The sequence below is a fragment of the Mya arenaria genome, chromosome 4 (genome assembly GCF_026914265.1).
Source record: "Mya arenaria isolate MELC-2E11 chromosome 4, ASM2691426v1".
NCBI classification, from domain to species: domain Eukaryota; kingdom Metazoa; phylum Mollusca; class Bivalvia; order Myida; family Myidae; genus Mya; species Mya arenaria.
Genome location: NC_069125.1, coordinates 13,018,266 through 13,090,354, shown reverse-complemented (window position 1 = coordinate 13,090,354; position 72,089 = coordinate 13,018,266). Strand labels below are relative to the sequence as shown.

At 34.5% G+C, this 72,089-nt stretch overlaps 1 protein-coding gene across 1 annotated transcript; it reads left to right on the top strand.

Annotated features, from left to right (window-relative positions):
- Positions 1-38,856: 38,856 nt before the first annotated feature.
- Positions 38,857-53,973, top strand: LOC128230636 (uncharacterized). The gene is made up of 9 exons (XM_052943078.1): positions 38,857-38,878; positions 43,896-43,997; positions 46,309-46,362; positions 46,632-47,187; positions 48,274-48,417; positions 49,002-49,196; positions 52,947-53,126; positions 53,473-53,742; positions 53,906-53,973. The coding sequence occupies exons 2-9, from the start codon at positions 43,956-43,958 to the stop codon at positions 53,971-53,973; spliced, it is 1,509 nt and encodes a 502-aa protein (XP_052799038.1). The 5' UTR covers positions 38,857-38,878; positions 43,896-43,955.
- Positions 53,974-72,089: the final 18,116 nt, after the last annotated feature.

Here is a 72,089-nt window from a genome sequence, read left to right as displayed (position 1 = left end):
TTTGCTACACACTGTTTCACGAAATGTCAATGTTAGTGAGAGGTATTAAAGTGACACTCTTATTCAAAATCAATACATACACAAGTATAACAAACATCAATTTTGGCTGATAAACCTTTAACTACTTACTAAATAATGCATTTATGGAAAATATTAATTACTGATAACAAGATTGTAACCGTGTATTTAATAGCAGAAAGCGCAAAAATATTAAATGAGGGGTGAATGCTAAAAGATTTACTGTGGTCTACTATAGTTTCATGAAGGATACCGAGTTTGATTTGAATGAAATATGCAGAACACACGGTAATTCTACCTTATGAGACGATAGTTGATCACAGTTAATCTTTTAGCACTGACCAATCATTTAATATTTTTGCGCTTTAAGCTATCAAATACACGGTAACAATCTTGTTATCAGTAATTAATAGTTTCCATAAATACATTATTTTGTAAGTTATTAAAGGTTTATATCTCAAAATTTATGTTTGTTATACATATGTATGCATTGATTTTAAATACGAGTATCACTTTAATAAAAGTGTGTCGTTTTTTTCGGTGTATGATTACACTTCTGGTGGGATTTGCATGCAGACTGGTGGATGTGCATTTAAAACTTCTGCAATTTTATTTCATTATTATGAACTCCATATTTAATGATATTACATGATAAAAAGTATCGTTACTGTTCTAAAATATTCAAAAACTCCCGAGAGGTTTTCCATTGGTTGTCATTAAGTTCCATAATAAGACATTTTAATATTACACAACTATAATTATTAAACTTATAACTTGATTTATGATTTTAATTTATAGCTCTATGCATGGGTACTATACAGACTAGTTAGAATAACGATGTAAAATGTATAGAAATGCAACTTGATCTATTGCCATATTTATGGATATTTTACAGGAAAAGCATTTAAACTGTTGAAAATGCAATAACTGTATGATTATATTCATGTATGTTTTATAGGAAAACACTCACACTGTCGTAAAGTCAATTGATCATAAATTATTATATAAATGATAAAATTAAAATTGATTTTTTTTATTATCTTGCTATAAGAATTGACTTAAGGGAATGGTCGAAGTAAAGTTTATAAACATTCTCTTGTTGTAAATTCAAAATATCCTGTTTTCTTTATACAATGCTGATGTATGATATATGTATGCTATGAATTGACATGATGATGATTTTATAATACATAATTTATTCATATATTGTGTGTATACCAGAGCAATAAACAAATGTAAGTAAATACTCATTCAGTTTTCTGTATTGAGTCATTAATTATAAATGTCGATATTGTGCTAAATTTAGCTGTGTAATAATCCCCTGTTTTAAAATCGAAATCCCCTGACCAATCAGACCAAACTCCCCTAGAAGGCCTCTCAGAAATATGGCATGTATGTTGATGTATGTTTATATTGATATATTTTTGACAGAGAAACAGCAAATTGATTAAAAGGCAATTTATTTATGGCCATTTCTGTTTCAAATAGTCCGTTAGTCTTTTGTTGTGCCGCAAACAGTTCGTCACCGCATTCGGGACACTGTCAGGAATCATTCGGAACTCCTCGTTAATTTTTCATCGAATAAATCTTCAGATGTATAAAATTATGTAAGGTTTACAATGTCAGAAATCTTCACATTTAACTACCCTGCAAAATGATCGCGTAGTAATTTCAATTTAGCTGTTACTGAATGACTTTTCTCTCTGGAATCTTAATTGTTTATGCAGTACAACGCTTCACTGGCAATCAATTTTAACTTAGACATGCACAATACACGTTAAAACACTAAAACTAATGAATGCTATTATTAAAAAAAATCGAACTACATCTACTGATTTTCCAGCTTATGCTAGCGTCACAATTGCTAAATTCCGCCGGCCGATTTTAGACATCGGCAGAGTCGTGATGTTGGCTGCCGCCGGTCGATACTTTACACATCGCTGAGAGCAGTCACATATAACTGCCAACAAAATGCGCCTGTCGGCGGCAGTTGGTTTCAATGGCTCGCGGGAAACGTGACACCCCAAAATATCCGGCAAGTGGCAGTTAGGTGGCAGGGCGGCGGCAGCTAGAATTAAACTGCCACCGCCCTGCGACCTGGCGGGGGACAGCCCATTTACAACTGCCGCCGGCCGGCGATTGAGCGATCTAGCTGCCACCGCTCTGCGCCCGCCCGATAATCTGACGGTGGCAGGCCGATTTCCGGTTGATATATAAATCATACCTTGTGGTCTTGATTTCTCATAGTTGTAAAAGTTGTTCTTCTTCATGCAGAAGAACAGCAAGAACAAACTGCTGTCTTCGTTCATTTCTTCGAAGCCGCCATCTTAACTCCGCTATTCTTAAGTCTCTTAGTCGATCTGGTGCAGTTAAGAACGCCATGGGAACTGTTATGTATGGTAATAGTCAATTCATTATAAACTAATGTCTGGTAGTCTGAAATCGGCAGATCGCAGTCCTGCCACCTACCGACATTGACTGCCGCCTCCCAGCCTCCGCGCTGCCACCGGCCGATATATTGAAATCGGGCGGTGGCATGTCGGTGGCAGAGCGGTGGCAGGCCGGGTGCTGGAGAGTGGCAGTCACCGGCCGATTTTTGTAGACTCTTGAGGTCTCGATCGCGGAGGAAAAATCGCACTGCGCCCCGCCTGCCATTTGCCTGCCACCGCGTGAACAAAAAATGCGCCCGCCCTACATCCGAGGTTGTTTTCGATGGAAAATGACCGAGGAGTTCCGAATGTGTCAGGAATATAGTTCGTGGCTTTCTACAGGTTATATACTACTAAATTATTTCCCTTTATCTTTCAGTGCGAACAGGCAACATTTCAGGTGAGAAAAAGGTCACTTTTAGCATTTCACGTAAATGACAACCGTACGTTTACATGAATTTACTTAAATTTCAGTTTGACCCCCACTGATTTAAGCAATACTAATTTATAACACTTTTCTCCTAAATTTTTTTAACTGACATTGAAGTAAGACACCGTTTATGCTGCTTCTAGCCAGCTGTTAGCAAACTTCAAACTTCTAGTACAGCAGAAACTATTCGATCTCTGAGGTATTCAGGATTGTTGTTTTCTCCCACGTCAGATAAATAGATTGAAAAATTTGGCCATGCTGGAAATTCTTATCTTGCCCACGGGCAAAGATAAAACAAGTACCCGTATGGAACTCCTTTTTTGTTGTCATCCCACAATTACCTCCCTTGTTGAGACTATCGTCTGTAGCATCATGAAAACCTTGTCTTGTGGCAATATTTAAAATCCTAATTAATTATTTCTCGCTTCAAATGGCACCATTAAAACATTTTTAAGCTCCATTCAAGAAATAATGCTGCACTCTCCTCAGAACTATTTAAAGAACGATTTGACTATTTACATAATCTGAATCACTGCGCGCATATCCGGAAACCTCGTTTTCGCGACACACCCTACGCTTGGTACGGGATGAACACTCTCGGCCATGGAGGATACTTATAATCTCTGATTGCTGGTATTGGACTGACTTCGAAGCATAACACTTTCTTGCGAGAGTACCCACACACCCTCCTGCCAACACTTTATACCAAAATAGATTTCGCCTTTTTCGTTACGCCCCCTCTCACGTAAAATCCTGGACCCACCCCTGCGAACAGTTTGTGTCACTATACTGCTTGAATTGACATTCGACAAATGGCAGAACACGGAAAGTTATCCGCGCCTTTTGAAAATCAGACTGTATCAAATCCCCCCCCCCCCCACCAGCAGCCAATTGTATAAACAATGGTAAATAATTACCACGGTAAGTAAAACCACCGGTAAATTCCGTGGTAATATTACCATGATGGTAAATACGTTGTATAAAAGAAATTACCAAGGCGGTAAATTTACCAGGGTAAATTTTACCAAAATGTCCCATAATGCAATAGAGTGACGTCATTTTCCCGCATAGCTGTCAGATTGGAAGTATCTTTTTTATAAAAAAATGAATGTCCACATTCCATTTTTATAAAAAAAAACATCTAAAAGGTAGGTTTAATGACAAGATTAATTAAATCGGTCCAAAAAGTTACATGGTAAATATTCAACAAAACAGTACAAAGTATTTATAAACTACTCCGTGGCTAATCAATAAAACACATGCGACACATTAAGGGGTAGGTTTATTCTGTTTTAAGGGGTGTTACTCTTTACTTCATATAAAAAGGGTCAACGAATACCGCAGGAAAATGCGAACATTATTGCAATGATGTGCAAGTCATAATGACACAATATATCTGAATAATTTGAAAACAGAAATTAACTGACAAGTAATCATACTTGCTTACACAAACTACAAAAAAATATCTTTGAATAAAATTTAATAGCATCGTCCGTTTTTCTCACGCTGACACCTACGGAATTTATAGTCAGTTTCAACTTGCTATAGAAATGATTCTCATTAAAGTGATCAATAATTCATATCTTTAATCTTAAATGTACCATTGTTTCAGTTTTCCATGTATTTGTTAATTAAAGCTAGGGTCCATTGTTATATTTTAAACTGAAATATTGCTGAAGTTAAGAAAATATGTAAGCAAACACCACTGATTCTTTTAGTGTAAATACAGACACATATTTTAAGTGTACTTATATCTCCTATGTGAAATGTCAATTCTTGAAGAATTTCATTTATTAAATGCTGCATCCAACCACTTTGCAAATTCATAAGATTATTAAACTACATGCGACATTTGTACAATTTATCAGTTATGATTATTATTAATAACCAAATGATCTTAAATCGTTTTCTTTGATCTTGTTTGTAACATAGATATATGTTTGTATAATTATGTTCCTACCCTTAGGCTTGCAGTAACCTCAACTTGGCACTAAAAGTGCAATCATGTATAATTAACATAATGAAATTATTTTTAGTGTCTGCTTATTATGTCATCATTGTTTCTGTTTAAAATAGAATGAAACATGATCTCTTCATGTTGTTGTCACCACTATTTAATTATAATTTTTAACAAATTATAAAACTAAGCTGTCTCATTGTGGATGTCAAATTTAAGTGTTAGAAGTACTTACTCATATTGTCACCAAATTTCCATTTTACAGGAGCATAAAGTAAATATACAAGGAGTGTAACATTTATTTTCTATTTTCATTAAACTATAAATGGTTTTAAATTCAAAATCAAAGTCAGTTCGTATGGAGATACCAATAACCAGAACCAGCAATGTTAAACCACATATAAAACACTAGCAGCTCCATGAAGTTCATTTTTGATGTTATCTTGACGGCACATTTGACATACAACCTTGGTCCTCCACTGGTGGCAATCTAAAGAAAAGTAACATTATTTAGTAATCGTTAAAATTAAATGTTGTCTGTGAAAATCAGCTTCATATCTTAAATTGCTGATTAATGAATACCATTTGGCGCGGATATTGAAATTGGGGGGGGGGGGGGGGGGGTGACGGCGTTCCGGAGAGGCCAATGTTTCTTTAAATTTGAAAGATAAGTTAACAAGAGCGTCGGTAAGAAATGATGGCTTTAACAATAAACAAACCAGTTATTAATATTTTGCTTTCACTCAAATGACAGTACTGATAATTTACAGAAGAAAAAAAAACATCTTATTATTACCTCACTGCTTTTGGTGTCTTCAATCATGTTTCTGTTATATGTTCTAACATCACACTGGCTCTGCTGGCTTCCGCTGATGAAAAGCTTAAAATGATTATTCATATTCATTATCACAAAATTTTATGAAATAGTTGTGTACAATTGTATTGAACATAAATGTGTTAATCACAGAACTGTACAGTATATGTAACAGTATAATTTATATACATTTTAACAAACTCAAAAAAATCATACTTCGGTATGTTGTCATACCACAGCTGTTGTTTTTATCAAATATACAGTTAACTTTTATATTATCAATGCACTCTATACAGTATTTGGTTTTGTGCCTCTATATAAAAGAAAACTGTATAAATAGACTATAGACTGAGGGTATTCTTCATTGAAAATGACGTCATAGCTGTCATTTATTCAATGTTTACAGGCGGTTCAATTTGATAGTAAATATTTATTTGCAATATACTCAAAATATGTGCAAAGTGGGATACATTTCAACAAAGTAAGGTCGAGACCTGCAATCAAGTGTTGGTCTCGAACCATTGCATTGAAGATTTTGGAATTATTTAAACGCGAAACAAGGTAAATACATTCTTAAGCTTCCGATTTCTTGTGTCACTGTTTTTGTACTAGCTGAAGAACTTCAGCGAACACGTTATATATTACCTTTTTGGATGTGTTCGCTGAAGAGAACGCCGTATCCAAACCCTACCAGAATTCGTGACATTTTTATGTCACGCTGTTATTTCACTTGTATGCATTGTACAGACAAAATAGCTGTATCCATAGGTTAATGAAGTAAAATGTAGTTCACAAACTCATTTTCAAAACCAAAAAACGCTTTAAAGATAGTTGATTTAGCATTTTAATAAATCCTATTATAAGCATTCCTTATCTAGGTCATAGTTGTGTTCAAATTTAATCACGTGACACCAAGATTTTCAGAAAATACCCATGTGACCTAGTGTTGATTTTGCTGTTTTTTTTTCTATTTCGAATAATTGATAAATAACTAATAACAAATTTGGAATAAATGAATTGTTTTTACTTATCAAAAGGTATTTACAGCCTTACTGCAATTGGATTCAACTAAATGAACAATGTGAATCCGATGCTATAAATAGAATCCATCGACGTCATCATGGTCATGTGATTGCATTGCATCATCACACTCAATTGACTCTGGTTGACTTTACTATGGGGGTTACGCCATAACTTTAATGCGTTGTAAACATCAAAAAAATAAATATCAACATTAAAGTTATGGAAGCCAAAACTATTTTTGTACATGAACTGTTTTCGTTGGAATATTTTTAATGCAGTTATTTGTTCACACGGTGGTTATTGGCGATTTCTTACCTCTGTATTCCTGTCTTCTATTGATATGGATGTAATGGAACAGTTTTCTATTCACGAAGTTTCAATTTGTCTTTAAAATCGACAAAATGAGTTGTGAATCGAGCGTTTGTTTATGTCTGGTCGGCCATCTTGAATCTGGTAACTGAGACGGTAAATCAATTTACCCACCTCTTGGAGGAGGGTAAATATTACCACGGTAAATAGCTTGGTAGAATCTTAATTTGGTTTTATACAATTGCTTACCGCCAATTTACCAGAAAAATTACCGCCGGTAAAATATTACCCTGGGTAAATCTGTTTATACAATTGGCTGCTGATGGGGTTTTGGTTGCATACAGACTATAAGCGGCATATGACTTACACGTGACTTACACTAAACTTTCTTTCGAAACAGATATAAAAGAAAATGCAGTAAAATGGCAGTTCACATACGTTCAACGACGCATACACTTACAGATATATTAAGTTAATAACAGAATATAAATTGCACCATTTTATTAACATGACAAATATATACTCATAGCTATAATGCAACAAAATAAATAATGGTTCTATAATGAACCAATTGTTCTATATGTGTATTTTAAATACATTTAATCAATGTCATAGATAAGGTGTTTTTTGTCATTAAATAGTTTAATTACACAAATAGTTTTGTATAGAGATAACAGCTCATAAATCGTAACAACTTGACCATCTCCAACAAGCTCCGTAGATAAACTTCCTTTGGATAATCGCCGATGAATAACTAAAACCGTTTTATTATGCGATCGCTTTTGCATTTAACATTCCTTCTTCTGGGAGATTTCGTTGCACAGAAACGTCCGTCAAGGGTTCTGTTTTACGAGTATTCATTGTTGTCCTGCTGGCGCCACTTAAAGGGGATTGTCTCAAAATCGGCATATATAATATTTCCAAAAACAAGCCTAGAATTTTGTTGCTGTCTCATCTGAGTTTAGCTAATTAAAATTTAACTTAAAATAAAACAAATTAATTAACCCAAGCTTGTTTCTTTGAATCGATTGATTAAGCATTGGGCACAAAACACATTATTTTATTCATATATCCATTCATGCACGCGAATTTGTAAGCGGAAACTGTGATAAAATAATCTCTTCACCGCAAGTCAAGGGAGATCACTGTGTAGGAATTTGGTCTTAACATGTGGTGCCGTAACATAACTTAATGCATCAATGAAACTACATCACCGACGAAAATACCCTTTTTCACACGATACTACGTGTGTCATGACGAAACTCCGTCTGTTGACACGGAACTATTTGTGTACTCACGAGACAACATTTGTCCCCAAGAAACTACATATGTCCTCGCAAGATTGAGTGTGTCTCCACGGTATTGCATGTGTTCTCGCGAGATAGAGTTTGTTCCACCGATTATACATGTGTTCTTGCGAGATTTAGTTTATTCCCACGATACTACATGTGTTCTCGCGAGATTGAGTTTGTTCCCACGATACTACATGTGTTCTCGCGATATTGAGTTTGTTCCTACGATAATACATGTGTTCTCGCGAGATTGAGTTTGTTCCCACGATAATACATGTGTTCTCGCGAGATTGAGTTTGTTCCCACGATAATACATGTGTCACAGTCTCGCGATATTGAGTTTGTTCCTACGATAATACATGTGTTCCCGCGAGATTGAGTTTGTTCCCACGATAATACATGTGTCACAGTCTCGCGAGATTGAGTTTGTCCCCACGGTACTACATGTGTTCTTGCAAGATTGAGTTTGTCCCCACGGTACTACATGCGTTCTCGCGAGATTGAGTTTGTCCCCACGGTACTACATGTGTTCTTGCGAGATTGAGTTTGTCCCCGCGAGACTACATTTCCCAAAAGGTCTGTTTTTGTTTTGACATAACCTCATCTTCACATCTACATTAACCAAAAAATACGTTGACATTGAATGTATGATTCTATAATTGAATTAATGATTTTAAATGATATTTTTCGCAATGCACTACTAAATTTAGAATATAGTTTGATGTTTCACCTCGAACGCCAAGTTGAAACTTTCACGTTTCATTTCAGAAGGCTAAACACAATCACATTGTAACCGACGACGACGCATGCAAGTCCAATGCCTGTATGTTAATTGTATTCGGCCCCTTTTCTGTGTTTTTACACGCGATTCCATCGGAAGCAAAACCACACAAGTCCCCGACATGGCAAACACAATATCTTCCCACTAAACCGCACTGTCCACCGACTTCGGTCCCTTCAAATCAGCTTCCTTCGAATGCGGTACCTTGATTTCATCATCCGGCGAGATTTTGGCCTGAATCTTGTACCTCAGTTTCGGGATCCAGTGTTTCCAACAGCGGAGACAGAAGAGGCAGAGGAATAACGCTACACAGATCCCTAGCAGTGTCGACAACGGGATGACAACGTACAGTCTAGAAATAAAGAAGCGAAAAGGTTCATAAACATGTCAAACTTGAATAGGAGTATATAGGGTACGGGGGTGTATTCATCTGCCCGCGCCCTTTTTGGTACGCAGTTTACAGAGCTTTTTTAAAACTAATATGCTAAGGAGTACTTAGGACTCAAGCGGATAGTACGCGGCACACAGAAAGTCAGAATAGTTTGGTGTCATTAAATTATGGAAGGCAGGATTCAATGAAGCCGTATTTAGTACACAGGAGGTATTTGTGGGAGGTGGAAGGGGGAGGGATTGCGTTCGGGAGGTAACACTTTCCAACATTTAAGACAAATTTTAAGGACTCAAAATTAATATTAGTCTGAATGAAATCAGGAAGTGTAAATTATCAATTCGATACTTTCAAGTAATGATTAAAGATTGTTAGTATAAACAAGTATCAAGTATGTATCTATTTTATTGAAACACATGCTCACACAGTGACACTATTCAAGTCTTTTAGTAATGTTATTGTGTAAATTCAGACCACTGTTTATTTACCACTTCATCTGATTAAAATCAATAACGGTTGACTGCTTATATATATTGAAATAGATGCATTGGAAAAATCCACAAGCAACTCGTGATACAACACCACGAACCAATCAACCGACTTACATAATATTTCCTATGTATAATTACTATTTTGTGAGGTGGAAGTATCAGTCAGTGATAATGGATATATTAATAAAAAACAAAACACATCACCATGTCAGCCTAGGTCATATCATATCATATCATATCATATCATATCATATCATATCATATCATATCATATCATATCATATTAATGCTACCGTATAAAATTAAAATAAACCCATTAATACTCGTTTGTATTTACTTAATAAAGTACATGTGTATAAGTACTCGGAATGTTTACTGATGAACAATCAAAGTATAGGGTATAGTTGAAATATGTCCCATCATTCTCTTATAGCATTTTATATAAAGGGAGTCGGTGTGAAAAGCTCTTTAAAATTGTGTTGTTATTTGTAACAATACGCTCCATCCGAATCTACAAAACTATATTCAAATTTGTACAAACTCTTACTCGCTCATAATGAAATCCACAACAAGTACACAGCGTTAAAAGCCATTAAAAGTCCCATTGTATAGTTAGTAAAACAAACAAGAGAAATCTGTATAATGCTGGTATTGTAGACTTTGAACTAATATGAACTATTGATGTATTACAAATATTGGTGATCGAGATTAACCAGTTCTTAATGGCTTAAGTTAGAAAAAAAACTGCATTTAAGGTATCCGAACCCCCAAAAAGTTTTCTCCTGGCCAAGGTATGTCGATCAAATATTTGGACATACTGCAAATTCTTTTTTTACCCATACGCCCGTATAGAAGTACTTTTTACTACGCATAAAAAAGTTCCTGCAAGTGCATTCTAACAACCTTCAACCAGTACTAAAATATCAGTACAATATTTGATACATGTATGGTATGGTTGTTTTCCTTACTATGTAAGTGGAAACGTCCATAACAAGACATTACAAAACTAAGGGGTATCGTTACAGAAATATTACTTTACATTTTCGATGAACAATTTCGTAAACTTTGTTTATTTTATTCATTTTACATGTCGTGCAATTCAACGGAGACTGTTCAATATATCCACAGCTTAGTCATGCACGAATTAAAGTCATTCATAAACATTCATCGCAAATACATTTTAAAGCTGCACTCTTACTCCAAAATAAGATTTAACACATTTAAAAGAAATGTTTTGATTTGCCAAAAAGGATGAATAAATGTCGAAAACAATGGTTCTTATGATGGATACCGAGTTAAATTTGAAAGAAAGGTGCAAAAAACACGGTATTACTACCTTATGAGATGATAGTGGATCACAGTAAATCGTTTAGCACTCACCAATCATTTAATATGTTTGCGTTTTCAGCTTTTAAATACAAGTTTACCATTTTGATATCAGTAATATTTTTTTCCATAAATGCATTATTTAGTAAGTAGTAAGGAGAGAAAATGTAGTAAGGTTTATCACTCAAAACGTGTGTTTGTCATAGATGTGTATGCATTGTTTTTAAATAAGAGAACCACTTAAAGATGATTGACTTTTAATTTCATAATAGTATTTTTTTAGTATTTGACACTGTGCGCAAATGAAAATAATTAATACATATTAATCACGAATATATTTAGTATGATTTAATTTTAGTTTCATAATATTTTTTCTAGCAATTTACATTAGTTACAAAACAGAATATAAATTTTGATATATACCCACAATATTTGATGTATACCCACAAGGTACATAGTCATAGAATATAAATACATTTATATAACATGAATTTAGAATGCCAAATACTACATATTGGATACATGCACTGTCAATATATACATGACTTCACTGTTATTCACTGTTCTGTTTTTGTTTAGGGATTCTGTAACAATACCAAATTCATAAAATTATGCTAATTCCTGAATTATATTGTTGATAAATCTGTTTGAAAAATCTAACTTAATGTACTCCTCAATTAGTATACATATATTTGTTTTAACAGTTTAACTGTTAATACCTTATTTGTTTGTTAAGTGTCGTGTTTAATTAACTGTATGTAACATGAAATAAAATGACATGGATGTTTAGAAAATTTAAAATTATAAAATGCATACTTAGATATTTTTTGTTTAGTATGAATGTTTGCATTGCCACTAGCCGATCCCCCTTTTTATGTCAATAACGGAAAAAAGGAGTACTGTAATAGAATACGCTAAAAATGCACCATTTCGGACTAGAAAGTATTAAAATATTTTTCAGGGATAACCCCCAAGCCCCTGCCAACTTTTAAACTCTTTAAATTTTGGTTCCATGACAAAAGGTTGTGCCCCTAAGTTAAACTCCCTGAATGCCTCAAATATATAGATCATGTTTTTATTCTCTTTTCGCCATGTTTTTGTGACATGAGTGTAAATGGCGTGAAACATATTCCAGTCACCAAAGTTATTCGTTCACACTTTTACAAAATCTGTTTGCTGATCGAAATTTCTCTATTTTTATTATACATTTTTTTACTGATTAAAATAGTTACGTTAAAGTTAAAAAAAATATAGTCTGAAAACAAACAGATTTGTGTACAAGAACATTTTAGAATTTTTACTCTTTGTTTTATTCACACCATTCTGTGATTTTTAAGACCTATTAATCAGATTAATGAACTAACTATCAACATAAGCATACTTACAAATAACTAAAGTATATAATAATTATATTACAATGAGCTTACTTTGCAACCATTGGAACGAAGGTCTGGCGATAATCTTCCCTAATCGATTTTGCTTCAGTAATCTTTGATCTTATAATGTATTAATCCGAGGTCAGAGAACGTCATCCTATGTCGAAATAAAATTGCAAAAGAGCAAGTGTATTTAGATCATAAACTAATCGTATCGATTTTGAGCCTTGGTTTACAAACATGAATTAAGTAATCAGGCAGGCGGACTATTTGTAAGCATTTTAAAGAGACTCCTTCTCCCTGTCATAAATTTCACATTAGAAACATGCTTTCAAATTGATTTGTCAGTTTAGTACTGTTAATTGTTATTTATAAACAAACACCAAACGGTTACTGACAAATATCTATTTAAACAGAAATCCGCAAGTTTATAACAACATTCAAACCGTAAGAGGGTTCCATTAAAGTTATTTGATGTTATAGTGCAGGGCTGGTATTCAATATTTGTCTTAATTGGATCTAAAAACGATGTAGCTTATCGGATTACTTTTTAATAATAACTGACCAAAAGAGTGAATGAAGTCAATGATGTATGACCATTAGACTAACTTAAGTTGAATATTGAATACTAGCCCTGTTATAAAGATACTTATGTTTATATGAACCAGGCGCGGTATTCACAAAACCTATCGTCGGATACCTCCGATACAAACTACGCCATGCTTCGTATGTATGAAGTGTAACGGAAGAAAGTACCGGGGTTGCCGGCGATGAGAAAAATAATGTTTTGATAGTGCTCCGTCAGGCCGCCGTTTTGTGAAAAGGTTTGTCGAAGTGTTTAAAGAAACTAAACTCTCAATCAAACTCTGGTAAAAGACCGAATGCGAGACTCCGTAAGCGGCGTAGACTGCGCTATGTTTCATTTAAAATGGTAAAGAAATAGTAAAGTTATATTTGATTAAATTTTTCATTCGAAGCAAAATTTTGTCTTCCGATATAGCATTTATGACGCAATTTATCACGTGGTTTACACACACTGGAAATGAGACAAAAATGGAGAGTAGCAATACTTTGGGTGCAAAACTGATTTCAGTTGAGTTGTGAAAAGGGTTAACCGCTGTGGTGTACATTAACATATGCATTCGCAGCGACAAGAGCCGTTGGAACCACTTGAAATGCGTCTCAGCCAGCCTTAATATATACGTACAACATGGAGCTAGTCATGCTCCTGTCGATTAAATTGTATGTCCGAAAACATGAAACAATTTCAAAGCACATGTGTACAGCAATTATACGGAGTATTGGTGTCCATCTGTCATGGCTCACCTTGATTGATTGTTTAAGGTTATTGGCATCCATTATTTGAATTTTATATTTACTGTATCGATTTAACACGATTAAAGAATTATGACATAATAAATAATCCTTGGTCAATGCAATTAGTAGTGAGACAAATAAAACATAACTTCCACTATTTCCCAGGGGTGGTCTTCATTGGGTCTAGGATTGATGTAGTTAATCGGATTGCGTTGTGTAAATACAGTCGAACCCCGATGGCTCGAATTCCTAGGGACCGGCAAAAGTACATCGAGCCACGAAAAATTAGAACCAAGCGGGAATGCTTACATTCAGTATAAAGAAATTGGTCCTTTACATCAAGTTTGAGCCAAGCGAGTTCGAAGCAACGGGGTTCGACTGTAATACAGTGAACGTAGTCAATGATGGAATGCAATATGCAACAACTCAAGTCAAAGTTTTGGTCATACCCCAGACGTCATCTTCATCTATATGTTTGCGATGTGAGATCAAGTTAGTGTGCAATTTTATCTTACAAATGTGAAGGATCTTTTAATCATTCCTTGATTTAAAATTTACTAGTTTATTCTTCATCTAAACACATATAAGTTTCTTGCACAAGATGGCACACTGAGGGGTTGTTGTTTCAAGTAATTTTCATGAGAGCTGCGGCTGAATGCTATTTAGTGATCTATTTTTAAGGCGGCATTCTTCGAACAATGCTACGTCATACCGCGTCTTTATTTTTTCTTGAAATTTTAATGGTTGTACATGCAAGTCTATGGGTGTTTTTGTTGATACCAAACCAGTTTCAGTTTTGGTTTCAATGGCTTCAGCAGTTACGAAACCGGTTTTGATAGTTTTGCTTGAAGTAACAAATGCATGGTTTTGTGTACATTTTCAACAATATGGCGGAGCTACTGTAGCTACTGAGCTACACAATTACTAATGTAACCCTTTTCATTTACTCATTTGCCCACTGTAAGACACTTTTATAAAAAAGATTGAGTTTCAACAAACGAAGTTGATCACTATCCGCCGTGTTGTTTTCGAAGTAAACTAGTTTTCGGATGGAACGAACCGATGAAACCGCCTCCGGTAGGGGTTTCGATAGTTTCAAAAACCGGTTTCGGTTTTCGTTGAAAAAGGATTGGAACTGGTTTTGGTTTTATTTGAAATTGTTACAACAAATACACAGTTCGTGAAACCGATATAAAACCGAAACCAGTTTATTACTAACAAAAACGCCATATAAACAGCTATCAGGTTTATTGTATCAGAACATAACTCAGATAATATTGTTTGAAAAACATTTAATTTGGACCGGCAAAATTTTAAATCAATACATACACATGTATAACAAACATACATATTGAGTGAAAAACCTTTTTACTACTGCAATTATGAAAATATGAATTACTGATAACAAGATTATAACCATGTATTTAGTAGCTGTAAAAGCTAAAATATTAAATGATTGGTGAGTGCCAAAAGATTTACGATGATCTACTATAGTCTCATAAGGTAGAAATACCATGTTTTCTGCACCTTTTTTTCAAATTAAACTCGGTATCCTTCATAAGAACCATTGTTTTCGACATTTATTCATCCTTTTTGGTATATCAATACAATTGTATTAGTTGTGGTAAATCTTATTTGGGAGTAAGAGTGCATTTTTAATAATTGCCATTGTGAGACGGCAGACTGAGTTTTTATTTGTCTTGAATTTGTCATTATTTTGTATGCATGTTGTACCATATTTTGCCAACAAGTAGCAACTGCCAGGTGTCTTATATCTGAACATATCGGAGATAGTATTGTTTGGAAACCATTGATGTTTTAATTGTCTTACATGCAGGTGTTGTTTGCATATTTTTTCATAAATAACAGCTGCCATGTGAGGCGCGTAGCTGCCTATACGCGAGAACGCGGCTGAAGCCACAGGATTCTGACAAAAACTCAGCCAAAGTTGCAATATGCGTACTTGACTACATGATCCTAAAATTTTCCATTTTTCAGTGCCAGACTGCACCATGGGTTTCAAAATGTTCTGAGGGGCATTCCCCCGAACCCCCTAGCAAAATTATGAAAAGCACATAAAAAGAGGGCTAGCTACGCCCCTGAATGTGTCTTGTATCACATCATAATGCAGAAAGTATTATTCGGAAAATTTGGACCGGAACCAAGGTATTTTTATAGAAGGTACGTGGGAATACTCTAACAATTTTTGATAGTGTAATGAATAACAACAATCAGATTTATTGTATCCGAAACAAAATGCAGATAATTCTGACACGAGAACATTAGTTTAGACCGAAATTCCAAGTTATTCAAATGAGAGCTGCGGCGGAATGCTATTTTTTGAACTGTTATGTCAGACAGGAGTCGTCTAAGAATGAAACGATATACCGCGTTTTTATTTTCTTGATTTGTCTTACATGCATGATATATACAAGAACAAATAAATATTTTTTTTGCTAAATTATGCACTCTATATTTTCTAAATAAATCAAAACTAAAACTGAAAAGTTTAGCAAATACATGTCGTTTTCATTTTTTAGTAATGTGTTCTTTATTTGTTCCCAGTAAAAGTACAAATGATGCTTTTTATTATGAAACTCTTTGATCACACAGGTCTTAAACCTTTTATTTCTAAGGCAGACTGTGTGTGATGCTCATAGTTTCAAACAATAACTGCATCGTATCTTTAAAAAGTTTTTGCATTAGGTGCTCTGAATTGTATTCCTCCAAATGCAGATAGAGTTGGTCCTCCTATTCATTGAAGTACTTGGGGTTACCTATTAGTTTATTATTATTCGTTTTATTATTAAGTTTCCTCAAGTTAATGCATACTTTGATAAGATTTACCTTTTACGTTTTCTCTTTATTAAGGATTGTTGAGATAAGAGTGAGGTTTGTGCACGTAAACTGGTTTAAACCCCCAGTAATTTCACATCTTACTGGCCGTTCCAAGGCGGTATCTAAACAATCCATGATAAACATACCTAGTTGATTCAAACCAAAAGATAACCGCTGGTTAGGGCTTATCCACGTTTGTACAGTTGGCAGCTGATTACTAACATTATTATTTGCTCTTAATTTATTTGCAATATGACATGCTTTGCAAACTTTGGAGGCCCTCAGCGCATTATTTACGGTAAAGTTTTACTTTTCTGCACACAAAACCCTTTCAAATGATACTAAGTGGTCACCAAGCGCACTTGAATTTCACCGAGGCCATTCGGTCCTGTTCGATTCCCGGCCTAGGCAAAATGTTACATGTATATGTAATTTAAATTATGTTCTTCATTGTTCAAAAACAGTTGCCCTAGATGCATTAAAATAAACCTTGTTTCTACCTTATGATTTGTTAGCATAAGAATGCTCTAGAATTGTCTATTCATTCTATGTTTAGAAATTTTAGAATAAACATATTCTAGATTTTCCATTTGAAATAAGAAAGACAGTTCTACTTCAATGGTGCGTTCTGGAATGTTCTTACTTGGTATATTAAGGCTAATTTTTCTGACTTAGCATACTCGGTCAATTGAAGTTTCTTTGAAATGTAAAAGTAATCGATAGTGGTAGAACATTTCTAAAATGGTAATGCTAAATGTCCAAGCACGACATTTACAGCTGCATAATTGCTCTTCAGCGTGACATCGTTCTTGATTCTGATTCGGTAGCACAAATGTTATCCAGGGACGTTGCCAGGGCCCGTGAACATGATTCGAACAACTTTGGCAGAACAATTGACAACATTGAACACATATAAAAGATGATGACCGAGGCGATGCGGATCAGTAAAGGAGAATAATGTTTTTCGCATAAATATTTTTAAAAACCTAAAGTCTACTATAATTGTTCAAGGATGAGTTGAAGGATTGTAGACATTGGTCAAAATTTATTTTTCAACCATTGATAACGACAAACTATACATAAGGATTACGGATACATCATTTCTTTTAAGCCAGCTTTGTGAAGTCGTTATCATTCTATTTTCTTCAGGATGAATGTGTTACCATGGGAGCGCATGCGGTCTACGTGGAATCAATAGAGGATCGGAACTTCTTGGCCAATACATTGCTACTGGAGGTGTGATTCAATTTATAATAAGAAAATGAAAATAACAATAATGGGACCGTTATTTTATGGGCCGCTTAGCGAAAATATGTATGAAACAAAAAAAATTGAAACCATACAAACGAAACATTCTTAAAAGCATATTAGTAATTCAATTGTTATTCTAACTTATGTTATATCTTAATATTTAAATATATGCAATTACAGCAATAGAAATTACACGGACAAGCCTATTAAGTAAAACATTAAAATATGGACCCAGTTTAGAGGCAAAAGGTTCGGGCTCAAACGACACTGAACTAGAGCTCTACGAAAAAACAATCACGAACACCAGATTACACACTTATCAAAATTGCTCTATCAATAAATAATGGAATTTCGCATACTGGCAGCGGCAGTTTTCGAAGCGTCTCTTTCACAAAGAATCCCATATGAATAATTGCAATGTTTGCATCTAAAAACCAACCAAACGTTGAATGAACTTGGGACAAAACACCGGCTAGATAATGATATTCCAATGACATCAATGGGTTTTAAATATAGACTCCTGAAGTAGTAAACCATTTTTGTAACTGTCTGTTTCGAAAAGTATAAAATATTTAAAGAGCATAAAATGATAGGAACAAAGCATCGATGAGCATGCGATAAATTTATGAATTTCGTGTAGAAACGCATGGGATTTTTTTGTTTATACATTTGAATGTTTCAAGAACAGAATATCAAATTAGAAATATCAACAGAATTTCGTCATAGTTTTTTGAATATCAGTCATAGAGTAAAACTTTTATAAACTGGTGGGAACAAGACTATAGAAACAAAAGGTGAAAACAATTCAATTTGAGTTTTAAAATGAGTCAGAAGCAGCACTGTTTTTTGGTGTTTATTTTGCGTTTTTTATTGGGGAAGTTGTGGTTTTTGTAACTATTGATTACAATTTATATGTATGTGAAAAACTACAGAAACAAGCGTAGAAGCCAAAAGTTTAAACATAAACCCTCATTTTAAATGACTTCTATTCTTTTATCAGTACACAGATCATATGGTTTTTGTTTTGATCATTGATCATTGAGTTAAACATATTAATGAATTAAAATCAATACGTTCAATTTGTGCATGTACCAAATGTAAAAATATATGGTGTCCCCCTTTATCAAAACGTTCCATCATTTAACAACGGTGGAAATCAGACCCTGTCCGTTAATAAACAAAATGCAAATTGGATTGAATCCTGAATGTAATGACGACCATGTCCTTTCTGTTAATGTCTTATCATGGACATACTGTGAGGGCGAGATTGTAATTTTCGCGACACTGACGTACAAAAATTCTTTGAATGGAAGTGAATCTTAAACCATTCATAAAACCAGTCTTTTAAAAAGATAAACCTTTTATTACTTTATTAACCGCGCAATTTGGGTTCGATTGAGTTGTTTGATCATGTTGCTTGTAACGCTGACGCAAATGTCTGACGTCAGTTTTCAGAAATGGCGGTTCGCATTCAATATGTTCATGATATAATCTATGTCAAATAAATTATATTTTCAAATTACCTGACAACCATTGCAAAATCTAGTAATTTAACATCACTTGTGACTGACAAAACATATGTGTTTTGAAATATCGATAGTTCAATGTGTAGTCGCTTGACTTTTTTGAGTATATATATATATTGGTAGAAAAGCTCATACACACTTTTCCTCTTTTTTGAGTTCTGCCGCTAAGCATTCATAAGTGCGCAAACACCGCAATGATAACAAATTAGCATTAAGAACAATAAGCGAGCTAAAACGAATCTTGTACTATTTCTTTCAATACAAGGAATATATTTTTCACTTTTATTATAATACGTCTAAGAGCGTATCGTTTGAGAAATACATTTATTTTGAAATGCCTACATTCCCGAGGTTAATAATACAAACACCAAGCATCCACGTTCACATCCAGGGTATGGTTTCGTGATATGTTTTCGTTTCATAACTCTTAATATAAGACACTAAAATGTCATGTGAGTCTTGTTTGTGATCACTAAGCGGCACAAGTGGGATTTTCTGGTTTTCACTAAAACACAAGACCACACTAACGCGCAACATCATGCCAACGAGAGTAAACATGCAAAAATGAATATATAGCTTTCATCACAACAGTTGTGTAACAAATAACGTCAAAACTAACAAGATTATAATTGGCATCTGTCCATTAGATTTTTTCTTGTAGATTGTATTGCCTTGTGCATCACAGTTAATGTCAAGAGCGGTGATGTCATATCTGATTTCCTTTATGTCTATGTTCATTCGGAAAAGTTTTGCGATACATTGCATTTCGGTCCATTGATTTAAAAGGTGTCTCCGTCTCTTGGACCATCAACAGGCACAATTTGTAGAATCGGGGTTGTGGGTTCTATCCTCACCAGCGATACTTCCTCATTGTCACTCAAAAAGCACACATTATTGGTTCAGCCCACGTACTCGAGAGTGAAATATCAGCTTTAATATTGATATTGTTACGAAATAGACGTTTAGTTTCTTAACTTTTCTAAACCCATTAAGCAGGTAACAACAACAAAACAACCGCCAAGTTTCCATTAAGTTATTAATTGGCTTAATAAAGAGAGCTATTAAAAAGCTCGCGCAGGCACACTGGCTAATATAAAGGCATTTGTGGGGCATTTCCCGCAAACCACCAAGTTAGCAATTATTTTTGGTCTCGTAGACGGCGCCGGGCTGACCAATTGTTTTGTAAATCCGTTGTCTCAAAATCTCTAACATTGCGAACAAGCGAAATGCTTGTATATTTAAATTGTTCCAACGAATTAGTCAATCAACGAATCGTTTTATGTACTTCCTTTACCTATAAAATTGTATTTAACGCCAGCTCCACCACTAATCGGTGGCGCAAAGAAAACGAGCTTGACTGAGTGTATTCTGGGACATTAAAAACACAATAAAATAAAGCATTTACGCCGGTATAATTACCAGTAGCTCATCTGTTTGACGCTCGGCATTTGAACAACGGGAGTACTTGAAAAATAGAAGTTGTTCCCCGTATATTGATGCTTTACACTGGGCACGTTGAAGAACTAAGAGGTCATTTCTCAAAAATAGCAAATGAATCGCACTCGGATCTCTTTGTTTCTCAATCAGTTTAATGATCATTTGGGAATTACAGTCAACTCTTTCATAACTAGTATTTAAATATTTCATTCCTGATGGTGTCACGGCGAGGTGTTAATCACGATGTTATCGTTAATAAAGTTCTGCAGAATCGGTCTATAATTGATAGAAAGTTTGTCTCTTGAGTGTGACTCTGTAACCGTTTCATAAATGAAAAACATGTCGCTTCAATGAGCTTCATTTGGTCAAAGATTGTAATGGACAGTTTGAATAATTCACCAACCTTTCCGCTTTTGCAGTTCCGTCAAAGATCTTATTGGATACGGACGTATCAATTACAGCAAAATATAATCAATGTTGAACTAACCATCAAGGCAACAATGAATTCCTTGATTATTGTTTTAGACACGATGTGCTTTTTTATTATTATTAAATTGTGGCAACAGTGTTCCATTTGAAAAATACATACAAATTGAGCTGTTAGATAACCATACGTGCACAGCCTAGGCTAGCTTGGCTTCCACTTCGGCTGTCTCGTCTTTAGCAAAATGTTTTATGGATTGTGGATACGACGACAGATGCAGGTGTGTCTTATACGGGGATGGAAATTTACATGTACCTTGTGCAGCGAGTTTTTCAACTATTATGCTGACAGACCCGCAGTTGCTAATGTAAAAACCAAGCATCTCCGACCACTCCAGGGTAAGGTTTCGCTTTACTGCACAAAAGGTTACTTGATAAATGCTTCGGGGAATTTAAAACCAACTTAATAGATACGTTTTTGTTGTTGTTTTTACCTTAATTGTTTTTTAAGAAACAATAACAGTTTTGCGTCATAAACACATATCGCCAAATTCCAAATATTCCAGGAAGTTGCCCAGAAGGTTGGATGGTTTTCCAGTATTCCTGTTACACCCTGACGAATGCATCTAACGGATTCCATCACGTGAACTACTTTATCATTCAGTTGTGTTGATATTTCATCGGTTGCTTGTTTTAAACATGCTTTCGTCTCCATGGTACATGAATATTTATGTAAGGGCATGTGTCTTGTTGAGAACTCAACAAACCGGTTTAATGCTCAATTATTTTGACAGTCGGTGTTCGTTCCCAAGCGATGACACAAACTAACTTTTATAATATTAATGTTATTATCAATTTTTGGTTAGTGTATGTATACGCAACAGTATATTTTAAGTTACTATATTAAAATGATTAAACATTGGGGTAATGCACTTTCTACTTTATCAATTCCATTGTGCATAACATCTGAAGTCCACATCCACGGTCATCTGAACTCATCGGCCATTTTCCATCGAAAAAACCATCGCGTGTATATGGACGGTTTATGATTTCAGATAATTTGAAAATTATGTATATAATTGATTGGGAATCAAGTGCACTCAGAAGTACATATTACAAGCTTTACCACTCCAGTTGATTAAGTTTATACTTTCTACTGATGTACCGGCAAACATCTGCAGTTGTTTTCGATGTATCACCTGCATTGTGTGGGTTATTGATCTGCCTAGAGCCATTCAAGTTCACGCGTGTATCATCATGAGCTGCAATTATTTGGAATCAGAACCACAAATGAGGCTTGTTATAAATGTTAATATCAATACAGATAAAAAATGTTAATTTAACTTTTCAAAGAGTCATATATTTCGGATAATGCCAAAAAACTGTATATGTAGATGTGCCCATATAATATTCTAGTAGACGTTGCTAAAAACTAAGGGTATGGTGCACGAACACTTTAAAGATGTTTATGTTTATTGAAATGCATGAATACAGTTATCACGATATAAAATTTGTTGACAGAACTCAATATACAACGGATATTTAATTACATGACTACCTCTTGAAAGATGTTACTGAATATTTTTAACTCAGTTGTTATTTCGCAATTTTTGACATCGATTATTTTAAATAACCGCTTCTTTTTATCAGATGTATTCATATCCATATATTGTTGAGACCAATTTCTTGCTTATTTTCAAATTTTTGTTGTAGAAACTGTGTTAGTTTTCTTGAAATTCAATAGAGAAAAAAGGCTATTTTTCACTAAATTGTTACTAAGATGCTTATTGAATACAGCCCCTGGACTAGAATTGCTAGAATTTTTCTATTTATTCCATGTAGTATAATAGTAGAAAAAAACAACACGATTTTAGAATTTCAATTAGAAATTAGAGGCAACATTAATTGTATGTTCTAGGACATTCTTACTTGGAATATTACCGCAAACGTCTTTGATCTAGAGTATTCGATTAGTTGAAGTTTCTTTGAAATGTAAAGTCTCGTTAATAAACAATAGTGCTAGAACATTTTTAAAATGGTAACGGTAAATGTTTATGCAATTATCATGTGCACAATGTCATGTCTAATTCGGAGCATGACACTTACAGCTGCATACTTGCTAAAATCGTTCCATCGTTCATGATTCTGACCGCCAGTGGTAGCCAAAATGTTATCCAAAGATGTCGTCAGTTTTTGTGAACATGATTTGAACAGCTTTGGTAAAGAACTTGACAACAATGAACACATATGAAACATGATGAAAGTGGCGATGCGGTTAAGTAAAGGAGAATAATGTATTTAAAAACCCAAAGTCAACTCCTTTTATGTTTCGAAAAATTATACTGTGCAATGGGTAAGTTGGATGACTGTAGATATTGGTAAAGATCTGTCATTTATTGAAAACGACGAACTACATAGAAAGGATTAAGTCGACATCATCCCTTTTAAGCAAGTCTTTTGAAGTCGTTATCATTTTACTATTTTCAGGACGAATGTGTTACTATGGGAGCGCATGCGGTGTACGTGGAATCAATAGAGGAACAGAACTTCTTGGCCAAAACATTGGAACAAGTTACAGGAGGCGCGTTTCGATTTCTAATACAGACACTGAAAAAAAATAAAATTGGACCGTTATAATTTTGTGAAAGTACATATGAAATAAAGACATTTCAAACCATGTAACGAATTATTCTTAAATGTAGATATGAAATTTAATTGCTTATTTTAATTATTTAACTCTTTAATAAATGCCATTACTACAATGAAAAATATGCAACCATTCAAATAAAGACCCAGTGTTAAGGCACAATGTTTTGGCCCAATCAGGACTGAACTAGAGACAATTATATAATCACTAACACCAGATAACACGCATAAAAATCTTATCAATAAATGAGCAGGGAGCAGCAAATGTTTCTTTTAGTATTGCCAACAACAGTCTGGGTCCTATATTGCCACAATATGTAGATATTGATATCATTTGGAATGTATCTTGCCTGAGCTTATTCTGTGATGCTTTCAGAAAATTGGTTATTCCTGGGATACAAGAAGATCAACAATATCCTGTACTTAGCGGGGACGCTGACGCTACCTACTTTTACTAATTTCTGACCAGGAAGGAACTATAACCTCCGAACAATGCGTTGTCTTTAAGGAAACCCTATGGCATGATTTTCCTTGCGGGATAAATGCAAAAACGATTTGTGAAATCGAATTATAAATAAAGTACTTACACGAAGAAACGCATTGGAAAGGAGATTACTGGCCAGGATGTATCTGATATATGTCAGTATTTAAAAAGAAAAGTATTTATGCTCCATAATTTCTCATTAAATGAATATCGTTTTAATATGTAATGAAAGGTATTTGAAAAAGAGACTTAAATGTTTGATTATATACCTGAATGTTTCAAGAACAGTAGAGTAATTTAAAAGTAGCAACACGTTTTCATTATTTGGTTTTTATTTTAAATATGATATATAGATTGAAACTTTTATAAAACTGGTTTGTAGAAACCATAGGCGAAAAAAATCACAATATTTTTAATGACCCCGAAGCAATACTGTCACGGGAGCATTTCAGTGGAAAAACATAATATGTAAAATATTGGCGTTGCTATGGCTATCTTATTTATTAGGTATTGGGCTGTTTATTATTTTGTGTACGTACTGCTGTCTAGTTTTGTTTTAATATATAGGCAAAAAGGTACTTGACTAGATAGTATGCTTTTTTAATTTATTATTAAAAATGATAGTTAGTTAATTTTGATTATCCGAAGTAATGAGAAGAAATCTATAATATACGAAAACAAATAAATACTTTTTTGCTTAATTATACGATCTATATTTTCTAAATAAATCAAAACTAAAACTGGAAAGTTGAGCAAATACATGCCATTTTTTGATAATGTTTTCTTTATTTATTTCCGGTTTAGTATAGTGATGCTTTTTATTATGAAACTCTATGATCACACAGTCTAAACCTTTAATTTTAAGGCAGACTGTGTGTGATGATCATAGTTTCAAACAATAACTGCATCGTATCTTTGGAAAGTTTTTGCATTAAGTACTCTGAATTGTATTCCACTGTCTGCAGATAGAGTTGGGTCCCCTGTTTATTAAAGTACTTGGGGTTTACCAATTAGTTTATTATTATTTGTTTCATTATAATTAAGTTTCCTCAAGTTGATACATACTTTGTTATGCTTTACCTTTTACGTTTTTTCTTTGGTCAGAATTGTTGGGATAAGAGTGATGTTTGTTTGTTTTATAAGACAGACTGTGTGTGATGCTCATAGTTTCAAATGCTGACTGCATCGTATCTTTGAAATATTTTGCATTAGGTGCTCTGAATTGTATTCCTTCGTCTGCAGATAGAAATGGTCCCCCTATTCATTGAAGTACTTGGTGTATACCTATTAGTTTATTATTATTTATTTTATTATTAAGTTTCCTCAAGTTAATGCATATTTTGATAAGATTTACCCTTTCCTTTATTTAGGATTGTTGTGATAAGAGTGAGGTTTGTGCACGTAAACTGGTTTAAACCCCCAATTGACATTTTGCTGACCTTTCCAATGCGATACCTAACAGTCCTTGATAAACCTATCAAGTTTTTTTATATATAGTAAATATGCACTGTTTTGTTTGTGGAGTTTAGTGCTGTTGTTCCTTGTTTCTTCTTTGTGTTTGTGTGTGTGTGTGTGTGTGTGTGTGTGTGTGTGTGTGTGTGTGCTATGTCTTTGGCGTTTACCCTGTGTCATTAAACGGGGTTTATGTTTAAACTTTTGGCCTCTGAGCTTGTTTCTGTAGTTTTTCACATAAATATTAAATAATTTATTTAAGACTATAAAAGGTGATATATTCTTACAGTTCCCTTCACGCGCTACATGCGTTTGTTTTTGTACTTTGTTGTTTCTGTTGCTATTGCATATGTCTTTTAGACCTTTATAAACTATGAATAATTCATACAGATGAACCATTTTTATGCTATTGTTCAGTTAAGATTATCTGTCCATCATTTATACAACAAAATTCTATGGTAAAGTTTTTAAGGGCACAGCCTGTGTTTAGTCAGAATATTTTAAAGTTTTAACGGAGAGCTTTTTTTTTACAGACATTATGTTATTTAAGAAACAAATGAGTAAAATTGCTGAATGCTTTAACCATATTTCTGACATTCCAATTTCATCTAATATTTTCTTCATTTGATATGCCCAGTTCATGCAATTGTATGTATTGTTGTTGTCAATGTAACTTTTTAACATTCCATATGTGATTTTTATTAATGATGTATTATAAGATTTAATTTTCTTATCGAATACTCAAGCATTCTTATTTTTTGTTCAATTATCATTGGATGCCTGCCTAATTCACCATATAACGCGGTTGGATTCGTACTTTTCCAGACGTTTAATTTTTTTCTCATAAATTTGCAATTGATTAGTTCAAATTTTTTCATGCATACCGGTGAAAGAGTGTAAAACATTAGTGATTGGTAGCTTGATCATTTCACTCTGGCTCGAGTGAAATGAGAACCCTTACTCGTTTCACTCTGTACAGACAACTCGGGACTATTTTTTCCATCTTTTATAATATAAGATTTACTTCCCTTGACTTGGAAAAAAATACATGTATGTCACAAGTACATGTTTGTTGTCGTCTATAGTGCAGTAATATACACATTGACCGAATCGTATTGAATTGTCAAAATCAAATTATGCAATAGTTTTAATAAAACATTTTTTTGCGATTTATTATAACTATTAAAAAAGAACAAGCTTACCAATTTATTTGTGAACTATTTCATGGAACATACTGTTATAATTAACCCGCTTGGTAGGTATCGGGTGAATATTTACTTGGCCACATGTGCTAGTAATAGAGTTGATAGATCATTTCTTCCTAAAACCTCTAACCGCGTACATGTATGCACAAGCATTTTGAATTGACCAATTTCCAGTTTACTGATCAACAATTCATTTTTCTTTTTAAAAACATTTAAAGTCTGCGCTGCATCCCTCTCAAAAGCATCTTCGTGCACATCCTCGACATTTCCTCTGGGGTCTTCGTAAACACACGGGAACGTGACATTGAACATTAATATAGATATAAAACTGATTCGCTGTCTCAACAACAAAACATCATTCGGCTGCACTGAGCATGGATTCACCCCGAGAAAATACCGTAAGAGTACTTGTGTAAGTCAATCATTGTTAATTTAAATCTGTTGGAATTGTTTTTGAATGTACACAAATGTCACATGCTCAAGTTTCATTGAAAATGTATTTCTACGCGATACATTTTTTTTTTATTTCCGAAATGCTTTTGTTTAAATACTTGTTTTATGCCTCAATTAATGTTAAAATTGATAGGTTTCGTTGATGGAAGTAGGGTTTTATCTAAAATAATTTCAATTCCAACAACCATTTCCATAAAGTGTGGAACTTTATTCTTAGTGGATGGACTGCTCGCGCGAAGAGGAGGTTAACTTTGACATAGCGATTATGCCACAGTTACTTCCCTTCGCAAAGAGGCTACAGCAATTTACTCTAGCGGGGAAATATATTGAAAAAAACCCACAATATATGCATGAAATAAAACGAAAATTTGTTGAATTCAGTACGCCACTAATAAAAATATTATATTTCTGTGACCACGAGTGAAATAAAATACGATCTTACACTGAATTCAGCAAATATCCTCTATGTATTTTGCTGTAAGGCATAAAGTGAATATTGTTCAATGTGTTTTTGTGTCCTATTCCAGTTTCCATTCTTGAACAAGGTTAGACCCAAATATTGAAATGATTAAACTATTTCTAGAATTGTATTATTCATGTTAAGGGAAAAGTTATATTTTCTGCCTCTTTCGAAAATAATAATTTTTTGTTATTGATGTATTAACTTAGAGATCCCATAACCCACAGTATACTTGTTAACACTACACAATGGTGTCAAAATTTATTTAATAATCCATTTTATATTAAATAAAAACATTATTATATCTAATATTAAATTTTAACCTCTAATATTCCCGGAAGAAAATAGTCCATGTCTTCACTCTTCACGCTTCACTCACCGCGTATTCTATGCCAGACGTTATCGGTTTGTTCCAACTTTCACAACCGTTAACTAACTAAATCAACTCTATTTTTGCCATTTGTTTTCAATGCATATCTATAAGTACAAAAATAGTGTCTTTATTTTTTTTATTGATAACATAAAAATTGTCACAAAACTTATTCAGAATCATGATTGCAAATTATTCAAAAAACAATATTGATGAGCCCTTATTCATGAGGAGCAGAGGAAGTCAGATTCTAGTTTTAATTGGCTACACGTACAGTCTGAACACCAGAAAACAGGAGAGTCGCTATTGGAACTGTGTTAACAAAATCTGCAACGCGACAATTAACACTAGCACGCCAACGGTGATAGGCAGCGATCAAGGACGCGGGTCTACCGTGAGCTTGAGCAAAGGCTCATCGGCTGCAAACTGGCTGCTAACCATTTAGTAAAATTGAGTGAATGTGTATGAATGGATAACAACAAAGTGTTGAATTATGAGTAAATATATGGTTTAATTCTATATCAGTCATTACATTTATTACAAATAAATCAGTATGTGCATTCTATGCTTTTAAAATGTGTTATTAAAAGTAATAATATCTTTTATGAGCCAAATTTGTACAATATAATCATATCTTTATTGTGCAATTTATTTATATATTCATAATTTAAAATTAATTGTTAAGTAGTTTGTGTTCTTATTTATAATACAGTGCATTTATGTATTTAGAATTTTATATGTATATGTTCATTATTTAGTCCCAATGCTTTGTTAATCTTTAGTTTTCTTCATAGTAAAGTTCATTCTTGTATTTTTAATTATATGCACTATTGTAAATTGCAAATAAAATTCAGCTTTATATTTGTGTTATTTTATGAAATTTAAGAACCACATTCTCAAAATTAGAAACGCAACTTTTTCTGAACAGTATAGAATTTTTTGCCAATTATCACCTTTCAACTCTATTGTTAAAACACACATTACATCCCCCCTATCCCAACCTTAATTTTTGTAGGAAAACATTTGGACATTGGGAACACACCATCCCCCCAACCCCGACCTCAATTTCTGTAGGGAAAGAGCAGTTTGGAAAGTGGGAACACACCATCCCCGAAGCCCGACCTCAATTTCTATAGGCAAAATAGCAGTAAGGAAAGTGGGAACACACCATCCCCCCAACCCGACCTCAATTTCTATAGGAAAAAATAGCAGTTGGGATAGTGGGAAAACACCACCCCCAAACCCGGCCTCAAATTGGCAGTTGGGAAAGTGGGAACACACCATCCTCCAACTCCGACGTCAAATTCTACAGGGAAAATTAGCAGTTGGGAAAGTGGGCACACACCATGTGTCATATTGACTGACAAGACCAAGTCACCTAAAGGGACTAGATAATTTCAAAGCAATTGTTTAAGTTTTTTTTATTCATACATTAACATAACGACCTTAAATTGTTTCCTATTCAGAAGATATTTTTATACGTGTTCTTCAAAAACAATGATAAATTAACTGTTTTAATGCACAAATTATCAATCTGAAGCAATTATAAACATTATTGCACGCCGCTAGGTCGCCAACTTCACGCCGCTAGGCCGCTAACTTCACGCCGCTTGTCCGCTAACTTCACACCACTAGGCCGGTAGGCCGCTTACATGTATTACCAGCCTTCTACTAACTCGCATTGTCAAGTCCAGGCTTGTTTTGAGGAAATACTGTATTTGCCGATTTTTGGACCACCTGGTGTCTAGCCCCCTCCATATCGACTAGACACTGCTTCTGTTCTGGAGTATTTAAAGACCTGATTTTTTCATCGGAAGGCAGTCTGATTTTGTATTTTCGGGGGTAGGGCAATTCACAAAATTGTACCGAAAATGCATAAAATAGAAAGTTTTAGCTTAGAATACGAAATGTAACGCTTAAATTAGCAATATTTAAGCAATTTGCTGACTTTTCACAGAGGCTAGGAATTTTCACAGAAACTTAAAGCCCAGTTCTTAGTTTTATTACGTTGAAAAAAAAAACTCCTATCAATAAACGTTATATCTGTGTATAGGCTTGATACTATTTTTCGACCCCCTAGACCATGTTATATGTGAAACGAGGAGAACAATAGCCATCCTGGGAAATTATAATATAGCTATCAAGCGTTGCTGAGCGAGGCAGCGTCGCCGGGAAGCGCCACCGACCGACGTGGATCGCGCGAGAGGCAAGCCCACAACAGTTTATAACATATTTATGTTGAATTAAAAGTTTTATTACAAATCAATTATCTGCACAGTCTACAATTCTGTGATAATTAATTATCCTGTAAAACGTTATGGTTAGGATACGAAGTATTGCTAAATATCAATATTGTACGACAGTGACATGACATTTGAAGTTAGAGCGCAAATGTCATGCGCGCCGCTACTTGCATAGCAAGTTTATATTGATGTCGAGAACCTTAGTATTACTACGAAGTTCATCATGTAACGTAGTTCATATAGTATATTGATTCCCTAAAATGTATAGTGTTCTCAATCGTCCAATTACACTTGATTTAGAGTATATAATTGGATGCGATGTTTTTCGCGAATATCCTTTTCCCGGTATAGATAAGTAATAGTTAGATGACATGAATTAAAATCTTAATGATTAAGAACGGGCGGAGTGAGCGTAGGGAACGAGCACTTCTTAATCGTTAAAATTCAAGTCAGGTCATCTAACTGACTAAGAATACAACCTCATTGGCTTACACATTGAGAACGCACAGTCTGACGCTGGAATTGTGTATCGGATTAGTGGCATTGGGCGGACCTTTTTAAACCCCCGCATACATTAAAATTCTTATGGATTAAGCCTAGTTGGTAATGATTCCATTGGCTGTAAATGAAGGTTGCTTTCTAAAAACGGTTCAAAGAACAAGCCATCAAGAAATCAAGCCATAGTTTATAGGACAATCAATTGGTGATTATATGTTTATTTTTTTGGAATTGTGTTGATGAAATTATTTTTAATGTGTTTTAACGCAGTGAACTTAGGTTATAAATTGCAGGATTTGAAGATGGGCTGATTTTAGAAAAATGTCAAAAAGTAATGTGAAGCAACTTCTGAAAAGAGCTTTTATACTTGTATGTATTTCGATTCCGTAGTTGACATACCAACTAAAGGGATTCCAACAGAGTTGTTCCTTCGTTTTCAGCTTGCTGATTTTAATGAAATTGTAACTATTTAAAGTATGATTTGGAAGTAACCATTTGATTTGAAAAATATAACCATTTTTTTTTCTAAAAGAAGCGTTTGTAAAAAAATGTAATTAAAATTATATGCATATTTATGTATTTGCACTCATTCCGGTGCGTAGTAATACTGCGCTCGTGACGACGCGCGATATCACTCCGCCAAGTTACTCGTTCATCTTGTCCATATTAATTCAATTAACGTTAAGTATTGATCTCCAGTGTCGGATCCATAGTCTATTGGTAGCACAATTGACTGTCAATCCAGGGGTCAGAGACGGCCGTAACTGATGTTGGCAAAACTCGTGGCCCAATCCCTTTGCATGCTTGATTTTATAATGTCGGTTTAAATATTGTGTTGAAATTTGCATTGATATTCTCATTGTCAAATGTGTTCTCATGAAATAAAATGTTATTAAATCAGGAGCCGATGGTTCGTATCCAGCCGCACCACTAAACAAATACTAAATATATAATAATAATCGGAGATATCTACACGTCCATTTGAATTATGCTTTTACATTCAGGCGAATATTTTCTGTGAGAGGAGGCATTGTATGCTTGATTCAATGTTTGAGCGAGTACCACATTATCAAACCTTTATAACTGTTTCATTTAATAACAAAACAGCTTAAATATATAAAACCATAACAATGTATTTGTTAGCCGTATATATTATTAACATTAATTAACGTTTAAAGCTGCACTCTCACAGATTAAACGTTTTGATAGTTTTTTTTTATTTTTGTCTTGAAACGAGCCAATTTTTGCGAGAATCCATGAAAACCAGTTGTTTAAGACTGCTAACAAAAATAAAATCGCACGTTTTTTATATTTAAGTTAAAAAAATTACGTTTGATGCATTTTTCTTAAACCGTCACTAACGGTTTAAGCCATAAAACATTAATTTTCGAACGGAAATATGAAAATCTACGATCTGATATTTTGTCAGCAAACTTTTATCATTGGTTTGCAGATATGTATGCAAAAAAATGCTCTTTCATGACAATTTTTTTTGTAAAAATGGTATATCTGTGAGAGTGCAGCTTTAAGGGGTCTACAGTCTATTTTGTAAAAACTTCCTTAGTGACTGGGCCAGCGACTATTAATATCTATCGCATCGTTGGATTAAAGCTATAGCGATGACTGCTGATGAACTGAAATTAATGTATAAGAAAGCTTGAGAAAAACTACCTTCTCATTAGACAAAATAAAATGTTGACCACTTCAACAGCTTCTTATGGTTTGTAGTTTAACAGAACAGAACAGAACAGAAAATTTATTGTTAACTTGAACATATACAGTTTATCGTTGTTACAATAACATAACACATGGCATGGCAATAGTTGATAAATGCGAGAGTGCATTATACATATATACATATATGAACGAACAATGATTTCAACATGTTAAAAGTTAAGCATTATTATTCAAAGCAGTATATCGTAGCTTAAAAGCATGTTTGCAATACAAAGCTAGTTTTCGTGTCCTATTCCAGTTTCCATTCTTGAACAAGGTTAGACCCAAATATTGAAATGATTAAACTATTTCTAGAATTGTATTATTCATGTTACGGGAAAAGTTATATTTTCTGCCTCTTTCGAAAATAATAATTTTTTGTTATTGATGTATTAACTTAGAGATCCCATAACCCACAGTATACTTGTTAACACTACACAATGGTGTCAAAATTTATTTAATAATCCATTTTATATTAAATAAAAACATTATTATATCTAATATTAAATTTTAACCTCTAATATTCCCGGAAGAAAATAGTCCATGTCTTCACTCTTCACGCTTCACTCACCGCGTATTCTATGCCAGACGTTATCGGTTTGTTCCAACTTTCACAACCGTTAACTAACTAAATCAACTCTATTTTTGCCATTTGTTTTCAATGCATATCTATAAGTACAAAAATAGTGTCTTTATTTTTTTTATTGATAACATAAAAATTGTCACAAAACTTATTCAGAATCATGATTGCAAATTATTCAAAAAACAATATTGATGAGCCCTTATTCATGAGGAGCAGAGGAAGTCAGATTCTAGTTTTAATTGGCTACACGTACAGTCTGAACACCAGAAAACAGGAGAGTCGCTATTGGAACTGTGTTAACAAAATCTGCAACGCGACAATTAACACTAGCACGCCAACGGTGATAGGCAGCGATCAAGGACGCGGGTCTACCGTGAGCTTGAGCAAAGGCTCATCGGCTGCAAACTGGCTGCTAACCATTTAGTAAAATTGAGTGAATGTGTATGAATGGATAACAACAAAGTGTTGAATTATGAGTAAATATATGGTTTAATTCTATATCAGTCATTACATTTATTACAAATAAATCAGTATGTGCATTCTATGCTTTTAAAATGTGTTATTAAAAGTAATAATATCTTTTATGAGCCAAATTTGTACAATATAATCATATCTTTATTGTGCAATTTATTTATATATTCATAATTTAAAATTAATTGTTAAGTAGTTAGTGTTCTTATTTATAATACAGTGCATTTATGTATTTAGAATTTTATATGTATATGTTCATTATTTAGTCCCAATGCTTTGTTAATCTTTAGTTTTCTTCATAGTAAAGTTCATTCTTGTATTTTTAATTATATGCACTATTGTAAATTGCAAATAAAATTCAGCTTTATATTTGTGTTATTTTATGAAATTTAAGAACCACATTCTCAAAATTAGAAACGCAACTTTTTCTGAACAGTATAGAATTTTTTGCCAATTATCACCTTTCAACTCTATTGTTAAAACACACATTACATCCCCCCTATCCCAACCTTAATTTTTGTAGGAAAACATTTGGACATTGGGAACACACCATCCCCCCAACCCCGACCTCAATTTCTGTAGGGAAAGAGCAGTTTGGAAAGTGGGAACACACCATCCCCGAAGCCCGACCTCAATTTCTATAGGCAAAATAGCAGTAAGGAAAGTGGGAACACACCATCCCCCCAACCCGACCTCAATTTCTATAGGAAAAAATAGCAGTTGGGATAGTGGGAAAACACCACCCCCAAACCCGGCCTCAAATTGGCAGTTGGGAAAGTGGGAACACACCATCCTCCAACTCCGACGTCAAATTCTACAGGGAAAATTAGCAGTTGGGAAAGTGGGCACACACCATGTGTCATATTGACTGACAAGACCAAGTCACCTAAAGGGACTAGATAATTTCAAAGCAATTGTTTAAGTTTTTTTTATTCATACATTAACATAACGACCTTAAATTGTTTCCTATTCAGAAGATATTTTTATACGTGTTCTTCAAAAACAATGATAAATTAACTGTTTTAATGCACAAATTATCAATCTGAAGCAATTATAAACATTATTGCACGCCGCTAGGTCGCCAACTTCACGCCGCTAGGCCGCTAACTTCACGCCGCTTGTCCGCTAACTTCACACCACTAGGCCGGTAGGCCGCTTACATGTATTACCAGCCTTCTACTAACTCGCATTGTCAAGTCCAGGCTTGTTTTGAGGAAATACTGTATTTGCCGATTTTTGGACCACCTGGTGTCTAGCCCCCTCCATATCGACTAGACACTGCTTCTGTTCTGGAGTATTTAAAGACCTGATTTTTTCATCGGAAGGCAGTCTGATTTTGTATTTTCGGGGGTAGGGCAATTCACAAAATTGTACCGAAAATGCATAAAATAGAAAGTTTTAGCTTAGAATACGAAATGTAACGCTTAAATTAGCAATATTTAAGCAATTTGCTGACTTTTCACAGAGGCTAGGAATTTTCACAGAAACTTAAAGCCCAGTTCTTAGTTTTATTACGTTGAAAAAAAAAACTCCTATCAATAAACGTTATATCTGTGTATAGGCTTGATACTATTTTTCGACCCCCTAGACCATGTTATATGTGAAACGAGGAGAACAATAGCCATCCTGGGAAATTATAATATAGCTATCAAGCGTTGCTGAGCGAGGCAGCGTCGCCGGGAAGCGCCACCGACCGACGTGGATCGCGCGAGAGGCAAGCCCACAACAGTTTATAACATATTTATGTTGAATTAAAAGTTTTATTACAAATCAATTATCTGCACAGTCTACAATTCTGTGATAATTAATTATCCTGTAAAACGTTATGGTTAGGATACGAAGTATTGCTAAATATCAATATTGTACGACAGTGACATGACATTTGAAGTTAGAGCGCAAATGTCATGCGCGCCGCTACTTGCATAGCAAGTTTATATTGATGTCGAGAACCTTAGTATTACTACGAAGTTCATCATGTAACGTAGTTCATATAGTATATTGATTCCCTAAAATGTATAGTGTTCTCAATCGTCCAATTACACTTGATTTAGAGTATATAATTGGATGCGATGTTTTTCGCGAATATCCTTTTCCCGGTATAGATAAGTAATAGTTAGATGACATGAATTAAAATCTTAATGATTAAGAACGGGCGGAGTGAGCGTAGGGAACGAGCACTTCTTAATCGTTAAAATTCAAGTCAGGTCATCTAACTGACTAAGAATACAACCTCATTGGCTTACACATTGAGAACGCACAGTCTGACGCTGGAATTGTGTATCGGATTAGTGGCATTGGGCGGACCTTTTTAAACCCCCGCATACATTAAAATTCTTATGGATTAAGCCTAGTTGGTAATGATTCCATTGGCTGTAAATGAAGGTTGCTTTCTAAAAACGGTTCAAAGAACAAGCCATCAAGAAATCAAGCCATAGTTTATAGGACAATCAATTGGTGATTATATGTTTATTTTTTTGGAATTGTGTTGATGAAATTATTTTTAATGTGTTTTAACGCAGTGAACTTAGGTTATAAATTGCAGGATTTGAAGATGGGCTGATTTTAGAAAAATGTCAAAAAGTAATGTGAAGCAACTTCTGAAAAGAGCTTTTATACTTGTATGTATTTCGATTCCGTAGTTGACATACCAACTAAAGGGATTCCAACAGAGTTGTTCCTTCGTTTTCAGCTTGCTGATTTTAATGAAATTGTAACTATTTAAAGTATGATTTGGAAGTAACCATTTGATTTGAAAAATATAACCATTTTTTTTTCTAAAAGAAGCGTTTGTAAAAAAATGTAATTAAAATTATATGCATATTTATGTATTTGCACTCATTCCGGTGCGTAGTAATACTGCGCTCGTGACGACGCGCGATATCACTCCGCCAAGTTACTCGTTCATCTTGTCCATATTAATTCAATTAACGTTAAGTATTGATCTCCAGTGTCGGATCCATAGTCTATTGGTAGCACAATTGACTGTCAATCCAGGGGTCAGAGACGGCCGTAACTGATGTTGGCAAAACTCGTGGCCCAATCCCTTTGCATGCTTGATTTTATAATGTCGGTTTAAATATTGTGTTGAAATTTGCATTGATATTCTCATTGTCAAATGTGTTCTCATGAAATAAAATGTTATTAAATCAGGAGCCGATGGTTCGTATCCAGCCGCACCACTAAACAAATACTAAATATATAAAAATAATCGGAGATATCTACACGTCCATTTGAATTATGCTTTTACATTCAGGCGAATATTTTCTGTGAGAGGAGGCATTGTATGCTTGATTCAATGTTTGAGCGAGTACCACATTATCAAACCTTTATAACTGTTTCATTTAATAACAAAACAGCTTAAATATATAAAACCATAACAATGTATTTGTTAGCCGTATATATTATTAACATTAATTAACGTTTAAAGCTGCACTCTCACAGATTAAACGTTTTGATAGTTTTTTTTTATTTTTTGTCTTGAAACGAGCCAATTTTTGCGAGAATCCATGAAAACCAGTTGTTTAAGACTGCTAACAAAAATAAAATCGCACGTTTTTTATATTTAAGTTAAAAAAATTACGTTTGATGCATTTTTCTTAAACCGTCACTAACGGTTTAAGCCATAAAACATTAATTTTCGAACGGAAATATGAAAATCTACGATCTGATATTTTGTCAGCAAACTTTTATCATTGGTTTGCAGATATGTATGCAAAAAAATGCTCTTTCATGACAATTTTTTTTGTAAAAATGGTATATCTGTGAGAGTGCAGCTTTAAGGGGTCTACAGTCTATTTTGTAAAAACTTCCTTAGTGACTGGGCCAGCGACTATTAATATCTATCGCATCGTTGGATTAAAGCTATAGCGATGACTGCTGATGAACTGAAATTAATGTATAAGAAAGCTTGAGAAAAACTACCTTCTCATTAGACAAAATAAAATGTTGACCACTTCAACAGCTTCTTATGGTTTGTAGTTTAACAGAACAGAACAGAACAGAAAATTTATTGTTAACTTGAACATATACAGTTTATCGTTGTTACAATAACATAACACATGGCATGGCAATAGTTGATAAATGCGAGAGTGCATTATACATATATACATATATGAACGAACAATGATTTCAACATGTTAAAAGTTAAGCATTATTATTCAAAGCAGTATATCGTAGCTTAAAAGCATGTTTGCAATACAAAGCTAGTTTTCGTAGACATGCAGCATTTTCCGAGTTTAATAATTGAATGAATTTAAACATGCTTGGTCTTGCATAGTATAATTTGGTTATGTATTTTTTCCTAATGTCATTATATTTCGGACAAATCAAAAAGAACGCTGTACTATTCATGCAGCATTTTCCGAGTTTAATAATTTAATGAATTTAAACATGCTTGGTCTTGCATAGTAAAATTTGGCTATGTATTTTTTCCTAATGTCATTATATTTCGGACAAATCAAAAAGAACGCTGTACTATTCAAATTGTTACGAAGAGAACAATTGTTTGGGAATAGAACAAATAACCGTTATTCATTATTGACCATGTATAATTAAAATCAAACAAAAAAGTGACCCTCGGGCTTAACAGACAGTGTAAATACAATGTCATCGAAAATACACAAAGCCCTACAAATTCCAATATTGAAATAACTGACCTTGGGCTTAACACAAGCGGGTATTGAAATTCATCTTAGTAGGGCCCAATTTAGAAATTCTTTCGTATTAGATTTCAAGTGTATAATGTATTTAACCGGCTGTTGGATCGTTGGCTGTTGGATCGTTGGCTGTTGAATGGTTGGCTTGTCTGAATACGAACATCATTTTAAACGATATATCGACCAGAAAGGAGCTGGATTATTAGCTGTTAACAGGTATGTATAAAACATGAATGTTTCTCTGTGTTCAATATAATTCGTATTAAATATATAAAAGTACATATGAACGATCTTTAGCTTAAAGTGACACTCTTATTCAAATGTACATGTATAACAAACAACTATTTAGACTGATAAACCTTTAACTACTTACTAAATAATGTAATTATGGAAACTATCAATTACTGATAACAAGAGTGTAACCGTTTATTTAATAACAGGAAGCGCAAAAAAAGATTAAATGATTGGTGAATGCTAAAAGATTTACTGTGGTCTACTATCGTCTCATAAGGTAGAAATGCCGTATTTAATGATCATTTATTTCAAATCAAACTCGGTATCCTTCATAAGAACCACATTTTTATTTGGGATTAAGAGTGCATCTTTAAAATGCTGTATGATAACAGTATATATGTGTCGGTATGAAAACAATAATAGGAGAACTAAGATTGCTGTGGCTTTATTCCGTTTTTCGCACTAGAATAAAGACCAATTTATTAGTTTCATTTTAAGGTATAAATTGAAGGGTTTTGAGACAACTTCGCTTGTATTTATTCAAATGGGCTACGTTTTACAATAAATAAAATTCCAAACAATTGAGAAGAACAATTTTATCAGGGGCAGAAATTGATTACAATTCAAATATTTTTGAATGGAATATGGATAAAATAAGAAATGTGGGAAGCTACTTAAGGTATTTAAACAACAAAATGAGAAGAACAATTTTATCAGGGGCAGAAATTGATTACAATTCAAATATTTTTGAATGAAATATGGATAAAATAAGAAATGTGGGAAGCTACTTAAGGTATTTAAACAACAAAAGACAGCTAAAGAGGTATAACATTCTTTTTTGGATTAGCACCGTCTAGCTGTTCAATGGAAGTCTGTGAATTGGGTAAATATAGGTTAGCTGGGATAATCTAGCTTTTAAGACCAAGGAAATAAAACCATATCCAATAGTCAGAGCACCATCAAAAATATATTTCAGTCACACTTGGGGCTGTGACGGGGTCAAGCCATAATGCAGCCACTATAGGGCGCGGTCAGACCTTTATAAACTCAACAACAATAACAACAACATCAAGCTTTTAATTTGGCAAGGGATTTTCCAACATTTTAAAGAATATTTATTTTTAAACGTCAATTTGATAAAACAGAAATCAACATTAACGTTAAATCTAAAACTTGCTTGAATGATCTAGCTTTAAGGAATTTTCAACATAAATAGATTTTAATTTTAATGGGCAATATGATAAATCATCATAAAGTTAAATGTTGAATAAAGGAGTTTAAAACCTACAGCAGCACAATTTTAAAGTGACACTCTTATTTAAAATTAATACATACACATGTATAACAAACATAAATTTTGAGTGATATACCTTTAACTTCTGACTAAATAATGCATTTATGAAAAAGATTAATTACTGAGAACAAGATTGTAACCGTGTTTTCAATAGCTGAAAAACGCAAAAAATATTAAATGATTGGTGAGTGCTAAAAGATTTACTGTGATATACTATACGGTAGAAATACCGTGTTTTCGGCAACTTTCTTTCAAATTAAACTCGGTGTCCTTCATAAGAACCATTGTTTTCGACATTTATTCATTCCTTTTCGTATATTAAAACATTGTGGTAAATCTTATTTGGGAGTAAGAGTGCATCTTTAAGTTATATTTTATCATATAAACATCTTCTCAAGGTCAAAAATGCTTTTCATCTTTGATTGTTATCTATGCAATGATATGACAATGTTATCATGCATATGTGTGTGCATTTTCAATATACTGAGTTTTGTATATTTTAGCTGATATACGTTATGGTACAATTGAAATGATAATGACAAGCTAAATATAAGTACAAACTTACATAATTATAGATGGTTATTGCGTGTTATCATTTCCAGCACATAGCTGAACGTAATAAAGACTTAACGGGCGAATAAGCTTACTTTTTAGAAACCCTAAAAACCGTGAAAATTCAGGGTACCATAAAGCAGAACATATTTAGTATAATCATCAGCTGTCTCATTTTTACGACATTGGAAACTTAAAGCACAAACTCAGTAAGTCAGGCGCGTAGCTGACTGTACGCAAATACGCAGTTGCGTAATGTAATTTTGACAGGTCGGAGTTTGTCTCATACCAACAAAAACCAGAATTTGAAATAAAAACCGAAGGGGGTGGTGGGTGAAGGGGTTGATATACCCCATGGAATCGATCTGCGTAATCTCAAATTTTGGCACTAGCTACGCGCCTGCAAGTCATAGTTTTTTATATTCAATTATCATTAAACAATGCTAGTTTAAGAATCCACGTACATTGCTTTTGTAATGGTCAATAATGTTTAGATCGTGGATATGTTTAATAGCCAGTTTGCAAACATAGCTTGACTATCTTTAATCAAGGGAGAGGAAGTAATTTCGTTTCATGCAAACATTAAGTGAGAAAAATGTTTCATGGCAAACAAAATGGTTGATTCAGAATGAAACGTACCAATTCTGGTACCAACTTTAATGCTTTCACCGATAGTTTATTTGTTGATATAGGCATTATTATGTTATTTAAGTAACACATTAAAAAAATTGCTATATAACCATAGTAATATTTTCTTTAATTAACTCCCTTTAATATATTATATCATAATAGTGGCAACATTATGGTGATATTCAAAACCCCTATCCATGCAAATTAATATGTTGGTTAATCAATCAGATTAGGCCAAAAAACATTACACTTTAGTTTCTCAGGCACCGCCGCATTTTTTTTCCACTCACTCCAGTTTTTCAGATTACATTTTATTTTTGCTTTTTTAATACAAACATTTTCTTATACTGTTTATATCATTTTGTTAAATTCAAAACAGGATTAAAAGAAATAGGCAGATACAAAATAAGCGCTCCCTCCCCAAAATAGGATGAAAAACGAAATAGGCAGATACAAAAAGGAGCGTTCCCTCCCCAAAACAGGATGAAAAACGAAATAGGCAGATACAAAAATGAGCGTTCCCTCCCCAAAACAGGATAAAAAAGAAATAGGCAGATACAAAAATGAGCGCTCCCTCCCCATTTTTAAAAAGTGCCTGAAAAGTAAAGTGTATTGTTTTGGCCTAAATAAACATAAAAATAATATCGATGTTAATATCTAAAATGCATTAATGCATGTTTGCATCCTAGTAATGATAATACGTACAACTGTTGTGAATGAGATGTGACACATACATTAATAATTGCATGTGGCCAAGTAAAACGTAATCTTAGACAATTGTGTCAGTGCATAGCTTTGTCGATGTACAAATTCACATTTTTATTTACAGTATTTGTTTATTTGGTCAAAATCTGTGTCCCGTTTCGATTATCCTAAATTGACATAGATAAATGAGGGTTCACAAATTGTTCACGCCCGAATTACTATCAAACAGGCGCACATGGCGCAGGACACTGAATATCAGTTTATCAATAGATCTAAACGGCTTCAGTTGTTATATGATAATATCATTTAAACAAATCAATACGAAGCTAAATTGTACAAACTCCGTTTTACGAACAAGAAACCGTTTAGTTAGGCGTTTAAAGCTGCACTCCTGAAACTGGTTTGGTATCAACAAAAACGCACTTACAGATTGAAAGTTTTGACACCTTTTTATTTGTTGGTCTTGGAACGAGCCAATTTATGCGAAAATGCAAGTAAGCCAGTTATATAAGACTGCTGACAAAAATTCAGAGCGAAGATTATTATATTAAAGTTCGAAAAATGATGTGTTATGGATTTTTCTTAAACCGTTAGTAACGCTTTTAGCCATAAGCATTAATTTTCGAACGGGAATATGAAAATCTGCGTTCTGATATTTTGTCAGCAGTCTTATATCACTGGTATGCAGATATTAACGCAAAATATGAACATTCCAAGACAATAAATAAAAATAAAAATGTCAAAACGGTGAATCTGTGAGAGTGCCGCTTTAAAGGTACTCGTTAATATTTTTGTATTTTTTTTTTGGATGACGAAAAAAAGTGCGGCAAATTAATAGGGATGTTAAAACTAAGATACCAAAAGCTTGAACCGTTCAGCAAATGTTGTTATTGCTCAAATAATATTTGAAGATCACAATATTAATTAGTGTTAAAAACGGTTATGAGCGATTCGTTGTTGCGTGATTGGTTGATTGACATTATCACGTGACGTTAGCAATAGCTTGAACGTCAAAAACCCAGTGGTTAAGCCGTCTGTATTTTTTCCTGACTTTATCGGAGTTATCGCACACCGCTTCAACCAAAATACTTATTTATACTATATTTATACTATATTTGTACTTTTTTCTGTAATTTCTATATGAGCGATTCCTTTTGACCTGTTTCTGTATGTCAAGGTTAACAATCATTTTTTGCACAACTGAAACACCAAACGTAATACAACTACTGTAATTTTATTGTTTCGTCACGATTGTTTTTTGAAACAAAACCAGAAGTCTCTCCCCATGCTTAAAAATTGTCTCATTCTGTTCCACGACCTTTGACCTTGGGAAATATTGTGAGTGTTTTGTCGATTATGTGAACATGTTACAAATGTTTCGTGAACATATTTCAAGGAGTGTAAGAGATATGGAGCAAAATGAAATATATGGCTCGAACCTTTGACCTTTGAGTGTGAGCTAGAGTGCCTGTAATGTGGTTTCTGCACATTGTCTCTATGTAGTGCATATTTTATTCGAGTTTCATGAACATCCATTAAGGGGTGAAAGAGATACTTTAAGGACACAAACTAAATGACTTGAATATTTAACCTTGATCAGTGATATTGGGCGTGCGGGCTGACGTACGGGCTGGCCGGCCTGCGGGCGGGCTGACGGACGGACTTCGGACGGACGGGAAGATATCCGCGCTAAAATCAATATGTATATCTTTGCATATCATTGGGGAGACATTCTACTTCGAAAGACAATCTTGTTGAGCATAACGGAACGATATTAGCATACATATGTACATTCTATAGAACCATAACCGTTTACAGGATAAGCCACTAGAGGCAGTGAAATCTAGAAGGAGACAGCAGATCTCGCCAATTACAAGGATGGGGCAATCTTCTAGCAGTAGATACAGAGAAGAAGAACAGGTACATGTTATTCAAAACTTTATAGCTGCTATCGATTGTCATATAAATAACTAATTGGTTTTAATTCTGTTCTAGTACACAGACTAAAATTATAATTAGTCTTCGGGAATACGTTGCTCTTTTCATGAAGCAAATCACACATGTTGGCTTTACTGCTGGCATTTAAAGTCTGTTGAAGGCGGTGCCTTATTTGTAAAATACTATATGTATATGAACACGACTTTTTCATCATTTTATTCGCCATGATATGTAGCTGACTCATATAAACCTACTTGCACTCCCCTGCTTCTGCATTATAATGAAAATAATGTACGGATGTTCAATTGCATGTATTTTTGTAGAAACTGTTGGGGGCAGGAAGGCCAATAGGTGGAAAAGGTGAAACGTACCTCGAAAAACGATGGTGACTTCATATTCATTATTTAAAGCGGTTTACACTTCAAGAGTTTATACATTCATGATATTTTTCTAACACCCCATCGTATGCTTCGTTGTGTTACGTGGGAAGTTGCATTGGTTCCCCAAAGTACCAGATGCTTTAAGGTTGAAAAATATTGTCGGATTGTCCGCCTTATAAAAACAATAATATTTGGCAGTAGTCAAGACCACACGGCCACGGAACGTGATAAGTTATTGAACAATATTTGGGTGTAACATGCAAATTCATTGGATGAAGAGTTGTCTCTTCTACTGCATGCATATTCATCAACACGAGATCTTATCAGTCAATTGTCCCACGGTGTGTATAAAGTGTAACGGAAGAAAGTACCGTGGTTGACGACGATAGCAACACCCACGATTCCACGAGTTTGGATAAATTTGTTGATATATAAATTAAAAGTTATGAGGTCACCATTGCTCTTTCGTGATATGTCTTATGTTGTTTTTGCCGTGTTGAACGCTTTTGTTTCACAACATAAAGGTAAGGGCTCACATTGAAATTTCGTAAGACACTAGGCGAATTCTAACCGGTTACGTCAGCAGGAATGTTCTATACGTATTATATAACTGGTTTAGTCCCGGTTAAGTTACGTCAGCAGGAATGTTCTATACGAGATATAACCGGGTTAGTCCCGGTTTAGTTACGTAAGCAGGAATGTTCTATACGAGATATAACCGGGTTAGTCCCGGTTTAGTTACGTAAGCAGGAATGTTCTATACGAGATATAACCGGGTTAGTCCCGGTTTAGTTACGTAAGCAGAAATGTTCTATACGAGATATAACCGGGTTAGTCCCGGTTTAGTTACGTAAGCAGGAATGTTCTATACGAGATATAACCGGGTTAGTCCCGGTTTAGTTACGTAAGCAGGAATGTTCTATACGAGATATAACCGGGTTAGTCCCGGTTTAGTTACGTAAGCAGGAATGTTCTATACGAGATATAACCGGGTTAGTCCCGGTTTAGTTACGTAAGCAGAAATGTTCTATACGAGATATAACCGGGTAAGTCCCGGTTTGGTTAAGTCAGCAGGAACGTTCTATACGAGATATAATCGGGTTAGTCCCGGTTTAGTTACGTAAGCAGGAATGTTCTATACGAGATATAACCGGGTTAGTCCCAGTTTAGTTACGTAAGCAGGAATGGACTAACCCGGTTAAGTTACGTAAGCAGAAATGTTCTATACGAGATATAACCGGGTTAGTCCCGGTTTGGTTAAGTCAGCAGGAATGTTCTATACGAGATATAATCGGGTTAGTCCCGGTTTAGTTACGTAAGCAGGAATGTTCTATACGAGATATAACCGGGTTAGTCCCAGTTTAGTTACGTAAGCAGGAATGTTCTATACGAGATATAACCGGGTTAGTCCCGGTTTAGTTACGTAAGCAGGAATGTTCTATACGAGATATAATCGGTTTAGTCCCAGTTTAGTTCCGTCGGCCGGAATGCTCTATACGAGATTTTACCGATTTAGTCCCGGTTTAGTTACGTAAGCAGGAATGTTTTATTCGAGAGATAACCGGTTTAGGCCCGGTTTAGTTACGTCAGCAAGAATGTTCTATTCAAGATATAACCGGTTAAGTCCCAGTAACATTTCGTCACCAGTACAATTCTTTATGAGTTCTTACTGGCTTAGTCCCGGATAAGTTACGCCAATAGGAAACTTCTATGTGAGTCCGAGCCGATATAGTTGTTGATTGTCGATAATTTTATTTTACATTCTTGATGAAATAGACACATATATGTACTGGTAGAAAATCAAGCACTGCATTTAATGTTTTAAGAATCTACCATGAGAATTAACATTTTAGTAAGAACTTTTATTAGCGTATTGTAAAAACAAAAGTGAACAAAGCTATTGAATTTTTTAGGCTAATGGTCGCGGAAGCAGAAACAGAAACAAAAACATGAAAAGGGCTAAACAGGTAAGCTATAAAAAAGTTGTATGTCACAATTTATCCCATTAAATAATACATTAATGGGTAATGGGTACACTGTATGTGTTTTACCTAAAGTCACTTTTTAATGCTGAAATATTAATACTTGGAATATTAATATCTCAAAACAGTCAGGGAATACTTTGTGTGAAATTTAATACAAAAAAAACTATTTCGAGCCATTGAAATAACATGAAAATTAACTTAATATGCAGAATACCTGTACATACTTGTATTTTTGTACGTTTTCTATCCAGGCCGCAAAGAAACTAAAGAAAGCGGACATCGATGGCGTGGATGGTGAGGCGACGGTCGAGGCGCCACCGGAAGGCGGATTAAGCGGCTGGGCTGTTTGTGGTGGCAGTGCTGTCATCACTTCCGCTACAGCCGTCGTTCGCACTACAGTCCACGTGTCCGTCGACTCCATCAACACCGCGTTCAACGTTACAAAGGCAGGGAACAAAACAACCGGAAACGTGACGACGCCAGCGCCTGTGCCAGCTACGACAGCCAGGAACATTGACTACAACGGATGTTTAAATTACCTGTTGGCGAACTTTCCTGGAAGTGATGACCCCGGCTTCATTAACTGTGTAAATCTTGGCGTCCCTACCTATCACCCGTGCATGGAGAATTATTTCCAAGGTGTCGACCCCGCAACTGTCCCACCGGGGATGCAGGATTTATGCCAATTTAATCTCAACCAGCCACAGCCTCTGACCGCCGGAAACGTGTTCTCTGCAACCGTTACCACGGACGATGAAGTCGGTACACGCTTAGAATACATATTTGTATACATAAGTCTTCTCTGTGGTAAGTTGGGGATGTTTCAGACATTAATATTAATATGATTCCATTTTTTTATATGACACCAAGCTAAACATTTAAAGTATATAATATGATACTCTGTGCAAATCAGCTGTAAAAAGCTCGTACTCATGAATATTTAATAAGGTGAAATCCAGCCACTTGATTGGTCGCATGAGACACACCTCATGCGGTGCGGAAATGGCCGAGAAGTTACGGATGTAATCTCGGTTCGAAATAATCCAATGAGATCACGGCTTACAAATCTTTTTAGGCAAGATATTGTTAAATATGCCGAAAGCTCTTCACAAAGGGGATTCTTTCCTATTTGTTATCGGCTATTTTATTGGTCGGAATATGCTTATGAATATTCAAGAATTACAAAGTTTCCCTTGCTTATTTGCCTTTTGTATCATATAGGTTATGATACGCTAGGGTGCCGATGATGCTTTATATGCGCTTCCATCACTTCAGCGCTGAATCCCTGGAAAAGGACCGACCTTTATTCCGATTCCTTGACCGATATGGTCTGTGCCACAGGTGGCAGTAATTAGAGATGGTCTGTGTCACAGGTGGCAGTAATCAGAGATGGAAATTTATGCATTTGAAATAATATTGGATTCAGTGGATTTCGTTGACTGATGGATTGATAGGACTGTTTAAGGAGCACATGGAAATGGACGTGCTAAATAAGACGCCTCGCGCGAGAGGATGAGTTGTGTTTATAGTTATTGCTGTAGTTATTACATCTTACTAGTTTATTCATCTTCGATTGCAGGAATTCTTAAATGAAACGTGTTTGTTGGAGACTGTTTTTCTGTCTTGTATGTATGTAGGAAAAGATGAGACTACAATAATATCTAAATAAATACAGATATTAATCATAACCAAAAAATTATCACCATCTATCGATGATACTGCCACCTATGTTTCTTGGTACTGTTCGGTATGTTTCGGTTCGATTCGGTACTGGTCGGTACTGTTCGGTGCTATTCGGTTAACCGAAATTGCTCCGTGCTGGAGTCTGTGTTTGATTCGGTGCTTATCGTATACAGCCTCGTCTCGGATAACAAAGTATCTTCTGTTTAACAGTGCTCCTTGGCGCAATGCTGGCGGTTTTCCTCGGTTACCGGATTACTTCCGTCATTGGATCTGTGCTGGTGGCGGTGGGGTTTATCGTAGCCTCGTTCCTGGACGAGGAAGTCGCGGTAACAGTGCTCAGTGCGGGCGTTGGCGGTAAGAGCAGCATGCCTATTTGGAATTCCAGTTGAACCATCTTGGAATGAAGAGAATATCAAATGAATTATGTCATGTGTGTATACCACGTGATAAATCGCGTCATATACGCCAACACCATTTTTAATTAAACAAAGCGCAGCCTTTGTTTTATTACCGAAGTTTGATAAGGTGATTAGTTTCATCGAACTCTTCGACAAGCCTGTTTCCAAAATAATGTTTTGACAGTGCTCCGTCAGACGGCCGTATTGTGAAAAGGTTTGTTGAAGTGTTTTAAGAAACTAAACTCTCAATCAAACTCTGGTAAAAGACTGAAGGCAGGGCTCCGTAAGCGGCGTAAACTGCGCCATATTTCATTTAAAATGGTGAAGAAATAGTGAAGTTATCTTTGTTTAAAGTCTTCTTTCGAAACAAATTATTGCGATCCAATGACGCAATTTTTGACGCAGTTTATCACGTGGTACACACACACTCGGTATAACGTAAACCACTCAAACATTGCTAGTATGTATTAACCTACACCATCTTTAATGTCCATTGCATTTCTAGATACACGTTTATTAATCAAAAACTTTCTCTTGAAGGTATCGGGACGGCTTTACTACGCGTTGCCGCCATTATTGCGGTGCTCGAGTACTTTGACGAACTGCGCATGCGCGCAATCGTGCTGAGCGGAATGGGGGCGGTGCTTATCAACTTTTTGATGATTGGGATCACGTTCATTGACGGGATAGACCTGAACTGGACAAAAACGTTCAAATTCCAAGCCATTCCGGCAGGTGATTTTCATGTTTCTTGATATTTTAATTCCGCGGTATGAAAGACGAAGGTAAGGCACCCAAACAACATCATCAACAAAAACAACAGCAACAACATCAACAAAATCATCAACAAAAACAACAGCAACAACATCAACAACAACATCAACAACAAAAACAACAGCAACAACATCAACAACAACATCAACACAATCAACAACAACAACAAAAACGAACTTTTAAAGAATCTCCGAAGTTGTAACATTTGAACAAGTTTTATAATTATCAATCCGTTTTTTGCTTATTATTTATCAATTGTTATTTTAAAATTGTTATTTAAAAATAATAATGCTTTAACAGTGGTTTGGTATGTGACCGAGTTGTATACAGTGGCTTAACGTTTTCTTTAAGCTACATTACGTTAACGTAGCCAAAGAAAGTTCAATTGGCTTGCGACCTCATTCTATTTTGGTATAATTTGAAATATTATTGCTTACTCAGTAATAAAATGCAAATGAATGCCTCCCAGCCCAATAGAAACAAAAAAAAGCAATAATTTAAACAACAGCTGCAAAAAAGCAACAAAATTAAAACAACAACAACGTAAAATCAACAACAACAAAACAGCAACAAAAACAGCAAAAAACAATAACAACAACAGCAAGTTTTTTTTAGTTTCTATTTTAACTGAAATCGGGCGTAAATTTCTATATTTCATAATAGAATACTATACTATTGGTTAAACAGGGAACCGTTTACATAACGATCGTACAAGTGGCTGATATATTGCGGTTTTACACTGTAAGAAACAATTATACTCAATATACTGCTTGTATGTTGAAGTTTAACGCTCCTGCTTTTATAATATTTTCGTTATTCTTCGCGTGAGAAATATCTCCTCAAGTGATGTTAAACGAAGCATTTTATGTATGAGTAGGACAAGGTAAACATTACATTTATTTGGCCGAGCTCTTTCAAAATATCGCTTATTAAAAATACTAATGGTATTCTATTTCAAATACTGGTTTAGCTTTTTCGTATTAAATTTAAATATATGAAAGCCAAAAACCAGGTCATCAACTATCACTTTAGTATTATGGCAGGCAGTTTTAAGTGACGCTCTTATTCAAAATCAATACACACACATTTATAACAAGCATACATTTTAAGTGAAAAACCTTAATCTACTTACTAAATAATGCATTTATGGAAAATATTAATTACTGATAACAAAATGGTAACCGTGTATTTAAAAGCTAAAAACATGAAACTATTAAATGATTGGCGAGTGCTAAAAGATTTACTGTGACTACTATCGTCTCATAAGGTAGAAATACCATGTTTTCTGCACCTTTCTTTCAAATTAAACTCGGTATTATTCATAAGAACCATTGTTTTCTCGTGTGTTTTTTCAATCTTCACAGTATATTTAAACAATCGTATTAATTGTGGTAAATTTATTTGGGAGCAAGAGTGGATCTTTAACGATACGCTCAAGTAACAAGTAAAAGTGAGATAAGGACATGGTTTAGGTTTCAACTACTGTGGAGTCTTATCTTACAAAATAGCATTTACCCATTGCTTGAAACAAACAATACGTTGACATTAATATAACGGTTACTTAAACTTGTTTATGCATTTTGTGCCAAAGTGTTTACCCCCAAACATTTTATTATAATTTCAACTAGCTTCTCTAAATTTAAATTTTGTCAAAACATAGTACACCACTGTTCAGATGAAGAATTTGTTAAACTCTGCCTCCTGTGAACAATCTATTTACTTTCTGCTCTTTTGCACTACAATTCGAAAATATACAGTCAAACCCCGTTGGCTCGAACTCGCTTGGCTCGGATTCCTCGTTGGCTCGAACTGGATATAAATGACAAATTGATCCATACTGAAGGTATGCATTCCCGCTTGAATCGAACTTTTCATGGCTCGAGGTATTTTCGCCTGTCAATGTGTGCTCGAGCCAACGAGGTATGACTGAATTGAATTGAATTGAATTACCTTATAGTAGACAAGATACTACTCTGGGCTCTAGGTTTTTTAGAATGTTTTTTTTTTAAATGTCTTTGCTTTGTTTGATTAGAAATTGAAAAGCTTAGTTTACATTCTGATGTAAGCAATTTCTGGCAATCTTCCTTAGCTTTATTTTGTGTTGTTATGGTTTTAGTTGGATCTTTAAGTCAAATGCTTAGAAATTGACGTAGCAGAATTAAAGAATATTACAATTTTACTAAAATTGGGTCTACTTCCTCTTTCATAACATACCACAATTCAATACAAACATCAGCTGTATGCGTCATTAATTCATTAAAATGGGGATGATTGGAAAATAACTGTTCATTTGGAAATTGTTGCAATGATTTTTTATTTAGTCAAAGGAGTGAAAGGTAATGTATTTCTAGAAGTTTTACGTTAACAGTGTGTGTGTACCACGTGACAAATTGCTTCATAAATGCTACGTCGGAGGACAATATTTTGATTTGAAAAAAGACTTTGAACAATGTTAACTTCGCTATTTCTTCACCATTTTAAATGCAACATAGCGCAGTCTACGCCGCTTACGGAGCCCTGCCATCGCTCTTTTACCAGAGTTTGATTGAGAGTTTAGTATCTTAAAACACTTCAACAAACCTTTTCACAATACGGCCGTCTGACGGAGCACTGTCAAAACATGATTTTGGAAATAGGTTTGTCGAAGTGTTTGATGAAACTAATAACCTTATCAAATTTCGGGAATGAAACAAATACGGGGCTCTTTAATCTTATTAGACTGCCCTTTGGTTCATTTAAAATGAAGTTGTAATAGAAAAGTTATCTTTGATTTAAATCTTCATTTTAAGCAAAATGTTACCTTCCGACGTAGCATATATGACGTAATTTATCACGTGGTATACACACACTGGTTAATATAAACGCTCATGTCAACAGACAAGTTGGACAATCAACGATTAAACTTTAGTATGCACTTCCAACAAAAAATCGAATAGTACAAGGCATCAAACATAAGATAGTAGATATCAAAATCTCAAGTGTCACACTTCCAAGGGAAAATATCAAAATATGAACCATCGCACTTGCAAGGGAGAATATCAAACTATAAACCATTCAAGCGTCGTAGTTGGAAGGGAGAGTATCAAATTCTTAAGTATCACACTTACATGGGGAAAGTATCGACTCTCAAGTATCACACTTGCAAGGGAAAGTATCAAAATCGCAAGTATCACATTTGCAAGGGAGAGTATCAAAATCGCAAGTATCACATTTGCAAGGGAGAGTATCAAAATCGCAAGTATCACATTTGCAAGGGAGGGTATCACAATCGCAAGTATCACATTTGCAAGGGAGAGTATCAAAATCGCAAGTATCACATTTGCAAGGGAGAGTATCAAAATCGCAAGAATCACATCTGCAAGGCAGAGTATCAAAATATCAAGAATCACATAATTTGTAAGGCAGAGTATCAAAATCTCAACTGTCACATTTGCAAGGGAGAGTATTAAAATCTCAACTATCACATTTGCAAGGGAGAGTATCAAAATCTCAACTATCACATTTGCAAGGGAGAGTATCAAAATCTCAACTATCACATTTGCAAGGGAGAGTATCAAAATCTCAACTATCACATTTGCAAGGGAGAGTATCAAAATATCAAGATTCACATTTGCAAGTGAACGTTGTCTGGAAAATTCTCTTGTGAATGTTTTGTTTTGCACTCTTATGCAACTCTTATAACGGTTAACAATTTTACCGAAAAATTCTCAGGCATCAGTCTAGTAGCGAGTTTTGCCCTTAAACCGCTCAAGCTGAAGTCACGCAGAGACCGGAGGGGAAACCAGATATCAGGATGCGGTGCGAAGTGCTCTGACTACATCTTCAGTGGGGACCTTTTCACGGACATCGTGTTTTACCTCGTGGTCCTCGTGTTTCTACTGGATCAGACTGGTGCGTCAATTTGATAAAGCAAGGATTTCGAATCAATTTTCAAGCGAAGTTGAAAAAATGTATTAGTCTTGCTTAATTTTGGTAGATCACTTCTGTAATATGTATTATTTAATGCTTATGTTTATGATGATTTTTAAGGGATTTTCCCACATTTAAGTTTGTTTAAAATATATTTCAATTCGATTGTTTAGCTTGTCTTTACAATAAAGCGCATGTCTAAGTGTTCAGAATATCTTGTCCCTTAACATAATAAAATGGTGAAATGAAACCAAACGATTAAAATCACCTATTTGTAAGAACATTTGCTTTGATATGTACACTTAAAACAAATCCTTTTCCTCTCCAGGTCGACCGATCTTCAGCGAGGGAATGCAGCCAATCATGGAGGAGAAAGGCTTTTCCCAGACCAAAGTCGACATCCAGCCCTTCATTGAGAACGGAGGTGCCCTTCTGGGGCTGCTACTGCTGCTGTGTTGGAAACGGCACGACCTTCCTGGGAATCTGGCGGTTCTGGCGGCCATGGACGCCTTGATCGGGATACTCTCGCTCCACGTGCCGGAAATGACTTCATACGCATGGGCGGCTGCGTATTCGGCGATTTTCGGTTTTACCGATGGTATCGTTCAATTTATTAAAAAATTATGAAAATATATTTTCATACATACTTATTCACAATTAGAGTTAAACACAATTTTTTGAAATGAACATTTTAATACTTTAATATTTACTGAACTCTTTGAATTGAAACGGATGAATAAAAAATGAAGTGATCGTTACAGGTCTAGGTTTGGCTATTCATAATGATAAACTGACCAAGGAAGATGTTGTACAGATACATGCCTTCTAAGCTTTAAAAATAAAAGACAACATTTTGGAGACTTCATAGGTGTGTTTGCCTCAGTCCTTCAAGACGCTATCCCAGAGGGATTTGAGCGGCGCCATATCCGGATAGTCGCAGGCATCCTCGGGTTTATTGGGGGCGTCGGAACAATTGCTTCAAACTGGATTGCGGGTACCCAGCTATTATTTTAAAAAATATATTTAAAAAAAATGTATTTGTTGGTTCGAAGAAAGGATTTACATGTGGAAAAGAATATTGCCAAATTTTAATCGAAATCCGCTTTAAAACTACAGGTCTAAAATGAATTTAGAAAGTTTATGATATATATTTTTGTTAAGTCAGTTGGATACACAAGATGATGACTTTTCAATCCGTATTAAAACCATATCCTTATATTCTTTTTGCCATTATTTTTACCAAGCAGACGCGTAGCCAGGGTCGATTTAAGGATTACCCAGATCGATGCCTGACAGCTTTTAAACCCCTTCACCCCCCCCCCCTTTGGTTTGTATTTCAAAATCGGGGTTTTTGGCTTGAAAAAAGCTTGTCAAATTCATAACGCAACTGTGTATTAGCGTAAAGTCAGCTACGCGTCTGCCAAGATACAGTTCTTTAACTAGATTGATGGCTAGATTTGCACCACATGACTATAAATTCCCCTTATCATTTCAGAGGCTCTAGATGACAAATTCGAAGGCAAGCACGTGCCCTTTTACTTCTCCGGCGCGTGTCTGCTCGTGGCGGCCGTGCTGGCATTGATCTCGCGCATCGTGGTCGTCCGCCGCCTCGACAGGGAACAGGAGGAGGAGGAGACGGCGGCGGTTGAAATGGCAATGGAATATGGCTCGCGAAGATACTAGAAGCGCATGCGTAAAACCAAAATGTCGCACAAATTGATTGTGTTTGTGGTAACGAATATTAGATGAGCAAGTTCTCTGTGTAATTTAATAAGAAAGCGAACTCTGAAAAAGTGGATGGAAAATAACTCCGAACAACAATGCATGGAATTGATAATTGTGCATTTTTAAGCCGAAAGTTTTGCAAACGTTTTTTCCAAAAATGGCGGATTTTTACATGGTGTAACTTGTAAAAGTGTAATTGTAATTGTTTAAAGCTACAATTAGGTACATACGAAATTTATACTTACTACTTATTATATTAATAATTAGTATGTTACAAATGTATTTCAGATTACATCATACATTAATCATACACAATAAAGTTTCGTAGAAATAAAAAATCAGCTGTTCTTACATGCAGTAAAGGAAGTCTCATAGTTTTTAAGGTTCTTCTCATATACAGTTTGAGCCGTGTCCCCATCGCAGTTTCAAGGGGAATAATAAATCGAAATGGGAAATTTTAGCCTCAATATAAAACGAGGTGTATAGTGAGTAATTTAGCCCCTTCAAACATGGTTATGTTACAACGATTATTTACATCTAAAGCGAGACTCAACAGTGAGGGGTCAGCCATACGTTCACTCCGCCCATTCTTAATAATTTTATTTACACTTCATGTCATCTAACTACTTCATAAACGAGGAACCCCTTAAAGAGTGGTTACGTCACAAAGATAAATTACTTCTAAAGAGCGTAACTAGGCGCACAGGGGACCCATTTTGTTTTAAACAAAAAGAAACTATTAAATAATATGCTTTGTTTATTTCTTTAACACTCAGGACATTCAGATCTGAGATCTGATAGACAGACACATAGCAATAAAGATACAGATCAATACTAAACACGGACTTAGGGAGGCTTAAATTATCCCTTACATGAGGGTCGTCCATGCTCTGTATGTTTCCCGAAAGACGGTAAAATATGGAACCGTAGCTCCATTACCTAGCGCTCGGCATTTAAAGGGAAGTACTGGGAAAATTGTATTCTCAGTACTGGTTTAACCCAGGAAAGTTGTATCTTATGTATCGGTGCTTAAAACCGAGCACGTAAAAGAACAAAGGGGTCTCTTCGAAAAGAGCTAGTGTACCGCAACCGGATCTCTTGTATCTCTCTTTGTTTCTTGAAGTTTTCAAATGTCTGAATTTGATTGCGAATTGCTGTCACTTCTTTCTCATGTTCTCATGTATGGCATGTATATACAATTTAAGTCTTGATTGCGTCACGGCGGGCAATGGGCACGGAAAGACCATGCTAGACTCAAAAATGCAGGGTAGATGTTGTACTTGTTTGTTTAAATGAATTGACGTATGTTTTTACCTTCTCATAAATCAGTTAAACAGAGCACGATCGTAATACCTTTCTGGACCGAAGAGAAAGTCACATTGCACTGATTCAACACTTCAAAGATTTTCGTTTTCCCCGTGATCAATTAATACAACTAATATAATTATGGAAAAGGGTAAGCAGGGCGTATGAACCATGACACATATAAAGACTCATTTATATCAAGAAAAAACTTTCGATACGATGCTTTATACCAGTAGACTCCAAACTTTGTTATACGTATATCTGAAATAGTGTGAAGAGCAATCAAAAACTTTTCAATTAAAAGAGGGCAGATTGACTTTTTACGTTTATATTGAAATCAGCAAAGGAATACGTTCAAAGCATCAAATTTGAAAGAGAACGTCCACAGCCTGAAGATGGCTATTGTGTGGCGAAAGTTCCCAAGTAATATGGGTCAGAGGTTGTAAACTGCATTTATGTACAGTTTTTAAATGCAAATATGGCAACTTCATGATAATGATGTATGCGCCCTTAGGCAGGTTTTGAGCTTAACTTTAGCGGAAGGGAACCGACAAACCGGTCGAAAAATTATTGAAAAATACACAAGCACTTTGTTTGCCATTCTAAGGTACTTTTTATTAATTTGGGTGACATTGGTGGATTGCTACTTGAGGCAACCCGTAACCATTTCCTTACGTTTCTGGTGGTTTCTTTCCATATGATACAAACCTATTTATGCACTATATATTGGGGGCGTAGAATCCAGAATCCGAATACAGTTCGGCCCTTAAGTGGAAACCGGACAACCACAGAAGACGGCCCAGAATATACTATACCAACAAAATTGAGATGTGTCAGATGCATGTGTTTTGTGCAGGGCAGTGAATACTGACCCTATCTAGAGAAACTAGAAAGAAAATTCTTTACAAAATGTCATTAAACACAAATTTTAATAATGTTTATATATTTCATAACTATTTCAATGTAATCTTTTGGAAGAAATGAACAATTAAAATAGTTGTATTTTTATCCGCTTTGTGTTTTTATATAATATCGAAATAAAAAAAAAATGTTAAAAATATACAAGGGAGGTAATAAGCGTTCTTTTACTGTAGAATGTCGATTTTGATATTAATTATTCTAATACACTTTTTATATTTATCCGCACCCGTATGGTACATTTACACAAGAACAAAAACTTTCATTTATTCTAAGTAGACTCTACAGTACTGGTTGACGGTACATTTCCGAACAGGACACACATCCCGAACACCGGCTAAAACACGCGTTTGTTTACAGTGATCGATTATTCGATGATCTAGATCAATAAAGGGGCTTGCCTTAGTCACACTTGCGAAGTTTCATCTTGTTTTGTTAAGCATATTTCTTAAAAAAGCTATCCAATGTTTATACGCTTAAATATCAAAATATAGCACATGGGGGAATGGCTTTAGAGGGCGCACGCGCATCTTCAGGTTTTGCAGTTATGTTGACCTACATTCAAGATATTTATAAATAGAATTCACGCTTTACATTTGAATTGCATGTTTTGAAAAAAACATCTGAAACAATAAATGGCTTTAGAGCTAAGTGTTTATTTAATATAGCATACTTATTAATTATAATTGTATGACTATGTTTTTTCGCTTGGCAAGTGTTCGCTATTTGTGCCCTCCATAGAATAAATTAAAGGGTGATTTACTGTCCATAAAATGAACAATTTTTCGACATGAAATTGATGAGGTCGTGAACCTGTAATTTGACAGATGTTTTCACATTAACCAAAGATGTTTTATAGGCAATTTTAATTTACTACAGCAAAATCTCTCCAAGATGATTGTAAAAAACCTCAAAAAGTGTTCGGATTTGTGACCTTAGCCAGTAGTCTATTTCAGTCAAATTTGTGTCTTCTCCCGAAACAATATACAGTTATAAATGGTTATGTCACTGGTATGTCGTTACCATTGCTTAAGACACGACAGTTCTAAAATAAATGAAAATAATGAATTGGATACAACGAAATGATCGTGTAATATCTCGGATTTTTGATAACCGTTGAAAATATTATATACGAAACACTGTCTTTACGAAAATGTAAGGCAAGTGCAAATGGATATCAAAGTTAGAAATATGCCCTTTCATAAGGAAACAAAATATGTTTAAAATATTGAACGGGCTGCTCGGAGCCTTTCCATTTAGAAAAAGCATGCATGTGTTCATCGAAAATGTTCCCATATCGATGATTGAAATTAACGCTTATTACTATTATTATGAAATCCGAATCCATAGTGCACCTTAAGTGGCAACCGGAAAACCGTTTCTCACTCCATCAAGCAATATATTAAACATGTTTCATGCAGGGCAGTCGTCGTAACTGTTACTTTCATAGCTTATTTGAACTCAACGAAAACATCGTCTTCCGGTTAAAAGGGTCTTACATTGAATGATACAATGAATATCAAGGGGGCTAATTCAATCGTCTATGCATATGGTAACCTTAAACATGTTGTTTTACATCGTTGTACGTTTACAGGCGTAACCCTGCCGACATTCGGTCAAGCAGGCTCTCGAATCGTCATTGTCATGGTCCAAAAGTCGTCATTACGGACCATATGTCGTCAGTATGTTGTTAACAACACAGTCACTTTTACTTGTATGAAATCACCACATTTATGATCATAAACGTATCAATATATAATTGACCATTAACGTTTTTAACGTTACAATTACCAAACATTTAACAATAATTTAAGAAACTAGCATAAACGAACGAGTTTATTTGCAATCTGAGGAAAAGTCTTGCCCATATTGACTTTATGAAACAACAACACAAAATGAAACTTGTGATCGTCCGAGGATGGAATGTTTTAACTGCTCATCAAAGTAATTGAATAATAATATATCATGCTTTATGCTTTTACGGTAGTTTCATCACTTTTACGTAAACATCAGTCGGTGTTTGACTGGGCTTGGTAGCAATGTCTCTAACGAAAGGCAAGTGTTTCTCCTTGCATTTAAACACATTTGCGCAACTTTGCTGCGGTCCGATGCGATTGGATATTGTGGACGGAAGATCAGACGGCCTCAAGAAGAAGTCAGATTTTACCAGACTGGAATCCCTTTTTAAGTGTGCTTGCTTCCGTGGCCCGTCCATTATGGCTATAGCATATGGATCATGACTATTGTCCTCCAGCTGATCTCGCAAGGATCCCATCAAGTGCAAACTGCGGTGGCCGTAGTGGTGGAAGCCTACAGCCTGCACATTCCTCAGGACAATTTTTTTCATTGCTGTAAAGAACTAAAAGAAAAAAAAGAAAAATAATAATAATAATAATAATAATAATAATAAAAGAAATAATACTAATAATAAATACAATTAGAGGATATTTGTTTATTTCAGTGTCAGATCGTATTTTATTTCACGAGTGTCATAGAAAAACATATTTTCAGGAGTGGCGAAGCCACGAGTGCAAATGTAGTTTTTCTATGATCACGAGTGAAATTAAATACGATCTTACACTGAAATTAACAAATTTTCTGTTTCTTTTATGCTTATTTTTGGAGTTTTATTAGTTTTTGAATTTATTTCTTAATTACCCCCCTTTTTAAAAGGGTGGTGTTTACACCGCTACCCGTGGGGCACCCCTCACGCAAAATTATAGATGTCAACTTTTCTATTTCCGGTTTTTTGAGAAATAGTTCTCTGCTGTTCATTCTTATAGTTTATTATTCGCTCGTTTTTTTAGTGCAAAGCTTTTATGAACAGTAATCAATCAAGTTTTATAAGTGCACATATGTTCCGAAAAAACGAAAACATTTTTTTTTAAGTGGAGCATGAATACATGACCAAATTACTACGCCGCTATTTTATGAATGAAAATTTGGAAGGTCAAATGTGTAAGCAAAACAAATTCGGATACTCATTTAAACATTTAAACATTCTTCTTAAGTTAAGACTGCATGTGTTTTATAGTACATTAATATTCAGTCATCTTGCTGTCAGAGACCAGTCTGTTTCGCTTGAAAACAGGTTTGTTTTCCAGGTAAAGAGTTAATGCCACGCTAGTTTGTTGACAAATTTTGAGGCGTGGGTGGGTTAAAAATATCGGATTATCTGTAATTTGTTGTGTGAATTTTCCGGGAAGCTCATTTTACGTATTACAACGGCAAACAGTTCAAAATACATTTGGACGATGATATAAAATTATATTTATGTTCGAACAATTGTTTTCTTCTGTAATTTGTTTGGTATGAAAGCAAATAATCCAACATTCAGCTTCAAGATCAAGAAAATGTTTGAAAATCGGGATAACCGGTAATAAACGGTAAGTTGTTAATTTCCAAATATATATTTATTTAAATTTATAAAAAATCTTTAATTTTTAAACATTTTGTTTGCCAACATTAACTGGCTCAAAAAGAAGTGTTCTGTTTTGATCAATGCAAGTAACTACAAAGGAATTTAAAAGTAGTTCTGAAAGTTGATATTTTCACTCCTTATTTTGCAGTGAAAATTTCAAATTATTTTCACTGTTGTTATTTCACTGTTAAAACCCCATATTTCATCGGAAAGCATGAAAGAAATAGTTTTATTACCAGCAGCTTTAGCGATCGGGAAGTGAATAATCTACCTATGATCCATACAACCTGTAAGGTTTAATATTTCATATTTAACTAACCCATTAGCTTGAATGTTTGTTTTATAAAGGCGTTTCTCTTGTATTTCATTTATTTCTAACTCCTTTTCGTTCCTTCGCCCTTTTCTCTCTTTTTTTAGCTATCATCGCCTCTTAATTTTTTGCTTGCAGTATAAGTCTCTCTACCTTGTTTTGTTCTCTCTGTTTTAACCTTTTTAGTTTTCTTTGTCTGTTTGTTTCCTAGCCTTTTCTTTTCCTTCAATTCTTTCAATACCTCTTCACTCTTTGGCTTATTTTCTTTGCTTTTATAAAGTTTCCAAACTGATAGCAACACCAACACATCAACCAGCGAAAGCGATATAAGGCCTGCTTTTCCAGGGGGTGAACTTTGCTCTCTTGTTTACTCTTACTTTTCTCGGTGTCATGGAGCGTTCAACAGCATGAGGAGCAAGTTCTGTCGTGTAAATAGTGGTTCTCAATATTTCCGGATTAATCTCATGACTGTTCTGTTTGTGGCAAGTCCAATGTCAGAATGCCGTCTCCGCCGACGACAAAGTTAAATGACCAAACTTATCTAACACAGGAAGGTCGAATAGGAGTCGTTCGACATATTTAACATTGACGCGTCGAGAGTGTTTATGCTGTAAGCTGCACATGGTTCGTCGTCAGTGGTACTTAGTTCCTCAGTAATGTTTGGCTAATCCATGTTCTTTGTCAAATCAATATTTTCAGCGGAGATGTCTTCACACGATCGAAGGAAGATAATATTGTCGATCGCGTTTGAATTTAACGGATAAACGCCACATTTATGGAACCCCTCGACGATTGTTTTCATTGTGAACGACTTCTCGTAGATAATCTTGAAGACGCCACCCACAGACTTCTTGGATAACCAATGATCTGAAGTTTAGCGTAAAAAATGTTAACTTACTTTAACGTGTTTACATACATTAAATTAATATAGATCTTAAGCATAGAATGAATGAAAATTTTAGATAATTATGTTTAGCGTCTTATCATTTCAAGAATAACATACATTTTATTGACCTAGTAAGGTAATATTAATGGGTTAATAGTTAACCTGGGACATTACTTTAGAAGCCTCAAGTTTCATCATCCTGTACACTGCAACATCTAGTGGTTGGTGTAAATGAGTAATCTTTGGTGGCAAACTAAGGAGGATGATGATGTCGTTTTTTTATTGCGCAAAGTATTAGTGGGTGCTTATTTTTGATGACGCTCCGTCTTGTACTAGGAAAAGTGGTCGTTCTGGGACGGCATGCCTGACAAAGCACTTTTTGAACCATTCATGAAGCCCGATTCTGAACAGGAATATAGCGCATGTATGGGGCCGTTCTTGTGATAAGGCCCATAAAGGCATACTGCCCGCAGCATTCACACAAAAATGCACTGATATGTGCTCACTTGTTGCAGCGGAGACAGAATGAGGATGCTTCTGACGCACAGGAACGACGCTTTTTTTGTGAGGATTTGTGCAGGTACAGTGCTGCTCGTCACAATTGTATACTTGTTAAGTCTGTTGTTATCTAGGGTATCCTTCAAGAGACTTAAGTATTGCTTATAGCATCGACACTTCCCATTGTTGCCCTTCCTCTATTTAAGCATCAGTTCGCCTCAAGCCGAACTCTGGGTCCCTGTTTTTGAACCCCCTCCACCGTATAATACGTTTACCAAAGAACAAAAGCATTTATTTATTCTAAGTAGACTATATTTCAGTCAAATTTAAGTGCCTTCTCCAGAAACAATATACAGTTATAAAGGCTTGTGTCACTGGTATATCGTTATCATTGATGAAGACATGCCAAAAACTTTTAAAATTATTTGAATAAACAATTGGATACACTGATCTGTTTGTATAAAATATCGGATTTTCGAAAACCGCTGTGAATTTATGTAAAGTTTACTATTATTTAAATTTCAACCAGTCAAGTACACCAAGCTTTATTGGCACCGCCTCAAAATTATCAAATATCATTGAGTTCACTTCTCTCATGATAGCATCATAGCAAACATGTAATTTTAGAAATATAAAAATATATAGTCATCCTTCAGATGTTACTTTATTAACTGTAAAAAGCACACTGTTATCACGAAATGTTTGGGGTATAAGCCCTTATATTGAAGGTAAGGGGTATTTCTGTGAATTCATTTTGATGTATTGCTTGAAAGGTAGTTGGCCAATGCTAGAAAGGGTGGTGGTTGATGGCATTTAGCCCTATAGTACTCCTATATAAGTAGCTAATGACTATCGTAATGCGATCTTTCGGAGCATTTTTAGAAAATTGTCGCCACCTGCAATGACGGTTCCCAATATAGTATTCCACCGTAGATTTATTGTACTAACTTAAAACCGGTCCAAATTCAGAATTCACGAAAGGTGCAAACTCAATGTTTCCAGACCAAAACTATCTGCATTTGTGGTCTTCAACAACACACATGGTAGCTGTAATGCATTGGCAAAATATGCTACAATATGGATGCAAAACAAAGACAAATTGAGGAAAATAGTAAACGCGGTCTGTCGGAGCATTTTCAGAAAATTGCCACCGTCTGCCATAACGGTTCACAATATAGCATCCCGTCGCACATTTCATTGTACTATCTTAAAACTGGTACAAATTCAATGTTTTCAAAACATAGCTGGTTGTTTATATAAGTTATGCAATGAATTGTTATATCACTCCGCCGTAGCTTGCATTACAAATAAACCGGAACAGGTGCAAATACAATGTTTTTGTGGTCTTAAACAACACACCTGGTAGCTGTTATTCATTGGCAAAATATGCTACCACATGCATTCTTACAAGGACAAACTTGGGAATAAAGTAAGCGACTTTCTGTCGGAGCATTTTCAGAAAATTGCCGCCGCTGTCATAATGGTTTACAATATAGCATTCCGCCGCATATTTCATTAAATTATCTTAGAACCGGTCCTAATTCAATGTTTTCAAAACATTCCTGGTTGTTTGTATCAGTTATGGCATGAATTGCTATAGCACTTCGCCGCTGCTTGCATTCAAACGTAACTCGGCACAGGTGCAAATTCAATGTTTCAATCACAATACTATCTGCATTTGTGGCCGTAAACAACATACATGGTAGCTGTTATTAAATGGAAAAATAAGTTACATCATGCATACCAAACAAAGAAAAATGCGGTCTGTCGGAGCAATTTCAGAAAATTGACGCCGCGTGCCATAACGGTTCACAAAATAGCATTCGACCGCAGCTTTCATTGAAATTACATAGTTGGTGCATGAATTATTATAGCATTCCGCCATTGCTTGCATACCAAAAAACTCAGAATGTAGTCTTAAACAACACACCGGTGAGCTTCTATTCATTGGCAAAATATGCTACAACATTCATGTAAAACACAGACAAATTGAGGAATAAAGTGAAGGCGGTCTGTCGAAGCATTTCAGAAAATTGCCGCCGCCTGCCATGACGGTTCACAATGTGACCCTTTCTTTTTGCCTCCGAACAGGGTTTATTTATGAACTAACGATAAGGTTTTTCCGTGTAGTTTTCATTAAAAGGCGCAGAATATACTAGGTAAAATAAAAAAATAATGCATTATAATGCGAACTCATTTGCTTTAAATGAAAATTAGGTGAGTTACTTTATTGGTCTTTTGGTTGGAAGTAAACATGAAACAAACTTTAAACCGTCTTTATGAAATATTCTTTAACGATATGAGTAGTTAAATTTTAATGCATGTTTATATTTCGATATATAAGTCATTGATACAATGAAACTTAAAGGGACAACCTCAAATATGAACCCAACTTAAAGGTTCATGGTAAGGGTTTAAAAGACACTGAACAATAGACGCAACACCAGATATATACCATACACGCATGCAGGGAGCGGAATTAGTTTTTATTGACATTGCAAACAACAGTCTTTGTAAAATTTTGCCAACAATATGTTGATATTGATATCACTAAGAAAGCATCTTGTCATGTCTTATTTTGTGACGTTTCCAGAACGTGATTTACTCTTGGGATACATGAAGATCAACAATATCCTGTACTTAGCGGGGACGCTCACGCTACTTACATTTATTTACTTTTGATCAGGGGAAGGAACACGTGCCGTCGAACATTGTGTTTTCTTTAGATGACGTTTTATGCGGGGCTTATGCAAAAATGGTCTGTGAAATTGAACTGTAACTACATTGTCGGATTGCTTTTCCGATTGGCTGTTGAGTAGGATTGCTGTTCCTTGTTTGCTTTTCCAATTCGCTGTTAATGTTTTTAAAAGAAATTAACTTGAGGGTATTATGCTTGTTTTTGTCTTGACTTTTTCCCCCAGTCTGGTTGAAATTGAAACCTGCTGCTCAACAAAGAATCATTTGCAATGACCTTATAGTACATAGTAAATAGTTCAATAATAAATGAGTGTGTTTCTAGTATGTGTTTGTCAAAAGAAAATCTATTGCTTTGTGGTCATAAAATATATCTCTGTAACATACTTGATAGTACATGTACTTAGTTCACGCAATGTGCCATACAACGAAAAATAAACTACACTGCTTTACCTACCTAATCCCGTATTGTAAATGGTTTATGAATTATCAACAACTTCTTTTCTGTCTTACCTCGTGGATTATAAACCATGCTGTTGCTTTCATACATATATAACATTAGAAGTATAATGTTGCCTATAAGAGTTGTCCGATGGAAAAGTGGAAGAAGTCTCTTTATTAAGATTCCAATGTGAGGAATTAAAATGATTACATCTTAAATGCAACTAAATGTCGAATGGGACGAATCCCAGGCGATATATTGATATTCCCAATTGATAAAGTTGAAAATCATGTATTTATGAAATGTCATGGCACAATGTATCGATGAAAATATGAGGCACTTATCAATTTTGTGTAAAAACGTATTTGAAATGAAATTGCTCGCCAGGAACTTCGATTTTGTCTGATGAATTTTAAATACTTATAAACTATGAATGACCCAAATTTTTAAACCTGATGATTGGTTTATATTAAATGAAATGTACATGTACTTCAATGGAGAACTATATTTTTGCCTACCGAAATGAGTATTCCAATAAATAGTTTAGTGAATAAGAAACAGCAACAGCAGAAAATAGGTAATCGGGATGATCAGATTTTAGTAATATATTTTGAAATAACGTTCATACAGTAAATCTGGTCGTTAAGAACTTTCAGTTAGTGAATGAGTAGATAATTTTTCCCAATCGTGTCTTCTCGGGTTATTATCAATATATGAGTCACATTACATGACCATTAAACTTTGTTAAAAATGAATTTTTGACATATTTTCTTTATTTATCTATTTTAAATGCATCTGTCCATTGACCGTTTTCGTTTGCCAGGAGTTCTTGCGAATATGGCATGGGTCAGGGGTTGTTAGTGGACCTCTGATATAGGTGTAGATTTCATGGGTCAGGAGTAGGAAGAGGCCCTGTGCGTTAGGTGTATATGTCGTTGGTCAGGGTGTTGATAATGGCGCTGTGGAAAAAGGTGCATATTTAGCCTTTTCAAACACGATTGTTTAACCAATTCAATACTGGTTATAAATTTATGGAATTGTAGATGGACAGAGTTTAGAAAAGGGACAAAAGCAATGATAAGCCTCTACTCAAAGCCCACCCATCGATAAAGGAGCGTTTACACATTTATATAACTAGAGTTCAAAGTTGCCAAACCAACTATTTAAAGGATTTCCCTCGAGTTGTAATTTCGTTTTAAGCTTTCGAATTTGAAAGAATTTGTTATTTATTTTAGGTCTGATTAGGAAGTAACCATTTGAATTGAACAATGCAACCATTTTTTTAACGAAGTGAACATGTAATAAACAGGTTATCAAAAATATTAGAATATGTATGAACTCATTCTGACATCTCACAGTTTTACTGTCCGTTAAGAATTCGTGAACATATGTTCATATAAATTCAATAACACTTATGTTATGACCTCCATGTGTGAAATTGACCTTTCAGAAGAGAATACGACAACATTGCGCGACATCTTACCAAAGTGCTCCACATTTTTTGTGATGTTGTGATTCCCATTTATAATAAAGATAAAGAAGTCATGCCTGGGACAGTATTACTATGTAGTCCACGCACTGTTACCTTTACCTTTCAGATAAGTGCACGGATTGTATTGGAAACATATATTCCCATGGTACTCTACCATTATGAAAATATTGATTGAATTCCACATTTGTAGTTCAAACGTTACGCTGAAACACGAATAATTGCTATGACATCAATAGTGAACAACATTGATCTCAAAGTGTGACCTTGACCGAAGAGTTACGGACAAGAACCGTACACGCGACTCGATCACCTTGCAATGTTTTATACATTTTTTTTGAGTTTTCAATGAAATGCAATTCATAAAAAGAACACTATTTCTGAGCCACGGATGAAACGGACGGACGGATGCACACATGGGCGGACGGACAGTTCCTATTGTATATGCCTTCCTTTGTGAGCGTACACATGCTTAAAAAAAGGAATCTAGGCTTGCTAAAAATATATATAAATTCAAATTTAAAAATATTATCATATACAAAACATGTGATGTTTTTATCAGATGGAACATATGACATAGAGAAGCACTTCCTTTGAAACAAGATTTCAAATTGAAAGCAGTCGTTAAACGGTTAATGAACAACCATTGGAAAAAGTAAATTACAAATAATCCATATGCATGTATAAATAAAAAAGATGGTAAATGTAAGACAGGTCCAAAGGCCAATTAAATCGAGCCACATTGAACACTGTTATGGCAGAATACATTGTATGTAGGTTCAAATAATTTACCTATGTTTTACCATAGCTCATGAAGACGTAATGAATACTAATTTAATTCTTAAAGATGCACTCTTACTCCCATTCAAGATTTACCACCTTTAATAATTTTGTTTTAATATTTCAAAAAGGATGAATAAATGTCAAAAATAATGGTTCTTATGAAGGATACCGAGTTTAATTCGTAAGAAATGTGCATAAAACACAGTATTTCTACCTAATGAGACTATAGTAAATTACAGTAAATCTTTTAGCATTCACCAATCATTTAATATTTTTGCGTTTTCAACTATTAAATACACGGTTACTATCTTATTATCAGAAATTATTAATTTTCAATAAATGCATTATTTAGTAAGTATTTCAAGCTTTATCAGTCAAAGTTTATGTTTGTTATACATGTGTATGCTTTGATTTTGAATAAGAGTGTCACTTTAATCTGAGAGATTTGATACATTGTTATTGTAAATCATTGATCACAGGATTCGATGTTAAAGACGAGCATCTTTAAAACAGTTTCATTTAATAACAAAACATTTGATAACAAATCAGACAAAACAACTTAAAGAAAATCCACTTGCCCAATTAAACCCTGTACTTCATTCGTTTATCTAAACAATGCAATGACATCAGACAGTGTGTAAAGGTTTACGAATTGACCAATTTTATATCACAAGTACATGAGGAAATATGAAACGAAATAAATGTCCGTTATTTGTTTATGTGAGCCATCTTTTCTATAAATTGATCGGGGGTCATGTTGGCCTTTTTCAAATTTATATTGTGTGTTATATTTCCTTGATTAAACTTTCTTCTTCTTCTTTTAGGAAACAATTGCTGTTTTCTAATTCCAAGAGATTTTCATTGATACAATGATATTGTGCAGTATGGGCGAACCTGGATTTATCACACGCGTGTATTGAAATTCGTTTTAGAAGGGCCTCCTTTAGAAATTCCTTCGTAATAGATTCAAAATTCATAAGGCTTTTAAATCGCTGTCCATATTAAAGACGAAAATCATTTAACACAATATTTCGAGTGGGGATGTTTTCCCTATGTTCTATATTCAATGATTAGTTAAAACATATATCTACAAGTAAATATACACTATCTTTAACTTAAATTGATGTGTAAAAATACTCTTAAAATTTATTCTTTTTTACTGCTTAAATACTGATTTAACTTGTTCTTTTATCATCAATGTGAAATATTGCCTAAACTACCAACCGTAAATTATCCTATACTATAAGGATGGCATACAGAGGCAAATTACCAGTGAAATGTGCAAGAACTTGGACACATAATATATTGCATTACATTGAATGTACATGTAGTTTTTATCTATTTATTTTATCTGAATTGAACAGGAAGATTAAAACAACTTCAATTTATCACTGATATCTAACATGATAAATCAATTTTAATATGAACATTTTCTTTGTTTTTAAACTATGTAATTCAGCTGAACATTTGTAGGATTATACATTTACTTGTGTTATAAATAACAAAAATGACTTCCGCGACTGATAAATACATCAATGTTACCTTTCTGATATTGTTTGTGGTAAGGGTAATTTCTGGTGAGTAAAACATTTTTTTCTTAAATCATGCTTATTATGCGATTTTTGCGACCTGGGGATTTCGATTTAGAAAAAGAACCTTCCAAACATAAATTTAATGCTTCGAAAGAAAGGCAACGTTTCAACATGAGCATTTATTATTTTCGACAGTATATACATACACTATGTAAGTTTTGATATCCCTAACAAAGTTATATTAAGTTTTTTGTATTGAGGGGTTTTGCGTAATAAATTGTATTATCTATCACATATTTTGTATTGCCTTTCTAAAGATAAGCCTATAATTCTTGAATATCTTATTGTATCTGGTGTTGTTAAAATGATGCATTTTCCTCATTATTGCATAAAAGGTGTTTTCGGTCCGTTATCGTGGTGTGTTAAAACGCAAACACCCAGGCGTTATCGTAGAAACTGTGCATTATTCAGTAAATTCACGTGCCGTTAATGCCCGGCTTTTTGTTTTACATAAGCGCTTTCAGGGCCCGCATCATAACAATGGAGACAGAGCGACCTGGTTTCTGACCGAAAGTGGGTCAACGATGCAAACTTTTACACAAAAACATATTTCAGCATATATAGCTATATACAAATATTAAAGAAATGAAATAAACAACATTTAACTTACATATTTTCTTCTGAGTTGTCTTTTCCTGGCAAGCTGAGGTGTGTTTACTAGATAGTACTTTCTGCAGTTGTTTTGACTATTTGTTTGCTTTAAAAGCACTAAATTAAGTCTAAAACGTTTAACTCCTCCCAACTTTAGTCATTTCTGTCGATTTTATTCAGAGCAAACGTCTTATATGGACATGATTCCATTACTTCGTATGCAATGAACAAAGAGTTTTCAAATATTGTTTTCTCTGTCAGATGCTGAACATTTTGTCCAGAACATTTCAACAATTTTTCCCGATTTAAATTAGTTCCCAAAACATATACATGTTTAAGTAGGCATATTTCGGTAATTTTTCGAATACCCGATAGGAATTGTGTGTAAATAATCCAAGTAATCCAGTAAATTTCATAAAAAAAAACAACTTTCCAATCGACTTAACACTGAAAAAAATGGCGTCGAAACAAAAATGAAACTGTCGAGTTATGTTGCGGCCCTATTCGAGCTTAATGTAAAACTTTTTAAATGACATCACTCGTGACGTCACACAAGTATCTATTTTTGAGGTTATTTTGAACTAACTGTTTTCGAATTTTCGTGACATTTAACAGCTTTTTTAACACAAACGTTTCTCATGGTGTGTAATTTTATGCAATAATACACCTTTTTTCGGTCGTTAACATATCTTCAAATGCATTTTCCTTCATCTATTTAACAAATTTGCTAATTACCTAAATCAATTACTATAATTATATGTGAGTGTCAAAATGGCATAAGAGGTATTCCTCACTCCTGCAATGGCATTAGTTTGTTTTACCAGTCATTGAATTAATAATGTTGATAATAGTGCCCTTAAACAATTTAGTTTAAGCCTATCGTCTTAGCTCCTTTTTCAGTAAAGTGTGCTCTGATTACTGTTGTTATTTCATCAGATGCAACACCTTATAATAACTTACCTGATACGTGAAGAGTTTGGATGTAATGGAAATGATAAGACACTTGTTTGAAAGCAATGTTTCTCAAGTGTCAGAGTCATCTCCTCTTCCAGACCCTTTATACGAAGTTACAGCTAGAACTAAAACTATTCTGAATAAATTCAATATTGCCTATGACTCTCAAAATGGTGATACAATGGTGATTACGATTACAAACACAATTTGTTATAACACTGGAATGATTTTGACAATCTACTGCAGTCATTGGTTTTCTTTACTTATTTGGCTAAAATTCACAATTCAACAGATTTACTTTTTCACCGAAAGTGGTAGCGAAATGAACACTTCTGAGTATTATTTTGCATCCTTTTCCTCCTTTTTTGTTGTAATTTACATAATGATATAGCATTCCATGCTCACCCCTGTAAACATTTCACATTTATTAACAAACGTTTGAGTTAATCAGGACTTCTCCAACTGTTTTTGTGGATCTGTTGACCTTTATAAAATCCAATATACTAAATCTATTGTGCAATGACATGAACTAATGAAATTATTACTACCTTACCGGTTTCAAAATAAAACACGAAACACATCAGTATTAATCAAAACATTATAAAACATACCTTCGACAAATCATTAGTTCAATATGAAACTAACAAATAACATTATACTACAGATCATTGAAATATTTCCACTTAGATGATTTCTTATCCATAAGGAACCGAAGTAATAACTCTGTGTTGAAATGTACTAATCCTACGTAAATAGTTTCTTTAACGTGTAATTTTATGAAATATTTATCCAATTAAGTTAAAAATAAGAGCAGCACGCTGTGTTTATTTCCAAGAAGGCACGAAACAGTAAAACATAAAAGGACGGAAACCGGATCTTGGAACTTTCAAAGAAAACCAGATGTAACCATTGAGACTCCTGTACCGTCGAAGTCTTAAATGTATTGCATGACTATCCTAGAAGATATTTAAATCAATCATAAACATACTCTTCATTTCAAATTTCAGTTTACAGTACTCGTTACAGTCTAACTACTTTGATGATTACAACCATCTTAATTGCTTATCATATATACATGTTTTAGTTCAACACAAGTGCATGTGAATAGAAGCCATATTGAAATTTAAAGAAATAAATAGACTAATAAACTACTCTAAGTAGGCTTCAAAATGTACAAATAAACATTTTTGTCCGTCGGGGCGGTGTTCAGCTACTGGGGATTAAGTTAATATATTATGGAATCTAATAAATTAATAGACAAGGGTTCCATCATAAGCTGCAAAATACTTCAAACATATAAGCAGTTTTACAATGTATAATTGTACACAATTCCACAA

Excerpts from the sequence above, each read along its gene's own strand:
- LOC128230636 (XM_052943078.1), top strand. The coding sequence starts at position 43,956 with ATGGGGCAATCTTCTAGCAGTAGATACAGAGAAGAAGAACAG. Across the intron at positions 46,363-46,631 it reads ACATGAAAAGGGCTAAACAG|GCCGCAAAGAAACTAAAGAA; the intron begins GTAAGCTATAAA and ends TTTTCTATCCAG. Across the intron at positions 49,197-52,946 it reads ATTCCAAGCCATTCCGGCAG|GCATCAGTCTAGTAGCGAGT; the intron begins GTGATTTTCATG and ends AAAAATTCTCAG.